This window comes from Polypterus senegalus, chromosome 1 (assembly GCF_016835505.1).
Source record: "Polypterus senegalus isolate Bchr_013 chromosome 1, ASM1683550v1, whole genome shotgun sequence".
Lineage (NCBI taxonomy): Eukaryota > Metazoa > Chordata > Cladistia > Polypteriformes > Polypteridae > Polypterus > Polypterus senegalus.
In genome coordinates this window covers 198,199,860-198,264,523 of record NC_053154.1, presented here as the reverse complement: position 1 = coordinate 198,264,523, position 64,664 = coordinate 198,199,860, and the positions used below count along the sequence as shown (strand labels likewise).

General features: G+C 37.5%; 2 protein-coding genes across 5 annotated transcripts in view; both read left to right on the top strand.

Moving 5' to 3' along the window:
• Positions 1–4,274: 4,274 nt before the first annotated feature.
• Positions 4,275–34,841, top strand: LOC120537559 (rho guanine nucleotide exchange factor 19). Its single transcript, XM_039766591.1, has 7 exons — positions 4,275–4,349; positions 24,218–24,307; positions 24,756–24,907; positions 25,770–25,934; positions 26,046–26,119; positions 31,248–31,352; positions 34,630–34,841. Exons 1-7 carry the CDS (start codon positions 4,290–4,292, stop codon positions 34,821–34,823), a joined length of 840 nt encoding a protein of 279 aa, XP_039622525.1. The 5' UTR covers positions 4,275–4,289; the 3' UTR covers positions 34,824–34,841.
• Positions 34,842–59,840: 24,999 nt separating this feature from the next.
• Positions 59,841–64,664, top strand: part of farp2 (FERM, RhoGEF and pleckstrin domain protein 2) — a 219,354-nt gene continuing 214,530 nt past the window's right edge. For all 4 annotated transcript variants that reach the window (XM_039766563.1, XM_039766557.1, XM_039766571.1 and 1 more), the window contains exons 1-2: positions 59,841–59,921; positions 61,423–61,631. In XM_039766563.1, coding sequence (XP_039622497.1) covers positions 61,431–61,631 — 201 coding nt within the window. In that variant the 5' untranslated portion in view covers positions 59,841–59,921; positions 61,423–61,430. The remainder of the gene's footprint in view (positions 59,922–61,422; positions 61,632–64,664) is intronic.

Below are 64,664 nucleotides of genomic sequence, written 5' to 3'. Positions count from 1 at the left end.
TCATTAAAGTAGACCATCGTAAACTAAACTTCATTGTAAAATGAATATTTAATTTACTAGATTTTCTTAAACCCCATCATAAGTTATATAGCACATTAAATGCTTTGTGTCTTCTTGCACTAAGAGGAGGTGCCGGTAGCGATCGCCGCACAGAATACATTCACTTCATGATCTTCCTGCTATCTGAACATTTAGAATGCTAAGATAAATACTTAATATAATTTTCATGGTGAAATGCATTAAAGCATGCATTAATCATATGGGGGCACGGCGGCGTGCCTGCCTTGCATTTGCATGTTTTTCTGGTGGGTTTACTTGCCGTGCTTCAGTTTCCTTTCAAAGTCATGTAGGATGTGGGGTTTTGTTGTGCTATATTGACCCTGCTAGTGTATGTTTTGCTTGTATTCATCCTGCGATGTGCTGGCGACTCATTCAGAGATGGGCGCAACTCTGAATGAATGGCATAATTAAACATGTATAACGAAGATATTTTTAAAGTTCTGAACACTCTGTGGGCTAAGTTTATAACTAGTTTTAATTTCACAAAGATGTTTATCGTGTGGTGATTGGTTATGTGGTGAAAGAAAAAGGAAGAAAGGAAGGAAAAAGGAACTGGGGTTTTGGTACGTCAGATAGAGACAACATGCATGCAATAAAGATAGCCCGCTCAGAAGAACATGCATTGAATTCTGTGTTTGTGTCTCCGACCAGCAGATCAGAAACCCAACATTAGCACAATATTTAAGTTAAACCTGTGCGATAGCTATTCATACATCCAGTTTTTTGGAGCCTCGTCACACCTGCCATAAGTTCTCTACACTGAACATACACTTGGGGACCCCTTACTGCGAGGGAGCAGCACTACCGTGCATGTGTAATACCTGCTTTAATGCATTTCATCATGAAAATGATATCAAGTATTTATCTTAGCATTCTAAATTTTCAGAAAGCAGGAATATCATGAAGTGAATGGATTCTGTATGGTGATTGCTGTCTTCTCTTAGTGCAGAGGAAGTCAGTTTAAGAAGCGTAGTGATTAACCACTGGGTCGGGGAACGTAACACAAAGCATTTAATGTGCTGCATTAATTTATGACGGGGTAAATTAAGTAATTGATTAAACATTGATTTTAGGAAGAAGTTTGCTTCTTTACTTTAAGTCTACTTTAATTATGAAGTAAACTATGAGAATAAAGTGGAAATGTTGACTTTAATCTCAAAATAAACGGCGAGAATAAAGTGGAAATGTTGACTTTGTTCTCGACATATAGTTTGTTTTTTTCTTCCCAGTATAGGTTAGCTTGAAGCAAGGTCCATATTAATGCAGTTTGCCTAAATGATGGTTCAGTTGGTAAAGATGTCATCACCAAGTTGCACTTGTTTTATTTTATTTTAATTTGGTGAATTCTGTGTACTGTGTAATGCACCAGGGCTTGAAGTCTTGAAGTAATAGTGCAGTAATAATACTATTATTTATTTTATTGTTATTATTTATTAGTTTAAATATTATGCAGTTTAATGATGATAAAGTTGTTTAAAAAGTCACTTTAACGTGTCAGTGGACAGAGATTAACATTAACAGAAAGTGTAGTTGGTTTACAAAAAATATTTACTATTTATTCCTTTTCTAAGACATATTCGGTGCAATACAATTTTTGACAAGCACTTCTGGATATTTTACTAAGTCTAAATGCCTCTTTGTATGGTTGAAGATATGTTGTCAAAATTATAGTTTGTTTTTGCAAAATGTGTTCAATGAAAAGGTTCTATATTTTGACTGCATCTGTCATGCAATGTGATACCTTCTCAATTAGTGCCACCCCCTTGAAAACTATCACTTTATGGGGCAATGCAAAACTGTATTAATACTTGTGTGCACATTAAAATGTTTTTTTTTTGTACAATGTACAATACTCTTGACAGTGGAATAGGTTATTCTTAGCCAGTAATGGCAGTGGAAAATGTGGTTAACATCTACTCATGCATGGGGAAAAAAATACCATCGAATACCGTGAAACCGGGATAATTTAGAAAAATACCATGATATAGAATTTTGGTCATACCGCCCACCCCTAGTAATTCAGAACTTTAACTATGTCCATCCTGACCACTGTTCATACTTCCTCAGTCATTGAAATCACTGCAGACACTAAATGTTTGTCCTCACAATTTTGATAGTCAACTCACTACCTTGTCTTCTCAAAATCTTCAAATATAATAATGCAGCTTCTTTTCTTCATTAAATACTTTTGCTCCATTTGCTTCACAACAAAGGTTATATCTGTTGCTCCTTTTGCAGGTATAAAAGTATATATTTTGGCAACTTTCACTTGATTCTTTTCTCTAGCACTCTTTCAAACACCTTTATTATTTGTTGCAAAAATTTGAATGGTTTTATATGGCTACCTCTGCAAAAGATCACCCATTGCAGAGTATACTAGAATGTCCACACTTCTTTTTTTTTTTTGGGTTTTTTTTTGGTCTTGATGAATCTTCCAATCACATTCAGTCATGTTGCACAGGTCTCCAGGATATTTTACTTTCTTCAGTGTTTCCAACATCCACTTCACTTGGGCCCACTGTAACTAGCTTCTTTATTTTTCATTGTTGCATTTGTGACTTCCTCTTTTGAAAACATACAATTTGGTCATTCTGTTTTGTCACAACCAACTTCATTATCCCAGGTGTTCTCTTATTTCAGCAACTTTTCCATGTACTTCTTCCAGATATCCTTAACTATCCACCATGATGGTCACTAAAGCATTTTGCAAACACCTCTATCTTTTTAATTTTGCTCTTTGCTTTGTGGTCCTCATTACATTTTTTTCTTCCTCATTCTGCAACCCACTTTCAAACCCCTCTTTCTTCAATTGTTGTTCCCACCCAATTTATTTCTAACATTTCCCTTTGCTTCCTTATTCCTCCTGATTTCCTCAATGGCTATCTCTGCCCTAGCAATTCACCACCGTTTTCCTTGCATCTCTGGGGTCCCTTTGTCCAACTGCACCAGACTTTTTGTTGCTTCTCACTTGCCATTCACATCTAATTATTCTGAAACCTCAGTCAGCTCTTGCTACCATCATCTGCTGTTATATTATCTATAACATGCTTATTTACCTTCTTCACCTCCACCATTTTGCCCATTTTTTAAGACCAGTACACAAACTTCAGCACTGCCATAATTTCTCCCCTACCTTAGAAAATTTGTATTTTACAGCATTCCCTGTAAGCATTCTTGTACCTTTACTGTGCTATCTCATCTCTTGCATGCTGCACAACATCTGCTCCCCTTCTATTTGGCACTTCCACGCTTTGCCTGATTTTTCCTGTCTCATATTTAACATTCTTTGTCGCATTTCTTTATATGCTGTCCTTTGCAGCAGTTACTCACTACATCATCTTAATCTCCCCTGCCATTAAACCTCCCTATCATTTCAGGACGACTATGAAACCAGGTTTCCTGAGACCAGTTTCCCCACCATCTATTGTCTGGCAGGTTCACAGGTTTCTGTTTGATATTAGGCAGGTGATGATGGTCCCAATGTACTATGGGCTGATCATCAAGTGAGTATTGGAGGGGAAATTTTAAAAACTTCTTCAGTCATTCCCTACCTACAAAGTTAGACAACTTCTTATGTCCCAGGACACTCCCAAACCCCCATATTAATAATTGGTATTACTTTAAAAATTCAAGTAATTAACTTGACTTGGCCTTAGCTATGTTTTTTTTTTTTTTTTATCCAAGTTATATCCTGTTCATTTCTGTGCGGTGTGCAGAACTACAATTTGGCAGCATATGAAATAATGAAGTTATCATAGCAGCTGGCATGGTGACTTACAGCATTAGTTTTGCTATCTCATCTCTTTGTGATTTATTTGTATGCTAGAATTAGCATTTTTCCCTGTATTTGTTTTTATCTTTTAATATAAATGTTAGTGTCACTGGGGACTAAGTGGTATGAATAAGTTTCTTAGTAAGACTATCCTACAAATCATTAATTCATGTTTGTTTCCTCCCTTACCCTCAATGCCTGTGGTGTGGGCTAAGTTAGCTTGGATGGATACACTGAGAAACTTGAATTTATGTTTATGAAGTGTTGTACACAGATTTCAGATGAAATGTCTATATGGGAAAGTGTGAAAGTTTGGAGAAATTAATGCCACAAGACATACAGTACTTCGGAATGCAAAATAAGAAAAACATTTTTTGCAAAGTTCCCAGGATAGTGCAACCTGTGAATCTTCTTCTTTTTTTTTTTTTTTTTTAATTTACAGGCAATTCTGAAAAGAATGAATTCAGGTAGTGAAGGAGGAACATCAGCAGAAAAGGCTCTTAAAGAGATTTCTAAGGTATGATCAATAACAAGTTACGTTTATACTTAATTTAATTCATTTTCAGTTGTATAATATTGTACAAGATATGGTGGCTGATAAAACTGTGTTTAAAATAAATGTGCAAGCACAAGTAAGGATTATTTTGTACTTATGACATACGATCAATACTGCACTTGAACCTGTCTTCTAGTATTCAGCAAGTGTAGGAGTATGAACTTTTTAAACTTACAACTTTCTGCCAGCAGAGGGTGATCACAACACATATCATAAAATTTTCTGTGCACTTAGGATTCACTAAAGTTGACAATTGATGTATTCCAGATTTACCCATTAAGAGGCATGTTCTACACCATTGCAGTTTTTATCATTTTTCTTACACTGTATATTTATTTCACCTTTGTTTGTTTTATGAAAAAATGACAAAATAGTGAAGATAAGCAACTAATGTCTAAGTAACATTAGAAAACTTCATTTGGCAGTGTTCCACTTGCTGTGGTTGTTCTATGCATTATTGCTCTTTTGCTCTAAAAATAATCATTCCTTTGTCTTCCAATCGGCTTATTAATAGACACTGTTACTGGGTAATTCACAATGTGCATTAATTACACTTGTTCCAATTCCTAAGTCTCAAAAAAATTTTTGAAAAGTACTAAAACTACCAAACACGCTTTGTAGGAGAGTCTGTGCATTTCCATCCAAACAAGTTTGTCCATGAGTTTGTGACATTTATATAAACATGTTAAAGTCCTGCTTTTTACATAATAAAATGATCTGAATAAAAATTTCTAGTTAGGGAAAATGTGTCAGTTTTCCTGCATAGCAATTCACAGGAATTTTGATCAAGTGATTTTAGTATCCTTGTTAGTTGCATGCTGCGGTAGGCTAAGTTACAGAATAGACATACTTGAGTTTTTGTGTATTTTTAATTTTTATTTCATAATATTCTGTTAAATTGGATAGTACATTTGGAGGGCAGGTACCATCTCATATGTGTTTTATAGATATGAACAATGCTTTGCTTTGAGTTTAGTGAGCAACAATGTGATCCAACATTCTTGTATAATGTAGCTTCAAATTGTTTGCTTTACTTTTTTGCGTATGCAATCTCACATTAATTAAAATTACTGTGACTTTTGTATTGTAATCATGCATTTCTCCCACTGTGAACACCCAATGCCACGTCTAAATCTGTTAAGGTGCTGACCATCCTCTTTAGTTGTTGGTAAGATAAAGGTATTCTAGCAGCATCTCCAAAATATAAAGGGTTGAAAATCGGCAAAAGAGATGTGCAAGGACACTCCAATTGTAAATATCTCCTGTCATGTAGAAGTGCCAAAGTCCAATTATAAAAGACCGTTCAAATGTAGGTTCTATCCCCACTTTGTTCAGCACATTAGTCACCAGTAATTAACACAAATAAAGCAGATATTTGTAGGTTCAACACTCACTCAGAATAGCAGGTGCTGGAAAAGTTTTAAGTTTGAGCTATTATTTATTAGTTGCACCTTTTATGAGACAATATGTTCACACAATTAAACTACACAATTTATGACATGTGGAAAGCAACTGGCATTGAGACTTTTACTGAGTTTTATATTGACAATATATTTCTCTCTCCACAAACAACTGTGCCTCAAATACAAACTTTCATCAACACATTTCTTTTACTACATACAACTGTGATCCTTGTTCTGCTAAAGAAAACCTGTTTTACTTTCCTGATACTGCCCAATATCTGCTTTGAGGCCATACTATCTTCCAGCAATAAATATACACATATAAGCAGCATCTCCACATTACAATAGTTCCTTTAAAAGAGTGCACCCCTAATTAATTGAAAGTCACATTGGGAAAATGAAGTTTTATTAAAACTTTAGATTCTGTAACTATTCCAGCTTTTGAAAAAATATACTCCTCAGCAACTTCTGTTTAAAAAAAAAAAATTTCAAATCAAAACTGACATCGTACTACTAAATTCATACTACCTAAAATAAGAGATCAAAATTCTAATTGTGATTATTGTTGTCATTAACCTGCCTTACTGGAAAAAATATAATTCATATATTTTAGATACTTTTAGCTTCACAATAATTCCTAGCTTCCTTAAATCATTACTTGTTGTAATACCTGCCAGAGTGTTCTTGCTTAATAAACAATTTATTTTTATAACCTATGCCACATTCACTAGCATATCAGATCATCATGCTCAATGTAAACAGTCCAGCAATTAGCCACCGACCATAATACAGTGGTAAAGGGATGCCCTGTTTTACTTTAAACCAGCTGAAGTACCCAGTGTTACATAAGTATTTGTATAATGGGTTATGGTAAGTATTTATGTGCTTTTAAAATATTTACTTTTTTGTCATTGCTGCCTGAAAAGCAAATGTCCCATCTGTCAACTACATTACCCATCTGATAAACTACCAGTTTCTCTGCTCTTATGAGTCAACAGTTTGTTGTTTTTATATATGATTCCATAATTGCCATTAACTCCTTGCCTGGTTGGAACCATGAACACTTCTACTTTGTATTTTTTGGTTTAATGTGGTTTTGTGAATATACAGGTAGGTTTTGCTTTCCGAGCTCCCGATTTGCGAGTTTATATTTTTATGAGAATATTTTGTGGCAAAAAATAATTTCATTTTTCAGTATTTTAAAAGTTTGCACATAATTCAACACATATCGCCCAAAAACACCGTCCATGAGTTTGTATATGTTTCTTAGCCAAGGTAAAGGCTAAATTACATTGGAGAGAGATGGCAACTCCCAGTGCTCCCTCACCTTTTACCTATGCCATGGTATTCTCAGAAATATTGTCTATTTTTGCGATGCTCGAGGACAAAAAAGAAAGACTGCAAAGAAAGTTGCTGCAAGCAGTGGATGGTTTGAGTGCCATAAAGAGAGAGCAGGATGGCATAATGTTAAGTTACAAGTTGAAGCAGCCATTACAGATAACGAAGCAGCAAAATTGTTTCAACAAAAATTAGAATAAATAATCGAAGATGAAAATTGCATGCTGTCTGAAATTTAATATAGATAAGACAGGATTATTTTGGAAAAAAAATGCCATCAAGGAGCTATATAGCAAGAGAAGAATTGTCGATGTCTAGACTTAAAGTTAACATATCACCCAACTTTAATGCTTAAAACAGTATTGCGAGGGCAAAAAAGTTCCCTTCCATTTCCTTTTAACTTTGAATAATGCACCTGGGCACCCATCTGCACTGCAAAACCACCATCCAAACTTTACAATTTTTTTTTTACCCCCCAATATACAGGTGCCGGTCATAAAATTAGAATATCATGACAAAGTTGATTTATTTCAGTAATTCCATTCAAAAAGTGAAGCTTGTATATTAGATTCATTTATTACACACATTTCAAATGTTTATTTCTTTTAATTTTGATGATTATAACTGACAACTAATGAAAGTCCCAAATTCAGTATCTCGGAAAATTAGAATATCAAGTAAGACCAATGCAAAAAAAAGATTTTTATAAATGTTGGCCAACTGAAAGGTATAAACATGAAAAGTATGAGCATGTACAGCACTCAATATTTAGTTGGGGCTCCTTTGGCCTGGATTACTGCAGCAATGTGGCGTGGCATGGAGTTGATCAGTCTGTGGGACTGCTAAGGTGTTATGAGAGCCCATGTTGCTCTGATAGTGGTCTTCAGCTCTTCTGAATTGTTGGGTCTGGCGTATTGCATCTTCCTCTTCACAATACTCCATAGATTTTCTATGGGGTTAAGGTCAGGCGAGTTTGCTGGCCAATCAAGAACAGGGATACAATGGTCCTTGGCCCAGGCGAGACGCTTCTGATGCTGTCTCTTGTTCAAGAGTGGCTTGACACAAGGAATGTGACAGCTGAAACCCATGTCTTGCATACGTCTGTGCGTGGTGGTTCTTGAAGCACTGACTCCAGCTGCAGTCCGCTCTTTGTGAATGGGTTTTGTTTCACAGTCCTCTCCAGGGTGCGGTTATCCGTATTGCTTGTACACTTTTTTCTACCACATCTTGCCCTTCCCTTCGCCTCTCTATTAATGTGCTTGGACACAGAGCTCTATGAACAGCCAGCCTCTTTAGCAATGACCTTTTGTGTCTTGCCCTCCTTGTGCAAGGTGTCAATGGTCGTCTTTTGGACAACTGTCAAGTCAGCAGTCTTCCCCATGATTGTGTAGCCTACAGAACTAGACTGAGAGACCATTTAAAGGCTTTTGCAGGTGTTTTGAGTTAATTAGCTGATTAGAGTGTGGCACCAGGTGTCTTCAATATTGAACCTTTTCACAATATTCTAATTTTCCGAGATACTGAATTTGGGACTTCCATTAGCTGTCAGTTACAGTATAATCATCAAAATTAAAAGAAATAAACATTTGAAATGCATCAGTGTGCGTGTAATGAATGAATGAATGAATCTAATATACAAGTTTCACTTTTTGAATGGAATTACTGAAATAAATCAACTTTGTCATGATATTCTAATTTTATGACCGGCATCTGTAATCTTAGGCCGGAGTTATACTTCACGCGACGCATGTTGCAGCGGACACTCCTGCTACGCAAGCGTTGTAGTGTTTATACTTGCGCGTGTACTTTACGTAAATCTGGAGGAATCCACCAGGTGGCAGTACGAGATATTACCGCGGTGAGAACATGTTCGGCTTCTCTGTGTTGTGAATTGCCTAAAACACCTATTAAATTCCGATAACACCTTACCGCAATATCTCTGAAAAGGATGTTTATTGATTAAATCTATAAATCCAGGGATGTATGTGTCCATTCCAGGAAGTATTGGGCACGAGTGAGAAACAGTCTCTTGACGAGGCCTCAGTTCATCGCAAGATGAATACAAGCACACACATACACTAGCTTCATTTTAGCGGCACCAAATCCCCAAATCTGCATATCTTTGGAAGGAAACCGGAGCACAGTGTGGAATACAAGCAGGAAATACCAGCAACATAACTCCCTGCGAGACAGCAGTGCTATCGCTCCGCCACCGTGACACCCCCATGTGTGTATTTATTAACAGTATTCATTATTTAACCGAAATTATATGTAAAATGTAACATACACATTTTAATGCATTTCATCATGAAAGTGATATCAAGTATAAATCTAAAGATTCTAAATGTGCAGAGAGTTGGAATATCATACATTTAATTTGTTCTGTTTGGCGATCTATTGCTGCTGAAGCAAAATGCCAACATACAGATGCATTTGTGGTTCTTTTATATTCAAGCGTGGCATATTCCCGATCGTAATGACACGATACATTTTAAAAGTCTCACATACCATCTTTTGTGCCATCTATTTTTTATTGTTTTACTTTACCTGCTGTCAGGTCCAAGAAGCTCGTAGCGATTAAAAACTGGGATGACGTTTGACGACCGTCTGCTTTAATGATAAAGTAAACTACGAGGTTAAAGTGGACATTTCGAGATTAAAGCCGAAATTTCCACTTTAATCACAAAATACACGTTTTCACAGTGTCCTTTATTTTTTTCTCAGTGGCTCAAATATAACGCTATACATTATGTTGCTGTTGTTAAGTTGCAAAAATTAAAAAATAAAAAAGACATATATAAATGACACAATACATTTTAAAAGTCTCACATACTATCTTTTGTGCCGTCTATTTTTTTTTGCAACTTCACATCGGCTACATAATGTATAGCGCTGTATTTCATCAAACAGCAAAGTGCGCACATTGATCCCCGAAGGATCTCCATAGAGGCTTGCTGTCACATGTAGATAGTAAACAGAGACTCTGACGTCACGTTCTGACTTTTAGCACACTGCGCCCCCCGACTTTTTGCTGGTACTGCAACTCGCGCACGCGTCCCGTTAATTTCTAAGGACCTGCTCAGAGGGCACGTGAAATGAACGCTGGGAACGCGTGGCAGCCATGATGCGGGCGCGTACGCGTTCTGAGCGTGAAGTATACATGAGCCCTATCTCCTTCAGCCTATGGACCAAGGTGTTCTTGCAACTTTTAGGCATAATACTTGTGTGAAACATTTGAAACTCTTTTTAAAGCGACAGATACAGAAGGAGGTCCTTAGAAAGAATTTTGGAAAAACATTTTAATATTTTACTCCAACAAAACATGCTGGGAACTGAATTTATGAGGAAAGAATGAATGTCATTTGGCAAAAATTTTGTCCCAGCTTAATTTTTGGTGGTTTTGAAGAACCTGAGGATATCAAACTTACTACTGAAGAGTTACTCAAAATGGTAGCTTGTGAAAATGTAAAACAAGAGGAAGAAGACGAAATTCTTGCACCCGATTGTACACTCGAAAGGGCACGGAAGAGGCTTTACACACTTTGAAAAAGCCAGTAAAAGAAACAAATGATAAGTGAAATAGAAAAGTATTGGAGGATATGAAATTCATTTGCTTGTTATCGGCAAATTTACACTGGAAGCCTTCCTGAAGAAATAAAAGCTCCATCTTGCTGAAAATCTGTGACAAAAATTGAATATTACAATTTTAGCAAAGATGTGTTTGATTTTCTCCAGGATTTTTTTTTTTTAAATGTGTATTTAATTTAGATGAAAAATTAATTCTAATATGTTTGTGTTTCCTTTATTTATTTGGCAAAAATATATATTTTTTTGGCTGGAACCAAAGTCACTTTTATAAAATTTTATGGGGAAAATGCTTCCCGCTTTGAGTTCTCAATTAACGAGTGATAACTTGGAACAAATTAGCTCGTAAAGTCAAAAACTACCTGTATATTTAATCCCATATTAATAAACTGGATGTTTTTTTGAATAATTAAATCCATGGACTGTGGAAAGCAAGTACAGTAGTGGGGCTGGGGTGGATTGTGGTTCACAGACTCCGCTTCATTGCACATCTCCATATTAGTACAGGAGGACCGCACCAGTGGCAGTATTCAATAATGTGTATAGCTGTTGTTGTTATATAAGTACATTTAGAGAACATGTTCCTTAATCTTTTGAAATAATGCATTTGTTAGTCAATAATGCAACGTGAAAACACATGTATTTATTCCAGAAGCTTTGAGACGTGTCCAGCTGCATTTAAGACAGTTTTAGGCCTCGGACAGATGCAAGCACTTCAGACACTAAGGTTCATAAATTGACGCCCCCTTCTGGAGCCATTCCCCTGTTTCGTTGGTGAACTGACGCCTATACTACACGACCTTCATGACGATATCAATTCCCTTTAGTTCCTGCACTCAAATGTGTATTCAGCATTTATTAAACTTTTAAACTATCAAGGTCTGTCAGTTCTGCATCCGAAGTAGTTGTTTTGGTATCATATATTAGAAACAATTTGAACAAAAATCTTAACATTTTGTATTTTATAGTATACTTTTTATATCTGCGTTTGCCATATCTCATTCATGAGACTGCACTTTCTAATATGTTAGTTATATGCTGCACTCAATAAAGTAGTGGCTCTGTGGCTAAGGATTTACACTGGTAATCAGAAGGTTGACCCCATATAAAAATGGGAAATGCTAAGGAAGAAGAATAAATTATATACTGCACTTAGCTAAGCTTAACACTACATATTCTTATAGACTCTGAATTGAATAAATCTTATAATTTTTTGTTAACAGTCAAATTATGCAATACTGCACGCTGGACGTTTAGGAGCTCTTTAGAGTACTGTCTTTGTTTTCTTCTCTGTGTTATATCATTAGTACTGTATTATTACTGGTGTACAAAATTTTAATATTAATGATGCATTCATTGTGGTGGAGTTTATGCTGCAGAGGAATGATGCACTCTCCCCTCGGAAGCACGAAGAGGTATAAAGTAGTCATTTGAGTCACCCAGCTAAGACCTCTGTTAGCTGAGCGGCTTTGCGTATCCATTGGAGGATGGCCCGCGACTTCATAGCAAGTGATGAAGAGACGTTTATTACATTAGCACAACAGTTTATCCTGGTGAAGCTTTTTTATGTATAACTAGCTGAAATACCCAGCGTTGCCCGGGAGGAAAATAAACTTAACTTTAAAAATTAAATTAACAAACAGTAAAGACTCAGTAATGTGCTTTTCTTGCGGTCTTGTATGTAAGTTATCATTCAGACGCTTGGAACAGGCCAACTCTATTTAATTTCAAAAGCAACAGTGGCATGGTGGTGCTCAAACATAAAGAATGCTGGCAATCACCTCCAGTTAGCCCTCTGGTGGTCATTCAGAGCGTCAATTGGATGATAACATTCCGGTACATCATTAATACATAACTCTGAAGGTTTTGGCTCCTGAAAAGGCCTTGTGCTGAAAAGTATCATAATGATCAGTTTAAGGGTGCTACCATCTGTTAGCATTTCAAGTTTTCTGATATTTAACATATTCTTTCATATTTTATCTTTAAATCTGTTTAACAGAAGCCTGATACAATCAATGAATCTCTGACATTGTCCTGAATACAGCTCTGATGACATCATGGTCTTATTGTTTATTTTACTTTTTACTGGTTAGTGTGATTCCACTATTATGCAGTCAAATACTGATGTTGTTCATAGTTTTAATCTTCAAGTAATCTTAAGGCAAGTGGGCCCTATTAACTATGGTGTGTTTGTGCTGATGGCATACAGAAACTGTAATGCTGAATTGTTGTTACTGAGTTTTATTAAAGTAAATATGTGGTATTATTTAAGGAAATGTATTGTTTATTAAAGATATTTCAATATGATACTTGACTTTATGATGATACTGTATGTATTGTGACAGTAGGGGGTGCTGTCGCTCCTCCAGACCCGCAGACAACGCGTCCAGATACCAGGTAAAAGTATCAGAAGTCATTTTAATTTCTTCTATACTGTGCACAAAGCATCTCCACAATGCTTTGTAATCAACACAATAATATTAATAAATCAACAGTAATCCTACTCTCCACCCAGCAGCTCTGTCACACTCCCTCCCAACTCCGGCTCAGTCTGCTGGGTTTCCCATAGTCCTTTTTATAGTGCTCGACCTGGAAGTGCCTCTGTTCTTCAATCCATGTGATTCCATAGCACTTCTGGATCAAATGAAAACTCTTCTTTTTCTTCAGCCCAGAACTACTTCATTTCTTCCACCCCCATGACTAGAGAGTACTTCCGGACTATAAGAAAAATATAAATCCCTGTGCCTCCCTGCAGCAGCCCTGACGGTATCCAGCAGGGCTGTGAAGCCAAACTCCATTGTCCATGATGCCCTGCGGGAATTCGGGGCACCTCCATGTTACAGGGAGGACTCCATCTAGCAGCCTGAGGGTGTTGGCCTGGATAAACTGCCGGCCATCTTTCACTGTATAAAATTTACCATAAATGCATTTCTAGTGAATACATAAACATAACTTTAACACCCTACATATTTTATTTTAAATGAATCAATGGATTAGTTAGACGTGACTTTTTTTTTTTTTTCCCCCTGAAATATTTCATTAAAATGTAATTATTTTCCAGCTATTGCTAGTTAATTTTCACTAAATTTATCAATTCAGCGCTTCACTTAACTAGGAGAAAGATGAGACTGCAGACCAATGGAATGGACAATGTGCTCAGGATAATTTCAGTAGAATGTTGCACAGCTGAGGATTACAAAGGCTTGCAAAGAGTACTTATTCTAGTCGGAGATTTATACCATAACTATAGCTGTGTTACGCAGTTTTCGCTTGGGAAATCTCATTAAGAAGATGGGTCTTGGTTATAGTGGAGTTGATAAACCTTTACCTGTATACAGTATTTATTTATTTTTACTATGGCAAATATTAATTCACTGGAGCGCCTTACACTGGAATATACTAGGTACAACTGGCCATGAGTAAAACATTTCTGCTTTTCATAGTGGCTGACCTTGTTGACCTTTTGTAAAACCCAGTGTTACAGGAAGGTGTATTCTTTTCAATTGAAACAGGTAATTAGTAGGAATCATGGGAATTCTGGATGTAAATTTTAATTTCACTTGTAGCAGGTTTTGTAAAAACAGTAACGGTAATGCATTGGTCTGTAGTTTTGTAATGTTGCAACATTTCAGATAGTTTAGATCAAAGACAATATACACTGAATTGTGGTTTAGTTTAACTTATTACATACAGCATTGAATTTTACAGATTGCACATTTACATGGTGAATGCAATGAATTGGACATAATTAGGACATAATAGGACAAAATTAATTATTGATGATTATTGCCAATAAATATATTATTGTGATTATTTTAATTAATAATACAAAGGAAAAAATGCACATTGTACTGCCAGCTGCATATCCTGTATTTAATTTACACATAGTACAGTAAAACCATCCTTGTGCTAGGAAGCATTTAAAAAGTTAATATTTGAACTGTTAAATGATGGTTTAGTTTTAAATTTAAAATTTAAATTAAATTTTTAATTTAATGTTGAATAATTTTTTTGCTACAATAAAGACATAGAACACTTATAAAGTTTATCACTTTTTTGAATGCAGTAAATACAATAAATTACTGATATACAAATCTTCTTATATAATACGCTACTGTGGCTATTTGTTTGTCTGTCCAGGATTTTAAATCACCTGTAGCTTGCAAACTGTTTGAACTATTGACCTGAAATTTGGTACACATATACTACGTGACGTCTACTAGCCGCTTTCAGGGTGATGGTTGACCTCCAAGGTTATTCCTCTTTTTATTTTTATTGTATTTTATTGTAGAACTCTCGGCAGTGGCCAGCAGCATATACGTACGGGCACCGTTCTCATCCCTACTACCTTCGCCATCACTTCCCCTATCTCTTCATATCTTAAATCATTCTTGGCGCACGCTTAAGTGAAAAATTACAAAATGCAACACAAACAATTACTTAATCAGTTTTAAGGCGAAAAGACACTGACGAAAGAAGAGAAGAAGCGTGCCGTTACAGTGGAGAAAAGAAGAGCTGCTCATGAAACAGCAAGTGCATCAACCTCTGAGCAAACGAATCCTAAACATACAGAGAGAGTATGAAAACTATGAATGCTCAAGTCAAGTGTATTCACTGCACGTTATCATGCAGTGTGCTATTACTGGTATTATTATAAAATAAAATGTAAGTATAACACAAACCACCTTTTTTGTCCAAAATTAATGTTAATTTTAATTAATGTTAATTCTGAAAAAAAAATCCATCACCCCCACTCCCCATTTAAAAATGTAAAATGTGGGAGAATGTTAAATATGGAAATGTTAAATTGGGCTTCAGCTATATTAAGAAAACAAGTGTTGCATGAGTATGTAAAAAAACAAAAAATACATGATAAAATATAAAAAAAATATTAAATGACAGTAATATAAGATTAAGAAGATAATGTAAACACAGCCTGATAGTTCTGTTGTATTGGTATATACAGTGCATCCGGAAAGTATTCACAGCGCATCACTTTTTCCACATTTTGTTATGTCACAGCCTTATTCCAAAATGGATTAAATTCATTTTTTTCCTCAGAATTCCACACACAACACCCCATATTGACAACGTGAAAAAAGTTTACTTGAGGTTTTTGCAAATTTATTAAAAATAAAAAAGCTGAAAAGCCTTTGCTCATTACTTTGTCGATGCACCTTTGGCAGCAATTACAGCCTCAAGTCTTTTTGAATATGATGCCACAAGCTTGGCACACCTATCCTTGGCCAGTTTTGCCCATTCCTCTTTGCAGCACCTCTCAAACTCCATCAGGTTGGATGGGAAGCATCGGTGCACAACCATTTTAAGATCTCTCCAGAGATGTTCAATCGGATTCAAGTCTGGGCTCTGTCTGGGCTACTCAAGAACATTCACAGAGTTGTCCTGAAGCCACTCATTTGATATCTTGGCTGTGTGCTTAGGGTCGTTGTCCTGCTGAAAGATGAACCGTCGGCCCAGTCCGAGGTCAAGAGCGCTCTGGAGCAGGTTTTCATCCAGGATGTCTCTGTACATTGCTGCAATCATCTTTACCTTTATCCTGACTAGTCTCCCAGTTCCTGCCACTGAAAAATATCCCCACAGCATGATGCTGCCACCACCATGCTTCACTGTAGGGATGGTATTGGCCTGGTGATGAGCGGTGTCTAGTTTCCTCCAAACATGACGCCTAGCATTCACACCAAATAGTTAAATCTTTGTCTCATCAGACTAGAGAATTTTGTTTCTCATGGTCTGAGAGTCCTTCAGGTGCCTTTTGGCAAACTCCAGGCGGGCTGCCATGTGCCTTTTACTAAGGAGTGGCTTCCGTCTGGCCACTCTACCATACAGGCCTGATTGGTGGATTGCTGCAAATATGGTTGTCCTTCTGGAAGGTTCTCCTCTCTCCACAGAGGACCTCTGGAGCTCTGACAGAGTGACCATTGGGTTCTTGGTCACCTCCCTGACTAAGGCCCTTCTCCCCCGATCGCTCAGTTTAGATGGCTGGCCAGCTAAGGGGAAGAGTCCTGGTGGTTTCGAACTTCTTCCACTTACGGATGATGGCGGCCACTGTGCTCATTAGGACCTTCAAAGCAGCAGAAATTTTTCTGTAACCTTCCCCAGATTTGTGCCTTGAGACAATCCTGTCTCGGAGGTCTACAGACAGTTCCTTTGACTTCATGCTTGGTTTGTGCTCTGACATGAACTGTCAACTGTGAGACCTTATATAGACAGGTGTGTGCCTTTCCAAATCATATTCAATCAACTGAATTTACCACAGGTGGACTCCAATTAAGCTGCAGAAACATCTCAAGGATGATCAGGGGAAACAGGATGCACCTGAGCTCAATTTTGAGCTTCATGGCAAAGGCTGTGAATACTTATGTATATGTGCTTTCTCAGTTTTTTTATTTTTAATAAATTGGCAAAAATCTCATGTAAACTTTTTTCACGTTGTTATTATGGGGTGTTGTGTGTAGAATTCTGAGGAAAAAAATGAATTTAATCCATTTTGGAATAAGGCTGTAACATAACAAAATGTGGAAAAAGTGATGCGCTGTGAATACTTTCCGGATGCACTGTATAAGCATTAAATATAACAATATTAAAATATAGCAAGCTCTGGTTGCTACCAGACTCAGTCCTTGATCAGTGGCTTCCCTATACTTGAGGAAAATATCGTAATGAAAGGCAATTTGACCTAGGAAGAATAACTATAGGAGTAGACGACTTACCTTACTGCTGATCATTTTTAATACCAGTTTTAATTGCAGCCTTGTCTGTCGATAAACATAAAACAATGACTACTATTGTGTCATTTTACTTTACTTCACGAAATGTTCTTTCTTGGCCTATATCTAGTGCCCTAGATGTACCATCCTGCTAAATTTAAGCGTTTTAGCAAAATAGGAGTGTGTCAGATTATGGATTCACACTTTGTTTTTAATTTTTAAGAATTTCCTGAATCATTTGTCTGCCACATTAAAAGGGCATTTACATCATTTTATTTTGCTGCTATTTGCATTTAAACCAAAAAATTAATCTTAACTAATGCTGACATCACCAGACCATGTAGGCAGAAACTGGTTGAATAACAAGGTAATCCTATTCTCAGATCACTACTGATATTTTGAAGATTTGTGTTGTGTTTGAAGATGGAGTACAGAACTCTGGCTGTTACTAGCCTACCAGAGACTTAGGGAAGTTGTCTGTCAGCTGCACTGTAGAAGAGAGAGGATGACTTTGAATGGCTTGACAGTCAGCTCTAAATATATGGTGTACATCTACTGTTGTTGTGGAAACATTCACCTAAAGCTATAATTCATAGTGAAAAAATTAATTAGTTATATTTAAAAAAAAACATTGGGTTAAGGGGTTTTTGAACAGTTGTAGCAACAATGCTAAGCATTGGGTGTAAGAACAGATTTTATTGAGGTTGTAGTCACAAATATGTAACTGCAGTTTCAAATATGCTCTATACAGATGTAATCATCGGGAAAAACACTCTTTGTGTATGAAGATCAGTTTGCAATTGATAATGCAATTGCAGAATTTTTCTAGTGTGGAAAATTATTCAAGTGCAGGATATATGGTGGAAGTGATAAAAGAAGAGCTCTGAGGGTTTCTGTTTTCTCATCAGTTTCTCAGGATTCTGCTCTGTTAGCTGTTTCTACCAGCCTGGCAGTCACAGATGTGAAGGCTTAAATATACAAACAATTTTATTTAATAGAATGAAGCAATGGCTGAGATTGTCCAGTGTTTGTTTTATTCAATACAACAACAACATTGTTCTTGTTTTGAACAAGCTCTCTTGTTATAGATTACTAGGGGGATCCCCCCTGCTTGCTTTGGTTGCCTGCGCTAGGCGCAAGCCACTTTGTGTCTCTGCTGCTCGCATTGTGAAGAGGGGGGCTGAATGCACCCCAAGGAGACACGGTTGCTCCTCCGAAAACACTTCTTAAATGGTGATACAATGGGAAACAAATTTTTTTTTTTAACCCTCCTCTTTGCTCAATCAGCTGCTGCTGCTGCCATGCCTCATGATCTGCATCTCACACGGCTCTTTGAACATTTAAAAGCCTGTACAGCAGCTGTCCTATTCTTTGTCTTTTATTTCTGGCCCCGGGCGTGGTTAAATCTTTGGGCACAAAGTCTCGTCTTGCGGGACATGAGTTCTTGACATTTTTTAATTTATAATTTAACTAGCAAAATACCCGCGCTTCGCAGCAGCGAAGTACTGCATTGAAATTTTTATTAAGAAGAGAATTAAACCTTTTTAAACTGAGGGAAAATATGCCAATAATTATTTGTTAAGGATCTCTTTGTATACCATGTTGTCAGTTTGGCCCTCCGGTTGTAACATGACCAAGCTGTGCGCTGAGCTTACTCTTGAGCATGCAACTTACAGTAGGCTGTGTGAACAGTTATCTTGTCTCAAATCTCACAGCTTGGATTGCTGCTGTCATAATCGGTTTGAGTTTCATGGTTTGTTTCAATTACGACAGTATTTGCAGGATTTGTTGTGTTGAAGTGACATTCGGCATCTGTCAAACGTAAGCACACAACCAGTTTCATTGATAAAATCACATCCAGCTTTTGAGAGTTTAAACATTCATAAACATCAAAGTGTCCACTACTGAAATCGTCACCTGTGAATCTAAGATGTTTAAGAGGCATTGGCGGTTGTCGGAAGGTGTAAAATATTTGGCCATTTCGGTACACTTGAAAGCGACAACCGAACAATTCAGCGGCAGCCATCAACTCGCATGCAGAACCATAGGTGAACAGCTTAAGCATTTCACTCTTATAGTGCTCCTGTGTAGTATAATTATCTCTTGTACCACTTGTATCACTCCACACCTTGAACCTGTCCCAGTCATTCAATACATAAGACACAATGTTCTTCGGGATATCAAGAGTGAGCCTGATATGGCCGTGCAATATGTAACAAAGAGAATAGAAAAGGTAGGTGGCATCTCCGGGCATGGAAACCACTCGGTAAGTGACAGTTCTTTGATCGATAGTGATCACCTCGATAGACATGGTAATGGGGGTTGGAATGATAAAGGAAATGGGTACCTGAGCAATGTAAAGTAAGTCTAAAATACCTATACAATAACTATAATTGTAATAAACAAACAAACAAAACAGTGGAGAAGCCGTGGATTAAACAAAAAGGCTGTAGTTATCAGTAGGGAGACGTGAATCCCGTGGCGAAGCAAGGAAGGGAATGTACAGACTGTAGCGACGGATGGTCTTATATAGGCAGGCAGCCAACAACGTGGGAGGCATTGCTGCAGGCTATGGACGTATATATGTACGTAAATAGGATTCAGTTAGCGTTGGGAACCCGTGTACCAAATTTCTTGAAGATAGGCCCATAAGTAACAAAGACTGTTGAAAAGTTCAATATGGCGGCCGACAGTGGCATCATACCACCGAAATAAGTACGTACATTGGTTTCGGTTATTGCAGGGAAGCCGCCTACCAAATTTCGAGAAGATGGGGTCATAAATAAGAGTGTTCAACATGGTGGACGTTGTTGACCGTTATGACCATTACGCGTAGAATTTCGAAATGAAACCTGCTTAACTTTTGTAAGTAAGCTGTAAGGAATGAGCCTGCCAAATTTCAGCATTCTATCTACACGGGAAGTTGGAGAATTAGTGACATTGGAAAGTTCAATATGGCGGCTGACAATGGCGTCATACCACCGAAATAAGTACATACATTGGTTTCGGTTAGCTCAGGGAAGCCACCTACCAAATTTCGTGAAGATGGGGTCAGCCTTCTATCTACACGGGAAGTCGGAAAATTGGTGATGTTGGAAAGTTCAATATGGCGGCCGACAGTGGCGTCATACCATCGAAATAAGTAAGTACATCGGTTTCGGTTAGCGCAGGGAAGCCGCCTACCAAATTTCGCGAAGATGGGGCCATAAATAAGAAAGTTCATCATGGCGGACGTTGTCGACCGTTATGACCGTTACGTGTAGAATTTTGAAATGAAACCTGCTTAACTTTTGTAAGTAAGGTGTAAGGAATATGCCTGCCAAATTTCAAGTTTCTACATGGGAGTCAGTGAGTCAGTCAGTCAGTGAGGGCTTTGCCTTTTATTAGTGTGTGTGTATATATATATATATAAGGCTGAAATTTGGCAGGTTCATTCCCTACAGCTTCCTTACAAAAGTTGGGCAGGTTTTATATCGAAATTCTACGCGTAATGGTCATAACTGGAAGCAGTTTTTCTCCATTTACTGTAATGGAGATGAGCTTCAACGCCGTGGGCGGAGTTTCGTGTGACATCATCACGCCTCCCACGTAATCACGCAGTACATAGAAAACCAGGAAGACCTCAAAAAAGCGCTGAAGAAAACATGCATTATATAATTGAGAAGGCAGCGAAACAATAAGAAGCGAGCGAGTGACATATACAACCATATTCATGAGTTCTGCTACTTCGGAAACAAAGCACGATGTAAACCTACACTTTAAATTAAGTTCATAGACAGGCTGACGCTGGCGTTTGTAATTTAGTGCCTGCCCATATAAGGCCATCCGTCAGCGGCAATCCAGTAGCAAACTGCCACGGGTAAATATTCACGGGTGAAGGACTGTGCTTATGGAGAGGAAGATGAGATGGTCAGGGTGGTGTTTGACACAAACTCAGCGAAACTGCGAGAGAAAGTTTTAAGTGCCAGGACTAAGGTAACATTAAATACAGCCATGGACATAGCACGAGATGGCACCAGCACAGCTGGGAAACTTCGATGCATGTACACCGAGTGGCTCACGTGAACTGACGCAGTGCACAGATAAAAAGCAACAGTTCCAAAGAGTGCTGAACAAAAACCGAATTACACAATTGAAAAGGCAGCAAAAAATATGAAGCGTCTGATACTTACAAGCATATTCATAAATCCAGCTACTGCGGAAACAAAGCACACGTTGGAAAAAGTCAATGTCCCGCTAAAGGAAGACAGTGTAAAAAAAACCCGTGCATGCAGTATGTCAGGTCTCAGATAAAGAAGAAGACGAGCTGTTTATTGATGCAGTAAGAAACGAATCGATGAATGAAACCTGTCATCTTTACAACGATTGACAAACACGGAATGTAACTTGAACACAACACATCCTACAAATACGAACCTGATTGAAAGAAATAATGATAATCAAATCTTTGATGACAGCAACACTCAGTAACACTCACAAAACAAATACTGTATATTGACAGTCATGTTACGTTATTTTTAAAATGTTCCCTTTTCTTTTCTAGCTTTTTAACACACTACTTCTCGCTGCGATCGCGGGTATATATATATATGTATATATATATATCCCGATCTACATACTCGAATAATGGATACTTTATTGCCATCAATGATTGTTTTGGTAAAGCCATACTCAGTGTATTCATTAGATGAACGGTAAAAAAGTAAGAGCGAGGGGAGGATGACTCATTGAGGCATGCAGGCTGTAGTGTGCGTCAACTCTATCTGAATTGCGCGATCACATTTGAAAAAATATATCTTTTCAAGTTCTATTTAGTCCATATGTGTCAAACTCAAGGGCCACGGGCCACATCCGGCCCGGCGTGGAATTATATCCGGCCCGCGAGATCATTTTATATACTGTATTATTGTTATTAATGGCCGGGTATATGAAGCGCTGGTAACACAATAAACTACAGATCCCATAATGCAGCGCTTCAGCTGCCTTGCCAACACTTACGCGTTAATCAAGTCTACCTTATGATGCTGCAAGTTATTGCGAAGCTAGAGTTATTGCGCACTGAGTTTGCACGGCGCTTTGGTGACTTTGAAGAACAAAAAAAGTCCGTCTACATGCGGCTCGAACCTTGTGCATGTTTGGTAGCACATATCTGTGTGAGAAGCTCTTCTCAGTGATAAAGACTAACAAAACAGCACACAGGAGTCGCCTCACTGATGAGCACCTGCAATCCATCCTGAGAATCTCCACAACACAGAACCTCACACCAAACAGAAACGAACTTGTGGCCAAAAAGATGCCAGGCGTCCAGCTCTAAAATGACATATGAGCAAAGACAACTGAATGATTTGATTTGTTATTGCACGTAAGAGCGGGAGTCAACCGTTTTAACAAACAGCGTATTGCACTGATACGAAATAGCTGTGTGTGTATATATGTAGATATGTATGTGTATGTATATATATGTGTGTGTGTATGTATGTATATATATACTGTATATATGTATTTGTGTGTATATATGTGTGTGTATGTATGTATGTGTGTGTATATATAGATAGATAGATACTTTATTAATCCCAAGGGGAAATTTACATAATCCAGCAGCAGTATACTGATACAAAGAAACAATATTAAATTAAATAGTAATAAAATGAAAAGAATTAAAATATATTTAATATATAAAATATATATATATAATATATATATATAATATATAAATTGACAGAGGTGCCTTCTGCTGCCTGAAGAGAATTGTAGCCCTTGTACTGGCACTGGTTTTTAATTTTCCTAATACAATCCTTCTCCCTTTTAACCCATATAGCTTATATCTTAAGTTGCACCAACAGTAGCACACATGCAATGTTTTATGAAAATTGCCAAACAGATTACTTAAAATTACAAAAAAGTTTAAAACTAGTTATGAAGTATCTTTCAAAACCTTTTTGGAATTTGGCAGACATTTATTATCAATGTCCTTAATTAAGCAATTGTGGTAAAATGAAATGACTTTTTTCAAAAGAAGTCAATTTAAGGTACTCTCTCACTATCTCTTCTAGTTTCATTATATGCCTCCTTGCTTTGTTGGAATTCATTCATTGTCATGTTACTTATAAAATCAATCTAAATAAAAAATATAGGATTTGTTCTAAAATGTTTTCTTAAAAAAATAAAAAATACATCTTCCCATATTTGGAGATTGATTACTGGGCTATCATAATGGATACTTTTTAGTTAGAGATGCAGTTGTTTAATGTTATCTGATTAAAGCTCTAAATTCAAAGATCACCTGTTTATCAGTGTGTTCATTTAGCAGTATATAATTTCATACATGCACATATATTTTATACATGCACTAACATTAACAAAATGTTTTTGCATAATCAAATATACTGAAATTGTTCTAAGATGCTTAGTGGCAGTCTTGTTTCTATTAACTATTCGTAAATAATGATAGTATCACCTCTTTCCGGGGTTATACCTTCATGCATGTATCCAGACAAAGCAATGGGTCCTTTCAACCATAAATTGGATGAATTGTGTTTAGGAAATTGATAAATAGCTGTAGACTGGTAATATACCGCCCTGTGTTCTGTTTTGTATTCACACAGACCCTGTATGTTCTCAATGAAACAGCTGAGTTCAAATAATAATTATAATCAGTTTTTTGTTTCTCAGAGTGGGAATATGTAATAATTAACTGAACCGCATCTATAAGATGATGAAAAACATACTAGTGAACACCAGATAACTTCATTACCACAGAATCTGTATTTCCTAGATTGTTGAAGATTGCAACAGAGAAGTTGGAAGAATGAAGCAGATGGAAGAACTTGTTCATATTGCTAACAAGATAGAATTTGCATGCAAGGTGAGCCGCAGAATAATGCATAACCCACAGAAAACAAGGTATTATAACACCATATGTTCAGTATTTAATAGTTAATTCTTTTTAATCATATTGGTCATAGGTTGGTAGGATTAGAGGTAATAGGCTAATGTAATAGGGAGGTTCTTTTAATCTGAGGTTATGAGTTTTATAAATCCAATTCCATCTGTTTAGGTTAGTGCACACATGCATAACTGCAATACACTTATATACAGTGTTTTAGGTTTATTTTCTGTATTTGCTTCTCCATTATCAAAGTCGTTAATAATAGAAATTAGTGGATTCTCAGCACTTACAGACTGCAGCCATTGAACAACATTGTGCTTGATCAACATTGGCAGGGCTATATAGGCTATATAGGTATATAGGCTATATACTGTCTATCCATGACTAACAAATTTGTATGATACATCTTTCCTAAATTTGTCAGGGGCTACCGCTGGTCTCATCATCTCGTTGGCTGGTCAAGCAGGGTGAAGTGATTGAACGTACAGACAAAGAAAATATTTTTGGACAGAAAAAGAACTCTCCTGTCTATTTGTTTCTCTTTAATGACTTATTGCTAGTCACCATTCGCAAAGGGTGAGTATTTCATTTTCACCAAAAATTGTTTATCAACATAGAATGTTCAGTTGAAACAAAGGCACTATGCAAACTTGGAATGTTTGTAATTTAGTTAAAGCTTTAAACCTTGAACAGATTTCAATAACAATTTTATGTTATGCCATGACCATGTTATGCCTCATATCCACCTTTGTTCTTTAAGATATGCCTCCAAATTGCTAAAGGCATTTACTTCACAAACACCCATAGTTCATTCTGCTGAAACTATTCATGTATTTTTCAGCAAAGCCCTTTCACTGGTTCAGTATTTAATTGGTATTTATTTTATTCACAGTATCAGTTTGGATCTTCACTGTGTCAGACTCTATCTCCAGCTTGGGCATTGGATTTATGTGGTCACACAGAACTGTGGCAGTTTTACGAGATGACAGTTCTTTTAAAGACAAAGTTGATAATTTTAGAAGGACAGCTAAAAGCACTAGAAACATAACAGGAAGGAAAGGAGGTCAGTGCACAGATAAGACACAAAACTGAGTAAAAGAAGCAGTAATTAAAAAGTCTAAAGCAAAGATCAAGCATGAATCAGACAACAGTTTAGTAAAGTGTAAAATTATAGGAAAAATGAAACAATTATAAAAGAGAGAAACAAAAACACTATGGCATGAAATGCAGAGGCTAACACGCAACTGGAGAATCAGTACAAATACTGAATGGGGAAAAATAATGTACAGGCATCCATTGATATTGATGTAATTTACCTTGAATTATATTAAAAAGGGTGATACACCTTAGGTGTGTGGTGGTAAAGGTTATTACTAAAATTAAAGCTGAGTATACTGCAACTTTATTCATTTATTTTTTTTATTCCCCTCTCTCCCAGTGTGGACCGTTTTGTGGCTCTTGATCATGCCCATAGGTCTCTCATTGAAATCGATGATAGTGCAGAGGATGATTTAAATACAGACAAGGAGAACACCTTTCTGCTTGTGTTGTTGAAAAACCATCGCAATGTGACCTCCCAACGTCTGCTGAAAGCTGGCACTGAGTAAGTATATGCACGCTTGTCTGTTGATTCCCAAAACTGTGGATTTAGCACGTTGAATGTCTGCAGTTGTGCTGTCTGTATGCTTTCTGATGATCTCTGTTCATATTTTAGAGTTGAGAAGAATAATTGGATTGAGGCTTTGAGCCCCAGAAAGAGTGACGGAATTGAGGTGTATGAAGAATGGGGTTAGTAATTTTGCATAATTAGTATTAAACTAAGTGTATGATACCCAGACCATTTTTGGTTGTATAACTTTACTAAGTTTGCAAATTTTAATAAAAGCCAGATGTTTATAGCTCTGATGCTTGACACACTGTAATATTTTCATCCAGCAGCAGCACTTCAATATGCTGTAATTTTTTTGTGTTTTGAGGCAACACCAGTATCGTGGAGACATTTTGTATAAATTTTTTGGTTAACTTTATTCTAGCATTATCTTTTTTGCGTAATATTCCTGTATTTTTCACTCATCATGGCGATCTACACTTTTCTCTTTGTTCTGACTGTTGCATACACAAGTGGCATAAGCAACTCCATGCAAAATTCATATTAACCATATTAACCATGTGAAAATAAACCACTTGAAACTATTTTTTCCATGCTACAGATCATTATACCATGATGCTTTCAAAGTAGTTTACTATATAAAAATGCATACTGTAGTGTTTAGTGACATTACATTTTAAGTCCAAGGATCTAGTATCATTTTCTCAGCTGGTTATTGTTTGCGTAGAATTTGCACAATCTCCCTATATTCAAATGGATTTTTTGGGTACTCTAGTTTCTTACGGCATCACTAAGACATCCACATCAAGTTAGCTGATGAGTCCTTTCTTGGCTTTAGTGTGTATTTATTGTAGAATGTGTTTTCATGCCATTTAGGTCTACCTTAGGCCAGAAGTTATCTTTTTCTTCTGATAACTCTGTAATGTTTGACCCTGTACTCTGCCCCCCAAAGGTCATGTGAAAAGACAACTTACCCTTGTAGATTAATATGGTATATCAAAGTTCCTGTGTTTCTTTAAAAGCATTCTTAGCAAAGATCCACCAAGGGAAGTAGTCAAGAGAAGCAGAAAGGAAAGAATATTCACCGACATAAAATAGACAAGAGAGTAAAATTCTATTTGCTCTGATTATTTTATTAATCTTTTCAAAGAGGAGGAACCTTGTAGCAAGACTGGTATGGTAAGCTACAAAACATACTTTCTCAATATTCTCAAGATTGTTTTGCTTTATAGTAACATGCATACAGTGGATTTAACCTTGTGGAATAACTGGAAGATCATAGATAATGAGGAAAGAATTTGAGCTGCTGGCAGAGTAATCCAGTGTTAATAAAACCAACAGGAACAAAATGATACAGGAGTACAGGATGGGAGCATTTTGCTAAAGAGGAGAACAAATTTGCTCAAGATTTAGTGAAAAGAAGTTAGTAGGGAATGTTTACAAATGTATTTGTACAAATTATCCTAAATATACAGTACTTCCTATTGAGAGCACTGTTGCTTGTCTGAATTCATCTGTGTGTTTTTTTTTTTTATATAAAGTCTTTGGCTAGGGTTTTTTAAATTTTTTTAAGCAACCCTTGATAATGTATATCTGCAATTGCTAGTTTTTCATGGAGGATTCATTATATTTTTAGAAGACCACATAATAACATACTAACTTCTCTTTTGGTTTGCATGGGTATCCACCCTGTAACTTAATGTCCAGAATGAAAAAAATGATGATTGTGCCAGATCCTAAATAAAACTTTTAAATTATAAATTTCCTTGGCTTCAGGAAGTCATAGAAACCACTTTAAACATTGTCACATCACCACAAACGCATTTTTGTTAATCCAGCAATTTACTAACTGGGGAAAGAAATTTGAGTGCAAACAGTTCAAACCAGTGAAACTCATCAGTCTGCTAGAAATAAGTTGATCAGGGATCCAAAGGTCTAGTATGTAGGACTCTGCCTTACATTACAGAGTATTAATAAGTTAAGTGTTAACTCCTGCTTATGATGGTGTTTAAGAGTTTTGTTTTAATTATTTACTACAATGTTAATTTAATTTAACTTGTTATTGCATTTTTGTACTTAGCTTTAATTCTGGAAAGTGAGCTTTGCCGTTGTGCCAAGGATCCTGAAAACATTGTGCCTGACCACAAAATATACATAAACTGCTTTCTGTAGTGTAAAGTAGGATTAACAAATTCAGAAATTCAAGAAATAAATTTCAAACTAGGTGCCCTTGCTAAGTTTTACTACATTAGATTAGCTCTGTTTGGATATTGGGTGCTTTAATTATTATATTCTCATCTTGATGAGGGCTGAGGTGGCAATATGACAAGCATTTTAGTTTTTTTTTTTTTTTTAATACATATTTAATAACTAGCTTAATAGACCAAGCCCATACCCAGCAATAGACCAAGCCCTATACCCAGCAATAGTTATCGTTTCCTTCGTGGAATTCTCAGGCACATTAAAAAGCTAGGAAATATTTTTATTTAAATTATTTCATTGCAATAAATAAATTACAAATCGGTAAGACACACAGTGCTACATCTTACTCAAATCAGATCTGATTACCCACTCACAGTGGGACAGTACAGAAAGAAAAAGATTTAATGATTCTTCCTGTTTAGTTATTTGTGGACAACATTGATAAATTCCAGCCATTCCTCATAGAGTAAATTAAGTTTTTTTTCTATTTTTTCCATTATATCAAGGTAAATGTGTTAAGATTCCATGAGTTAAGAAAGATCAAATGGCGCGCTAACAGTGTTGTGTAAGTTATTACAACAGATTGTTCATTATGTAGCAATGTCCTATTGTATATTACCGTAAACAGAGCTGTTGGAGGGTTAAAGATTATGGTAAATCCAGGACATTCTGATAAATATGGAATTGTTTTATTCCAATAATGTCCCAGCACTACAATTTCCCAAAACAGGTGACCCAGTGAAACAGGTACCTCATAACATGTCAACTAGGGGTTTATCATGGATGAAGTTTGGATAGTCTAAGTCAAGAGAGATGTGTGGGATGTTCAATTTTGACTTTAGTAAGACTGTGCTTTATACAGATTAAGATGTAAGACTCATTTTCACCTAATATAATTGAAAGGTCCTGCTTTCATAGCACTGTTGCATATTATCTAGAAATACATTATTCTAAAAAATACACATGGTTTGGAGCCACCGCTTAAACTATATAGATGCAATATATGATTGGCTTTTAAGGGTGCTGTTGAGAGCAACATTTCAGCATTCAACTGACCAACTGCACTGGTAACGTGTTAAATCACTGTACATCAATTTAGTTGGTGGTGATTAATATTAGCAGTAACAAATAACATCGAGGAAAGATTTAGTGCAGGATTTCCTGTTCATGTCTATCCAAACTTTTGCAAGGAGTTTTATTATTTAATTTATTCTGCATAGTAGTGCATATACCTGTATACACAACCCAGTAGTAGAATTTTATGTTAAATATCATAATGGTCCCTTGGGTTAGATCTCTGAAGAATATATACTGTTTTTTTTTTCTTTGAACTCTTTTGTTTTTCGTGTTTGGTAATAAATAAAATTATTTTTAAAAGCCATATGGGCCTGTAGATTTTTCTGTTTTTTGTGTTCCTGTTTTATGGAGATCTTAACTTTAACACCCTCCAAAATCTTGAATAAAGTTTATCCAGCTCATTTGCACATGACACCATGAGTTCTGGTATTTCTAGTTCGTTAAAAATCTGTTGTCACATACAATTATACACACAGTGCAAATTGTAGTGAAATGTTTAGTTACAAGAAAAGAAAAATATAAATATTATTAAGCCCAAAAAAAAAAACACACACACACACACAAACCTCTGATTTGGATAATAAGAAAACTGTTGCTATCAATAAAAGGATTGTAGGTGGCATTATGACAGTCTGACTTTCGCAGTTATGCCACCAGTTTAAACATTAGGCATTATCATTTGAACAGTTGCATCCTCAAATGGAATCTGCTAATAGAAGTTAGTTTGTTCTGATGTTCCCCTGGTTAAATAATTCATTCATTAGTATGTTAGTAACAGAGTGAATGGTTTCTGTTTCTGAGTTAAAACAGATTAATCAGGATGATATAAATTATCTGACCTGGCAATAATGTGAATGTATTCAGTCAGTATTGTATTGTCTGGATAAATATTTTAGTTTTAAGTATAATGTGTTCATTTTTTTTACCCTTATTCACATAAACCTCAAGTCTGCTTCCTACCTTTTCCACTGTGTCAGATCTAATTAATTTGAACCCAACCAGAATTAAAATTGTTTCTGAAATCAGACATTTAAGCTGATTCTCCACAGTCCCTGAACTCACCTTGACACACCATGAGATGTAAAAGTTTATCCAACTTCTCTAAAAGCAATCCAACACTGTATAATAGAGGCAGACAAGCTTTGAATCCTTTCCACCTTACTTTTATCCCTTTATAAGCTGCTCCTGTGATAAGGCATAACAGAGTTCTTTAGGTGGTGGTGATCACTGTGCTTCTAGCTGAGCACAGAAATATTTGATATATTACACTTTACATCCTAAACGCTTAAGTGACTTTTGCATTCTTTGAGATTATGATATTATACATTAAAATGAAATGGAATCTTGGAGATGCTAGACATAATCTGTGAATGGAAAGGGGTAGGTCATGTAAATGGTAACCTCAGTGGAGTAGCCCGAAAATAAGCATATTTTTTTTACCCAAAATAATGTCACATTATAAAAAAAACTGAGTTTCAGTGCTTTGAAATGAAAACATCACAGGGACCACAATGTCAGTGTAGGATTTGTTATTCAGTAAAATTAAATAATTGGTCTGAATATTTTTGCAAAATATTATGTACTACTTTAGATTTGAACATATAAAGCCTGATCAAGTTGTTATGCTACCACAGAAACCCTGGAAGATTGTGCATAACCAGTGGAACAAGAATTTAAAAAAGCTTAGCATAGAGATCCAGGAAAGGTAGATTCTTTTGTGATTAAATAAATCTATATAACAGAACAAATTCAAAGATAAGTTTTTTTAGGAGCTCTCTATTGCATGAAACACTTATTATAAATGGATGACAGAGTTAGAATTCCTTGTTTCCCAAACCAAATTTAATTTTAATAATATTAATTATGCAGCCTTTAAGTACCCAAGTCCATAAATAACTGATGAACCAAGCATACCAAAACAGAAAACGTGATGTACCACATTGTCCTCATTTAAAAATAAAAAAGTATATTTTTAATACTGGTAAGATGATATGCTGCCAGATATTTTAATAATTTATTTTCTTTCAGACTGTCCACAGGTTCAGTGCACAGTTGCCTATGCAGCCCAGCAGCCTGGAGAACTGAGTTTAGACCCTGATGACATTCTTAATGTAATTCAGAAAACATCTGATGGTATGTACAGATTTGTGAATTTATTTATCCATCAGTTTCTGCACACACTTAATCAATTTCTGATCCTTGGATTTGGTAGCATTGGACTCAAGTTACGAAGCAAACATGGACAGGGCTCCAGTCCATTGCTGTGCGTGCACACACACACACACACACACACACACACACACACACTCTCACACTCTCCTACTCCTGCAATGACAATTTGTAGTCACCAGTTCACCTAGCATGCATGTGTTTGGGACAAACAAAGAGAGTTCCCAGTTAAAACTCCACCGATACTGTAACTGAGCCAGCATTTAAATACAGGTCTGAAGAAGTGAGGCAGCAGTACTAACCACTGCACTACTCTGATTTTAGTTAAGGGAATGCATTTTTTATGCATTTAAAAAACATTTCCCAGTAAAGGTTTTATGTGGATTTTGGTAATAGTAAGACTTATTTTGCAATAGCAATAAAACAAATAAAGAAATCTGTTCTGCAGATAAACCAGTGATGACCATGATGAATGGACATTTTATGAGTTTACACCAGTTGGGCACTTTTCAGCCTCCATTTTCTTCACAAGTTTATTTGTCATTGTTCTGTGCTTTCCTTTGGGGTGAAACCTATTCTTCTCCTTTCACTTGCACCCACTTTCAGTCACATCTTCCCTCTCAACCTCCTCCACTTCCATCTTGTTGAAACTCTTCACCCTTCTGCCTTATACTCCATAAAGCCAAAACTCCTTCACGCACATCTCTAGTCTCCATCTCCAACACTATCCCGAAAAACAGTGGATTTGAAACAAATCTTTAAAGCAAAGTCACCTTCACCTCGGAATTTTTTACTATCCCTTCTCTCCTGGCAGTTCTTTAAACTTCCTAATAAATTAATTTTATGAAACATGTAACCTCCTAAAATTAATGCAAGCAAAACAAGACCAGAAGATGAGAAAAACAAATAGTTTATAGTCGAGGATGGTCAGAGGTCAAAACCAAGTAGGAGAAGAAATCATTCAAACAAAACCAAAGGCCAAAACCAGAATAAAACAAAAAGCAATTTCAAAAACCTATCACTAGGGCCTACTTTATTTGAAACTATTGTTTACCAAGAGTTGTAAAGAATAGTAATGTGTATCTACTGAAGGGATAGCAAAGGTTGTGACTGGTGCTGCTTCCTGTGACATTAACAGTGCAACAGGCATGATCATATGGCACTACTCTTACCATCACATCAACAAAAAAAGAACAATGTTAAAGGATAAGTTTGGTATTTTTCAAGTTAAACTTATTTCCTTACAAACATGGTATATATGTATTTGCCACATGAAATTCTGTTCAAAATTTAAACATTTTCTATAAATTTAAAAAAATATCTTGCCCACACTGCCAATTTACAAAGGAAATAACCATTTTATCACATTTTCCTAATACTATTTTTCTTGTGGTAATGATCCTTATTCTGTTCACTTGTCTGAGTTCTCACATAAATATGGATGTAAATCAAACCAACACCAAACAGGTGGCACAAAAAGTTTACTGTGATTTGGTCTTTCGAGAGGTGGTCTTTTGAAATGGCTAAATCTCATAATATTGGTGGTGTTTGTTCAAAAGTTACACGTATACATTTTTACAATGTGTGTGTAATCACTGTCTTAACTTAAAAAACAGAAGGTATTTTTTTTATTAATAGAAATTGCTTAACTTTACAACACAATTTCAAATGGCAAATGCATATATATGTGAAGTAATAACTTTGACCTGAAAAATGCAATATTTTAACAAATACTTGTTCAGAACAAGTTGAAATAGAACAAAATGACTATGAAAATGTAATCGTAGACCCAAAAAAACATGAACCGAGTTAAATTATACAAATGCACATAATTTCACACTATCTGACTCCCAAAGCATGCACTCTGTGCACTTCCATCCAGCTTAGATGGAAAATGTAGATGAAAGTTAGGAAGAAGACATGGGGTATGCACATACCTTGCAGAATGCTGTAGGTAGTTATTGTGCTTTACTGCACACCAAGTGGCAGAATGGGGTCCAGGCCACAATATATAAAACCCACACCAGTACTCATCTTGCTGGAACCCAAAATCAGGCTTCACCCCAGACAGCCTGCCTTCAAGCTCAAAGGCAGTTTTTTAGGTCTCAGCAGGCCCCAACAATGGAAAAACAGGCACTTAAAGTTCAAAGTGCCCTTACATGTCCAAATTCTCATAAGATGCCTCTCAATTGAGAGAAACCTTGAAAACTTATAACAAGTGTTGTAACTGTTGCCATATTTATAGTGACACTTTTGTGATGTCAGCAATGCAACAGGCACATTCATGTGACACTACTCAAAGTCTAACTAAACAAAAAAAAGACATTAATAAAAATTTTACTTTGTTAAAACAAGTTCAGATATAACAAGGAATATAGAAATGCAATTATATACTCAAAAAACATGTACTAAGTAAAATTATATGTATGAAATGCACATAATATCATAATTGTCCTCTTTACAGATGCTAAAATTTCATCCACACCAAACTTTCTCAACACCCACCCCAGCACTTCTTTTTGGTACCCTGTCGAATACTGTACCATCTCCAGATGTGTAAATGCATAATGACTCTTCATCCCCTTAGCTTAATGCTATTTGCATCTGCCTGTCAGCAAAGTTTACATCTGCTGGTCCCTTCTCAGGCCTGAAACCAAATGGCATTTGACCCCTGATTCTTTTTTCTACTACTTTTTCGTTCTTCTGTTTTCTCGTAATAAAATCATGTACAATCTTTGGCTATCAATCAGAATGTTGCCTTCAGCATTTTTCCAGTAATTGACACTTACTATATCCTGTCTTTCTAATGCCATCTGCTTCGAAATCCTGAACACATTCCTTCTCCTTTCCTCATCCTTAAGCTCATTTGTAAACTTCTGCTTCCTTGCTTCTTGAGCACTTTCAACTGTTTTTTTTACAGCATTACGCATTGCTTCCTTTATAGATGACCTTGTTGTCATCTGCCTTCACTTTCTGCCACTCTGTAGAGCATCTCCACTTTTTCAGTTGCTTTCTCTACATCAGCTTTTCATCAATACAGTGTCAGACTTTCATTGCCCAATTCTTTTCCCTTACCATTAAAGAACTATGTATATAGTCTTAAAATGGAAAACATATACAATTCAAAAGATTATCTTATAAACATGTTTAAAGAAATATACTTCATGAATAGTATTAAATTATGATCTAGCTTTTCCAAAAGTTTAAGACTTCTTTGAGACTTCTCTTACTATTTCTGCAGGTTGGTTGGAAGGCAGAAGGTTAGTGGATGGGGAGAGAGGCTGGTTCCCTCACAGCTATGTCAAGGAAATCACCAATGAGCATGTGCAGCGGAGACATCTAAGGCAGCGTTACCATGTTCTACAAACTGCAAGCAAACTGCTGAATCTACGTAACAGCTCACGGGAGCGTTTTGTTTCTACCTGTTTTAAATAAAACTTCACGACAGTAATACTCAACACGTCAATTGCAAACTGCTGATTTAATGTAGTGTATGGAACACCCTTTTACTTACTCTACATACAATGTGTGATTGTATCATAGTATTACATATACGATAGGTGTTTTGTGTATGTATGTATGTATGTGTGTGTATGTGTGTGTGTATATATATATATATATATATATATATATATATATATATATATATATATATATATATATACACACACACACATGTACAGTGCCTTCAGAAAATATTCAGAGTACTTCATTCTTTACACATGTTGTTATGTTAGTCTTATGATAAAATCATTTAATGTTTTTCCATCCTCAAGCAATACACAATATCCCAGAATGAGAAAGCAAAAATAATACTTTACAGATTGCTTCAAATTTATTATAAATAAAAAACTGAAATATCACATTGGAACAATTATTAAGACCATTTACTCTGCAACTTTGGCAGTGATTACAGTTCTCCTCTGCTGATTGCTCAGTTTGACTAGGCAGGCAGCCTTTGGAGGAGTCATGGTTATTCCAGACCTATTCCATTTAAGAGGTCAGTGTGCTATTGGGAGCCTTCAATGCAGCAAAAATGTGTTTGCAGTCTTCCCCAGATCTGTACCCTGACACAGATCCTGTCTCTAAGCTCTGCAGGCAGTTGTCAACTATGGGACCTTCTATAGACGTGTGTGTCTCTTCCTAATCATATGGTGTCAATTGAGTTGACCACAGGTGAACTCCAAATAAAGTGTACAGACATCTCAATGATAATCAGTTGAATTAGACTGGATGCACTTGAGACAAATTTGAAGTGTTACAGCAAAGGGTCTGAATACTAGTGTCAATGTGATATTTCAGTTTTTCACTTTTAATAAAGTCCTAAAATCCTGTTTATGCTTAATCATTCTGGAGTACCAAATGTGTTCTTGAGGCTGGAAAAAAATGATAAAATTTCAGCAAAAGGCTGCAACCCAACAAAATCTGAAAATTGTGTAGGGGTCTGAATACTACACATACTACACTATATTTATTAAGTTGGTTGGATAATGGATGGATGTAAAGGGAAAATATTGTGATAGAGTCGAACTTTTTACTTCTGAGGCATTTGTGCACACAATTTAAGCTTTCAAAACTGTCTCTGTATTTGCATTAAAATGAATTGCCCAATCCAAATAGAATGGCATGGTTTCCAGGAACAGTACCTACCAGTTTTATTTGCTCTAATAACCTAGTATCTCCACTGATACTACCACAGGCATATACTGTATGTGTATACCTGTATATGTGTGTGTGTATATATATATATATATATATATATATATATATATATATATATATATATATATATATACACTCACCTAAAGGATTATTAGGAACACCTGTTCAATTTCTCATTAATGAAATTATCTAATCAACCAATCACATGGCAGTTGCTTCAATGCATTTAGGGGTGTGGTCCTGGTCAAGACAATCTCCTGAACTCCAAACTGAATGTCAGAATGGGAAAGAAAGGTGATTTAAGCAATTCTGAGCGTGGCATGGTTGTTGGTGCCAGACGGGCGGTCTGAGTATTTCACAATCTGCTCAGTTACTGGGATTTTCACGCACAACCATTTCTAGGGTTTACAAAGAATGGTATGAAAAGGGAAAACACATCCAGTATGCGGCAGTCCTGTGGGCGAAAATGCCTTGTTGATGCTAGAGGTCAGAGGAGAATGGGCCGACTGATTCAAGCTGATAGAAGAGCAACTTTGACTGAAATAACCACTCATTACAACCGAGGTATGCAGCAAAGCATTTGTGAAGCCACAACACGCACAACCTTGAGGTGGATGGGCTACAACAGCAGAAGACCCCACCGGGTACCACTCATCTCCACTACAAATAGGAAAAAGAGGCTACAATTTGCACGAGCTCACCAAAATTGGACAGTTGAAGACTGGAAAAATGTTGCCTGGTCTGATGAGTCTCAATTTCTGTTGAGGCATTCAAATGGTAGAGTCAGAATTTGGCGTAAACAGAATGAGAACATGGATCCATCATGCCTTGTTACTACTGTGCAGGCTGGTGGTGGTGGTGTAATGGTGTGGGGGATGTTTTCTTGGCACACTTTAGGCCCCTTAGTGCCAATTGGGCATCGTTTAAATGCCACGGGCTACCTGAGCATTGTTTCTGACCATGTCCATCCCTTCATGACCACCATGTACCCATCCTCTGATGGCTACTTCCAGCAGGATAATGCACCATGTCACAAAGCTCAAATCATTTCAAATTGGTTTCTTGAACATGACAATGAGTTCACTGTACTAAAATGGCCCCCACAGTCACCAGATCTCAACCCAATAGAGCATCTTTGGGATGTGGTGGAACAGGAGCTTCGTGCCCTGGATGTGCATCCCACAAATCTCCATCAACTGCAAGATGCTATCCTATCAATATGGGCCAACATTTCTAAAGAATGCTTTCAGCACCTTGTTGAATCAATGCCACATAGAATTAAGGCAGTTCTGAAGGGGGTCAAACACCATATTAGTATGGTGTTCCTAATAATCCTTTAGGTGAGTGTATGTGTGTGTGTGTATATGTATTTAAAAGAAAAAATATATATTAACTACTTTTCAAAACTCTAGAATACCCCTGTTTGTCCAGTTTTATTAAAAATTTAAGTAGTTTAACTCTTTCAGGGCTGATATCGACTTTTGTCAAAAAGAAGAAAGGTTATAAACTGTAAACTGTGACAAAACCACCTGTTTTAGTTGGACTCTCGTTGTCTGAAGGAACGTTGGATTCATTGGTCTGACCGAGTGTTCCTGTGCTTTCATGAGTAGCAAGGCGCAAACAATGGCAAAAATGGTACTGACATCTGGTGAGAGATCAAAGCGAATGCGTAAAGCGAAATGCTCCGCAGACAACATTTTGCCTATTATCTCTGAACTGGACTATGACTTGTCAGACTCTGATTTTGATACAAGTGATCGAAAACAAATGTGAGGTTCCAGCTTCAGCTGATTGGTCCCCAGCTAATCATGGTACTGACAATGTTAACCAGGTAGAACTGCCACTTAACAATAAGAGGTAGAAACCACATTGCAATGCACTGCGACCATGACCGCTGCTGCTGCTGCCGCTGCCCCAGCCATGCAAAGACAGCCTGGCAGCAAACCCGCTGCACATTCTTCGCAAACTGGCAGCCACAGCATGCAGCAACAGATGTTTTATGTTGATTTCTGTGTGAAACCGTTGCTTTTCAGAAACTGATTTTTGGAGAAAATATTCAGCCCTCAAAGAGTTAACTACAGTGAATAAACTGAAATGGTACAAAGGAGAACAGTAAACTGCCAAAGGTTAAAAAAAATGTAATTTATGGAAGAACGCCTTTTTTTAGGGAACAAGTAATGGGTTAAAAGCTTACATATTTTCTGCATTAATGGAAGTTAGTTAAGCCTTGCAAGTTGATACAAACAATTCTTATAGGTGTCCCAATTTTTGTTGGTTGCTAACAAACCCTCTGGCTGCCTAAATACACTGAGTAAACTCTGAAATTGCTATCATAATGGAGGAAAACAACAGTTAACAAAGGAAGACAATCAGACTATTATATGCCTTAAAAGAGTAAGTCTCTTCTCCCGGGTGATTGTAATGAATGCCAAGTTGTCATTGAGGACAGTTTCCTATACCATCAAAAGGAACTTTAAACTGGAGGACACTCCTGACAGGAAAGGTTGGGCAGATCCAAAGCTGCAACAGAATCAGAAGACATGTTTCTGGGAAGCAACTTCTTGGCTGACTGAAAATTGCAGTTTTTCAGTTTTTGATTTACATCCATATACATGTCTTCTTTAATCTCCTGCATGCCCTTGAGACTGTACCTTTTAGCAATGGCACATATTGATGTGCCATCCTGGTGAAGTTGGACTACCTGTGCAACCTCTGTATGGTCCAGGTATTGCCTCATGCTACCAGTAGTGACACTGACCGTAGCCAAATGCAAAAAGAGTGGAAAAAATGAGGAGGGAAAAATGACAGTGGCCTCCACCTGTTAAACCATTTCTGTTTTGGGGGTTGTCTCATTGTTGCCCCTCTAGTGCACCCGTTTTTAATTTCATTAACTCTAAAGCAGATGAAACTGATTGACAATCCCCTGTGCTACTTAACTAACCAGATCAATATCACAGAAGTTTCACTGACTTGAACCTATACTCTGATCAAAAAGTGTTCCTTTTTAGCAGTGTGTGTATGTATATATATATATATATATATATATATATATATATATATATATATATATATAATACATTTTATTTAGAGCGCCTTTCAAAAAACTCAAGGTCACTGTACAATCAGGTTAAAAAAATAAAAACATTCAATGACTAGAAAATTTAAAACCCAAATAAAACATCAGATAAAACACCAATAACAGTTACAGTGAATAAGCAATTTTGAACAAGTGAGTTTTGAGATTAGCCTGAAATTGGTGAAGGGTAGTCATGTTCCTAAGGTAAGCAGGTAATGAGTTCCATAAGGAAGGTGCCGATCTGCTAAATGCTCGGTATCCCATTGTGACAAGACGTGCTGGTGGATTATTTAAGTTTGATGGAAGAAGAGGATCAGAGCATGCGAGAGGGTTTAGTGACTTGTAGGAGCTCAGAGAGATATGTGGGGGCAAGATTATGAATGGCCTTATATGTAAGGACTAAAATTTTGTAGTTGACCCTAAACTTTATTGGCAGCCAATGAAGTGCTGAATAACGGGTGTAATGTGATCAGAGTAGGGTGTTTTAGTAATTATACGAGCAGCCGAATTTTGAACAAGTTGAAGTTTATGTAATAACTTTTGGGGCAGGCCAAAGAGAAGTGAGTTGCAATAGTCCAGGCGGGAGGTGACCAAACTGTTGACTAAAATGGCAGTAGAGTGATTTGACAGAAATGGACGCAGGTGATTTAATGTTTTGCAGGTGGAAGTAAGCTGCTCGAGTAACAAAACTGATGTGAGACTGGAAAGACAACGTGCTGTCCAGAATTACACCAAGGCTTTTTATCTGATCTGTACAGGTAACAGATGTGTTGTCTATTAATACTGAGATTTTTGATGCCTTCGCTATTGCAGATTTCGTGCCCATAAGAAGCACCTCAGTTTTATTGGAGTTCAACTGCAAGAAGTTAGAAGAGAACCAGGACTTAATCTCAGCAAGGCAATAAGTAAGTGAGGATGGTGGAAGCGATGCAGATGGTAAAGTTGAGATATAGAACTGTGTGTTGTCTGCATAACAATGAAAGTTTATGTTCCATTTACGAAAAAATGACACCCAAAGGAAGCAGATAAATGATAAACAGCAGGGTGCCAAGGACAGAACCTTGAGGAACCCCAGATACTACAGGAGTGGGAGTGGAGTTACATGTGTCCAGCTGAATGAATTGAGTTCTGTCTGTAAGATCTGACTTAAACCAGTTTAACGGAATGTGAGAAATACCTATTGCAGATAACCTTTTTAGTAAGGTGAAGTGACAGACAGTGTCAAATGCAGCACTGAGGTCAAGAAGAACAAGGATTGTGATTAGGCCCGAGTCTGCAGCCAGTAAGAGATTATTAGTAATCTTAATTAGTGCCGTCTCAGTGCTGTGAAAACATCGGAAGCCTGACTGGAATGGTTCGTATAAACTGTTAGCAGATAAATGCTGATGTAGTTGGGAAGTCACAGTTTTTTCAAGAACTTTTGAAATAAAAGAAAGAAATATATATAATATTATAGTTGTTCGAACACACCTTACTCACTTACTTACTAGTTTAGTTGAAGCCAAGGTCAAATGAACATGGACACTTTGATATGGGATTGCACCATTGTTGAAGAATGCACTGTAGTGAGATTTATTTTGAGCAGAGGGTCTGAAACCTGCTAAAATTCACCAAAAGACTTTGCCTCTGTATGGAAGTGAAAACAGCATAATTCAACAAAAAGTTTATGAATGGTTAGAAAGGTTTAAAGTGGAAACAACAAGTTTAACCAATGAAGCTCGATCTGGTTGACCATCAACATCGCACGCACAAGCCCACATCAACATGGCAAATGCCTTCATCAGATGAGACCAACGGTTTATGTTATCTGCTGCTGGAAATGTGGATGTCATCAATGAATCTGCATATGCCATAGGGCATGACTACTACTGTAAACTTTGATCAAGATGGGTACCGAAACAGTTCACCAATCTCAGAGGATTTACCCTTATAACAAAGAGTGAAGAGTTCCCCTTTGGAGTTGCTAATTTACTACAGAGTGCACTGTGCCTGTGTGCAACAACTTACTTCCAGTGTTGAAATTAACATAAAGCTGTTCAAGTACTGAAATTAAACTTTTCATACTAGTATACCACACAACACTAATAGTATATATGTATTGAAGTATTTTGTTGTGGTGAAAATTTAGAATTTACACAGGTAAACTCACACACTGGACATAAAAGCCTTTTGCTCTTTGTTGTCTCATGTGTTATCTCCTACACAGTTACTTCTACTTGCTGTTATCAGCCTGCAGTTACCCCTTTCTCCCAACATGTAAAAATCTGTTAGCAATCTGTTGACATATACAGTGCATCCGGAAAGTATTCACAGTGCATCACTTTTTCCACATTTTGTTATGTTACAGCCTTATTCCAAAATGGATTAAATTCATTTTTTTCCTCAGTATTCTACACACAACACCCCATAATGACAACGTGAAAAAAGTTTACTTGAGGTTTTGCAAATTTATTAAAAATAAAAAAACTGAGAAATCACATGTACATAAGTATTCACAGCCTTTGCTCAATACTTTGTCAATGCACCTTTGGCAGCAATTACAGCCTCAAGTCTTTTTGAATTTGATGCCACAAGCTTGGCACACCTTTCCTTGGCCAGTTTTGCCCATTCCTCTTTGCAGCATCTCTCAAGCTCCATACAGGCCTGAATGGTGGATTGCTGCAGAGATGGTTGTGCTTCTGGAAGGTTCTCCTCTCACCACAGAGGACCTCTGGAGCTCTGACTGAGTGACCATTGGGTTCTTGGTCACCTCCCTGATTAAGGCCCTTCTCCCCCGATTGCTCAGTTTAGATGGACTGCCAGCTCTAGGAAGAGTCCTGGTGGTTTCGAACTTCTTCCACTTATGGATGATGGAGGCCACTGTGCTCATTGGGACCTTCAAAGCAGCAGAAATTTTTCTGTAACCTTCCCCAGATTTGTGCCTCGAAACAATCCTGTCTCGGAGGTCTACAGACAATTCCTTCAACTTCATGCTTGGTTTGTGCTCTGACATGAACTGTCAACTGTGAGACCTTATATAGACAGGTGTGTGCCTTTCCAAATCATGTCCAATCAACTGAATTTACCACAGGTGGACTCCAATTAAACTACAGAAGCATCTCAAAGGTGATCAGGGGAAACAGGATGTACCTGAGTTCAATTTTGAGCTTCATGGCAAAGGCTGTGAATACTTATGCACATGTGGTTTCTCAATGTTTATATTTTTAATAAATTTGCTAAATTCTCAAGTAAACTTTTTTCACGTTGTCATTATGGGGTGTTGTGTGTAGAATTCTGAGGAAAAAAGTTAATTTAATCCATTTTGGAATAAGGCTGTAACAATGTGGAAAAAGTGATGCACTGTAGTTCTTTCACATGAGAACTATGTGAAAAATCAGTGTTTATGAGGATGGAAGTATATTAAAAATATCTGTTACTTTACTGCTTCCACCTTGCTGATGGCTTACTTTCTGAAGATAGGATATGTTGGCTTTTTTCCTAACTATGATTACTCCATCTATATTTTAATTAATTTACTAACTTCTTTGATTTCATTATCAGTGAATTTAAACTGCTTTTCCTAGTGGGGTTTGTGTGTGTACCCAGGTGAGCATGGTAAACCTTGTTACCACTTTCCCCAGTAAATTTTTCAGCCCTTGCATTTAAACTACCTTTAGTTGGTCCCAGTGTCTCTTTCCAGTGGAAAGTTTCATTTGGCCCTTTAGGTGGATCCACACAGAGACCAGAGTCACTAGATGCCAAAGCAACTCCACCTGGTTCTTGTTGATCTTGACAAGCCCATTTCCACCTCCTTACAAGCCTCCTGGCTTCTGCAGCAGCTCTGGTGAACTGACTTCTTTCTACCACATATTATGTACTTGTGATTTTGTATGGTCAAATTTTGTATAAAGTATGATGAAATTGGTGCCAGGTAGTGATAAGTGTAAAAGATGGTTATGTATAAGATATTTCCATGTGTTAAAATACAGAATTACTTTAAATGACTAGAGATTTAATAATAATGTAAAAATAACTTAAAACAGATTGTTTTTTCTGTAAAGCCAGTATGGTGGTGCAGTTCTTAAGCATTGCTATCTCACAGCCTCCAGGAGACTAAGCTTGAATCCCAGCCCTCTCACTGTTTATGTCAATTGCAAATGGTGAATTATGATTGAATAGTGTTTTAAAATTGTCATTGCTGACAGGGATCTTCAAGTAGAAGGGTTTATTCATATTGTTCTTTTTAATTGTTGTCACTTTACAATGAGGTGCTGGTCACATTAAAATGTTATTTTTGTACCATTATTTTCACAATTATTTTTGCAATGTTTAATTGACTTGAGTTGTTTTCTTTTGTTTTAGTTTTAATCCTATTTTCGTTGACAGCATGTTCAATATATATCAACAGGCACTGGAGTTAGGTGATTTGTTCAAATAATTACATCCTAGCCTTTCAAGGACTAAATCACATATATTAATTGAAAAATGTTCAAGATATTTTGAAAAGCAATGTTTCCGGAACCCAAATAATGTTCTTATTAAATTAGAGGACTCTACAACGGAGGTCCATAGAAATGACAAAAGAATGCTAAGGAAATCTCCAAACAATGTTTATTATTTTAGTCTAAGAACAAGTGATTGTAGCTTATGAATGAATAGCATGAAAATACAAAGATTCACTTTGTCATTCATTATACAGTATACTTTTTTTTAATCCCCTTATACTAAATTTGAGCCATTCAGACATAAATGACAATAAGTTATTAAAGTGTAAAGAAAGATCATGTTTTATAACCAAGTTAAAAATTATAAAATCAAAAAGTAAACAAGCATATTTAAACATTAATTTCAATAATGGCTAAGTAAACTGCAAATCAACAGCACTGGCAAATGTTATAGGTTTTAATATTATACAGTCATTTAACAATTCGATATTATATGGTGATTTCATAACACAATTAGATAAACATAACATATACAAAACTTAAATATGTAAAGTGTCTTTTTAATGCATACGTAAATCATCTATGTTAGGTGGTAGAGTGGATAGCACTGCTGCACCCTCATAGATTTGTGAGCTAGGTAGAGTTTGCATGTTGTTGCCATGTCTGTGTGTCTTTTTCTCAGTGTACTTTGGTTTTCCTCTCCATGAATGTTAAGCCAGCTATGTATTGGCTCTGCATGGCTGTGTTTGGTTTGGCCTACAATAGAACAATCCATGTCCAGCTTTGATTCTTGTTCTGTGTTCCTAAATTGGATTAAGGCTCATAAATGTTATAAAAGCAGATGAACACAGTACAGTATATATTTCCTGTTTATAAGGAATATTTACATACATACAGCTGGGTGGTATTGTTGATTTCTGGCTCATCGTCAGGTGACTCCCTTCATCAGTGAATGTTTTGTTGTTTTTCCCAACATCCTCTGAAGGGTTTGCTGGCCAGGTTGATCATGCTCAGCGTGTGACACATGGCTTGACTATTGCTCCTCTCTCCATAGCCATAGCAATTGTGAGCCGATTGCATTGCAGATATGGTTCTAGAGTTACCCTCTGATGCTCAGAATCTTTAAGGTTCTCCAGAAGGACTGTCCTGGAAAAACATTTGCTCTGATCTGCATGGGCAGGCACTTTACTCTCCACCACTTCTCATTACAGAAGACTGTCTTATTTGCAGAACCTAATTAACAAGTCTGACCTCGGGGTGTTGCTCATAATATCCTATAGGAAGGTGATGTGGAGCTGGCTTATGTTATAGTCTTTAGCTGTTCCCAGCACCTCACTCTCAATTTCACCCCATGCATGACAAAAGGAAAAAAACTGCAGTCTCTTGTTCATCTTCCTGCATTTCTGTACTGCTTCCTTCACAAGCTCCATCAATCTTGTTAGTACCATGTCATACCTCAATGTGTATCATGTCTATGCCATACTGCAAGAAGATGATATGTGCTCAAGACTCACTGGCTTTCTGCATTGCTTGCAGCCTATGTTTTCTCTCAGTCCACAGATGACCAGATTAGTTAGGCTTGGAAGGATGTCACAGATGCTGCAGAAAAGAAACCTTATTCAGCTGGCCTCCAATGACCACATCAGTTCATTTGAACTTTAGGTTGCACCAACTCCCTTCACTCTCGAGGCTTTGCAGTAGGATGCAGCATGAGCCTTCTTGAAGTCAACAATCATCTCTTTCATCTTGTCCACATTATGAGACAGTTGCAACTGCACCAGTTTGCCAATATTTAACATTGTGTAAGCTGACTCATCCCCATTGCTGATGAGACCCACCATCATTGTGCCATCTGCAAACTTAATGATGATGTTAGAGCTGTATGAAGCCATACAATCATCGGAGTGAACAGAAAAAAACTGAATACACAAGCCAGGGTGAGCCAGCGCTTAGTATAATGTACTGGAGATGATGTTTTCAACACAGATTGTCTGGGGTCTCTCTGTCAGAAAGTTCATGACCCAGTCACACGGGAAAATGATGTAGCTTAGCTGAAGTCAATGAAAATCTTTCTAGTGCGTCTCTTTTGTCCAGATGGATCAGCCATATCATCTACTCTATCTGGTCATCTTCAGTAGAACAGTTCAGGTGATAGGAAAACTGGAGAGTGTAATGTGATAGGAGAAGTCCAGCTTTCAAGCGTCCCAAGACTAGCATATAGAAGAACATGATGAAAGGTGCAATTGCTATAGAGCGATAATCATTAAAGCAAGAGACAAAGGAATTCTTTATCATGGGTTTGAAAGTGGTGGTTCACTTGGGATGACTTGGCTGCCTCAGGGAAGTGTTTAAGATGTCTTTAAAGATATTTGTCAGCTGGTTTGCACATTCCCTAAGCGCTCACCCTAGTATTTTGTCTGGCCCAGCAGCCTTGACTCGGCTAGATCTCTGATGGGGAGTTGGAGTATACAAAAATGCTAAATAAGGTTTGCTATATCTAATTTGCTCAGCTACCTTCTCTTCTTCATACCATACAATCAAAAGATGACCCCTGTTGGATGTCTCCCAGTTTTATATGCTTGGCTGATCTACCTGGTCAATCATTAACACTGGCCCAACACAAACTAGTCTACAATGGTGCTTCTGTCCTTCCACCTTTATAGCCTTGATCCAGGTGGAAGCCTCTCTATATCTTGGGCATTTCATTCACATGTGGACCACGTTAACTGCCAACAAAGTTTCAACCCATGGCGCGCTACCATAACACCACCAATGCCGTTTGCTCCCGAAGCCTTTTCACCGACCCTAAAGGTAAGTGCACTTTTCATAACTATACTATGCAGATATTAAACTGCTATAGTTAGCTATTACCTTGTTCCCCAATGTCCTGTAATACAGCCTATTACACACTTTCACTGATTTTACAGGGAAGTCATACACAAGATAACATGGTGGTAACACCAAGCTTTGTATTTCACTGATATGCCACTCTTCTTCACTCTTTGCATCCATTCCTCTGCCTGTTCCACCACTGCCTTGATTCTGATAGTATTCTTGAAGCTGTCATCAAACCACTTCCTGCAGTTCTTCATTAGTTTATCTGACACTACTGGTATTTCTTCTCCTCTGATTATGAACCTTACCTTATGGTGTTGCGCACCCTCCCTCTCTTTAGCACCAGGCTTCTGAGCTTACTTAGCTTGAATCTTGGCCCCTGTAACCATCTGCCCTCCACCACTGACCTCATTGTTATGGTCACATCATCCATGAATGCTCAAATAGGCAGTTGTACAATAGACCTCATCATAAGTACTCGGCTTGGTTGTTCAGCCAACTTTAGAAGTAGATATTTTTCTGGGGAGACAGGATGACTGTGATTTTAAAACTTGTAGAATGGAGCCGTAGGCATTAGTGAGGTTCAGCCACAACATTGTGAGGTCTCCCTTGTGTTCTTTTGCATCCCTAATTATCTTTGATAGAGCTCTATACATTCTGTTGCTCCTAGGATACGGCAATTCTGTACTTCTGTATCGATGAACTGATTGACCAGCATGTACTCTGTCATCCTGTTGGTGACTGTCAATTATCCTCTGAATCTGTGAGAGGATCTTGAAGATGAAACATCCTTCTGCCGTTTTCCACCCCTCTGGTATTCTGCTTTCCTCCAAATGATCCTCATCAATCTCCAGAGTCTTGTTGTCAACCTGAGGCCGCACATGTACAACCATTAAGGGATAACATCTGGTCTTGGAGCAGTCCCTGCTCTTGCCTTATTAATGGTCTCTCATATTTATGAAATGTTGCTCTGGAGGGTTTAAGAGTCTGTTACACTCCACTAGCTCCTGGGTTCTCAATGGCTCTTAGCATGTCCTCCTGAGATGCTCTTCTTGCATCCTGCTATGGACATTGCACCCTCTCACTCTATTTGTCCCCGAGTAACCTTGTAGTGAACTTGTAAGGACATGATGTTAATTCTCTCTCCTCCTGGCCTGCTCCCTTTCTGCTCATTGAAGGGTAAGTAGCTGCTTCCTCAAAGGATCTCTTATCTCATTAATGTTGCTCTTTGCTTGCTTTTCGATATTGCTTGCTGAGTCATCTGACATTTTTTCAAATGGTTGTAATCCTGTGTGACCTTCTGCTTAGTTGCTTGTTACAAGTAAGGGCTACCTTCTTGTTCTGTGCCCCAAGTCTCCCATAGTCCATGCTTTAGATGATGGCTGAAAAAGTTAGTAAATTTGCCCCCTGGTGTGGCTTTTCCACTGTCTCATTAAGGTCAACCCTTGTCTGTGTTATTGGTTGTTGTGAAAATGAACAACCATCTTTGTGAACTGAATCTTGGGTCCTTTTTTAATCTTCAGTACTTTCCCAAAACTGCATGTCCTAAAGTCTATAATCATTCTCTTTGTGGCTTGTTCAAGCAAAGTTGCCATAAAATGTCTATTGAGCTACTCATTCCCTCTCCCACCCCCCTTGAAATGTCTCCGGGAATATCTATCAGTGAGTTGATTCATACTAAATTATGTTGCTCCCTTGTGGGAGCCTGTTTTGGCTAGCCAGGCTTCAACATTCCCCTATGCAGGTCTTCCTCAGCTGCCAGCTGTCCCTCCAGCTGTCACCATTCTTTCATGATTGTCAAGCAGCCTTTTCCTGATCATCACTGAACTTTAAGTTGTGGAATTTACATGCATACAGCTGGATGGTACTGTTGCTTCTCGCCTCATCGTTCAGGGATTCCTTTCATCTTTGGATGTTTTGGTGCTTGTCACAACATTCATTAAAGGCTGTGTTGGCCGGATTGATCAGATGAGACCTGATATATATATTAAATTAATTTCTACAGCATCATTTTAATACCTGACATTTAAATTATAAGAACATAGTGAAAATATTTAGTTTAAAAAAAAATTAAAATGAAATAAAATTATTATGAAAAAGTAAAAGATCAGAAGTAAACAAGCAAATTTGATTGGATAACATTATCTAATGACAAGGACTCGTAGACCATTCGGGCACTTTACGTCAACAGCAAATATTTTATATGAAAATCCAGCACCTTTCAATAGTCCATCTGTTCTTGGTGCTATATACTGATAACCACCAAAGGATTTATATGAGATCAAACCTCCTCCTACCTGCAAAAAGAGACCATACTTGGCACTTATACAATATTGCTAGTATGAGTGATGATGGCTGGCACTCACAACACTTTCATGGACGTGAATTTTGTGAGATTGGTGGGAGACATTCTAGCAAGATGCCAACAAATGCTCAAACATCCCTCAATCTCTAATAAACAATACTTATTCTACTCACTTAAGCAGGTCTGGGCAGGACTCTAGGCTACCATAGGGACCACTTTAACTCACACACACCCCATATTCATATATAGTACAAATTTGCAAGTGCCAGTTAACATAACCTTAATACATCCATCCATCCATTGTCCAACCCGCTGAATCCGAACAGGGTCACGGGGGTCTGCTGGAGCCAATCCCAGCCAACACAGGGCACAAGGCAGGAACCAATCCTGGGCAGGGTGCCAACCCACCACAGCTAAATACATGCATTTTAATTTAAATGTTGTTCTCCTTCTGTGCTTGGGTATATCTGGCCATAGTAATTTTAATTAAATGGGACTAGCAAAACTATTCAGTTATGAGAAATGTTAGGGAATAACAGAAATGAAAGGCAAACTTTATTACAGTGTGTGACCATTATGGGTGAATGCTGTAAATGATAGGGTGACCAGATTTTCAAAGTCCTAAAGCGGGACACTTGTGTAGCATGTACTGCATGCTCATGTGTTCCTTTAATTAAAGCCCTTCCTCATTATGCCTGCTTTACCTCATTATCAACAGATAGGGATCATGCCATTGGGCCCAGAATCAGAAGTGATGTTATTGGTGCTTGGCGGAATTTCCTGTAACTGGTCTGCAGAGGAAAGAGAGAAAGAGTTAGTGCACTCCACCACCCCCTGGTCTGGTGTGGAATTACCCTCATTTTAGCCATTAGCTGCCTCCCATGCGCATGTGCATGACAACACATACTGTAAATGCTAGTGCTCTGTTTTTGTCTGCTTTTTGTTCCTCCTTATGATGCTGCCTAAATATAACACAAGTTAATCAAGCAGGGTTCCATTTAGTTTTGTGCACATTTTTGTAAATATATTGCAGTGATGTTTGTTTTAACAAAGCAGTGTTTGTGAACTGAAAAACTTTATTAGATGAAAAATTTTTATAACTAGGACATTTTGATATTCTTCAGTTATTTTTCACGACACATAGCCTGACATTGGGACTGCCCCTGTCACTGGGACATCACATCACCCTAGTAAAACTGTCAGAGAAATAGTCATGCCACAAGGTACTTTATTCATATCTAGATATCCTTTTCTTTTCCTTGCTTGTATTTCATAGTTTTGTGATTATGAAGATTATTTAAGTTACAGTGGTTTTCAACCTGTTTAACAAGTGGATTTCGTGGATCAGGGGTGTTCTCCATGGAGTTTTGAACAGCTCGACTGATTAACATTCACGTAAAGTGCAGGAGGTCCCCTGAGTAGTTCCATCATTTAACAACAGATAAAAGAGTGGGTTGCTTTCAGGTTTTACTAGTGGTGAAGGTCTGCGAACCGATAAGACCCATAGCCATTTTTGTGGACCAGTAGTGGACAGTAACAGCGTTAATATACTTGCCATGCTTGCCTTTTCACAGACTGGCACAAAATGTCTACGGAATAGTGCTAGTCCATGGGAAACACCATCTTAAAGGATTGGGAGGAGTGAAATGCTGGTGCACTGATTCTCTTCCAATTTGCAGTAAAGCCTTTGGGAAGACTTAATAAAGCAGAAACAACTTGTTGATGGAAAGGCTTCTGTGCATGCACAGCTGGATTTGTAGATGTCAGATTGACTGTCCACCTGCCCAACACCTTGTGCAAGCAGCTCATGACAAGGAGTAACTTTCTACCCGTATACGTTGTCTGATGGTGTTTCATTAACTTTTACTTGGGATCTGGTTGCTGTCAGATGACAAAGAAAAAACAGAAACTATGCAAATTATACAAGCGGTCATGATAAATTTGAAAAAGTATACTCATTTTTAATTTCTCTGTTTTAAGATAGATGAGTTTGCAGCAATGCTTTTCAAAGCAAAATTTTGAAATTTCAAAACTTTGTACAATGTGATCTTTTCTAGATATCTAAATTAAAATTGAACTGTCTTGACAAATTTCCTAGAAGAATAAGTGTGCTGCATTTTAACAAAAATGGTCCACTGGGGGTCACGTTGTTTCATGTGGGCAGATGGATGGTCAGATAGACAGATATGAGCCATCGCATTAGGTACTCCGTACATTCCCCTATAAAGGGAAATACAACAGTTTATACACAGAAATTATGAAAAGTGCCATTAACTGAACAAATAAAAGAGACAAAAATTGCTGTATATGGAAAACTGTATTTCTACATGGGTGTTTGATGAAATGATGAACCAATTGAATCTCATTAAGCTTAAGCCTTTGTCCAAAAATGAGGACTAAGTTGCTCATTATATTGGTAGAAATGGCTCAAGAAAAAGATCTTAGGGGCTCTTAAAATGTGCTGATTGTTAAAACACGTTTACAAGGTGCTTCAGGATGAAGTCTGACCAGCTCTCCGACGTTTCTCATGCACAGGAGGCTGTTTGGATGCTAGACAGATTACCACTGTACTTCTCTACAAAAGTGGACTTGGCAGCAACTAATAATTAAATGATGTTTGCGTTGGTGCACCACCCACATTTTTTGTTGCGAGACACATGGTTAACCATATAGTATCAATAAAAAAAGCTAAACATTAAAACATTTTCTAAAGAAGAGAAAGACAGCCAAACCTTTGGAGGTATTGTGTATTCAGGAAGGTAGTTTTATTTAATTAATTTGTTAACACTTATGGAGAAGAAGGAGGAGGAGGAAGTTGGAAGCATGCGTTGGTTATTTTTTTAACTAAAGTGTTAGACCTTTTAAAAATAATTCTCATTACCCACTTTGAGTGTTTTAGCGGTCCATGCAAAATAAATTTAATATCATATTATTATACAGCAGAAGTTAAGGGTGACAGCAAGAAGGGGGCCTGGCGTGATATCTGGACAGAGGAAGGAGAAAAAGGAAACCTGATGGTGGAATGGGGAGGTACAGGAGAATATACAGAGAAAGAGGATGGCGAAAAAGAAGTGAGATAGTCAGAGAGATGCAGAAAGTAGACAAGAATACAGGGAGATAATGTGCAAGGTGAAGAGAGAGGTGGCAAAAGAAAAGATGTATGATGAGTTGTATGAGACCTTGGACACTAAGGATGGAGAAACAGACCAGTACCGATTGGCTAGACAGAGGGACCAAGCTGAAAAAGATGTGCAGCAGGTTAGGGTGATTAAGGATAAAGATGGAAACATACTCACAACCGAGGAAGGTGTGTTGAACAGATGGAAAGAGTACTTTGAGAGGCTGATGAATAAAGAGAATGAAAGAGAGAGAAGATTAGATGATGTGGAGATAGTGAATCAAGAAGTGCAACAGATTAGCAAGGAGGAAGTAAGGACAGCTGTGAAGGGGATGAAGAATGGAAAGGCTGTCGGTCCAGATGACATACGTGTGGAAGCATGGAGGTGTTTAGGAGAGATGGCACTGGAGTTTTTAACCAGATTGTTTAATGGAATCTTGGAAAGTGAGAGGATGCCTGAGGAGTGGAGAAGAAGTGTACTGGTACCTATTTTTAAGAATAAGTGGAATGTGCAGAGCTGTAGTAACTATAGGGGGATAAAATTGATGAGCCAAAGGATGAAGTTATAGGAAAGAGTAGTGGAAGCTAGGTTAAGAAAGGAGGTGATGATTAGCGAGCAGCAGTATAGTTTCATGCCATGAAAGAGAACCACAGATGCAATGTTTGCTGTGAGGGTATTGATAAAGAAGTATAGAGAATGACAGACGGAGTTACATTGTGTCTTTTTGGACCTGGAGAAAGCATATGACAGGGTGCCTTGAGAGAAGTTGTGGTATTGTATGAGGACATCGGGAGTGGCTGAGAAGTATGTAAGAGTTGTACAGGATATGTATGAGGGAAATGTGACAGTGGTGAGGTCTGTGGTAGGAGTGATGAATGCATTCAACATGAAGGTGGGATTACATCGGGGATTGGCTCTGAGCCCTTTCTTATTTGCAGTGGTGATGGACAGGTTGACAGATGAGATTAGACAGGAGTCCCCTTGGACTAAGATGTTTGCTGATGACATTGTGATCTGTAACGAGAGTAGGGAACAGGTTTAGGAGGCCCTGGAGAGGTGGAGATATGTTCTAAAGAGGAGAGGAATGAAGGTCAGTAGAAACAAGACAGAATACATGTATGTAAATGAGAGGGAGGTCAGTGGAACGGTGAGGATGCAGGGAGTAGAGTTGGCAAAGGTGGATGAGTTTAAATACTTGGGATCAACAGTACAGAGTAATGGGGATTGTGGAAGAGAGGTGAAAAAGAGAGTGTAGGCAGGGTGGAATGGGTGGAGACGGTGGCACTGACCAGAAAGCAGGAGACAGAGCTGGAGGTAGCAGATTGAAAGATGCTAAGATTTGCACTGGTGTGACGAGGATGGATAGGATTAGAAATGAGTACATTAGAGGGTCAGTTCAAGTTGGACAGTAGGGAGACAAAGTCAGAGAGCCAAGATTGCGTTGGTTTAGACATGTGCAGAGGAGAGATACTAGGTATATTGGGAGAAGGATGTTAAGGATAGAGTTGCCAGGCAAGAGGAAAAGAGTAAGGCCTAAGAAAAGGTTTATAGATGTGGTGAGAGAGGACATGCAGGTGATGGGTGTAACAGAGCAAGATGTACAGGACAGAAAGATATGGAAGAAGATGATCCGCTGTGGCAACCCCTAACGGGAGCAGCCGAAAGAAGAAGAAGATTATCTATGTAATGTCTTGTGCACTGCAGGATTACAAAGCTGCTGACTTGATAACCTGATTTCCTTAAGATTCCCATGTACTCAAGTTTAGCTATTTATTTATTATTGTGCAGACTCTAAAAACAAGTGATTCATTCAGCTAAATATGATGAATGTCTTTTCGATAATAAGGGAATTCTGAAGTCCCAATATACAACCTTCATACCCAGTGCATCTTGTTGTATTTTCCAAACCAGTCTTATCCGTAGAGGAAGCTGCATTTGGATAGCCCAACAACAAAAAAACTGATATCTAGTTAAATATATTCTTTCAGTAATGTCTGTCAATTTTATTCTTTTATTTTATATTGACTTGTATGCATTTAAATTACATTATAGATCCATGTTCAGATAGCAACACAACCAAAACTTTGTTGTGGTATGCAATTTCAAACAGGCTGCTTAAGAACTATGACTGTACAAAACAGAAGCTCGGATTTACAGTGTACTACAAATGTTTTGAAACATAATCCCATTGCAACTTCATTCTATTGTTTTATCTTAACATTGCTCTCGCAACACCTATTAAACTGTCGGGGATATATTTATTGTATGAGAAACGTGTTCGTGACAAAAAAGAAGAACCTAACTTACTACTACATTATTTTATTACACTGGTTGTTAAGCTTACTTCCCCTAAGCTATTCAGCATGCCAGGCTCTTATAAGGCATGCCAGATGTTTCTAATCTATACAGGTACCAAGTGTCGGTTTCATTAAATTAGAAATAACAGTTTAAAAAGTAAAACTTGGGTTTACAAAAAGTTTCACCAACAAAGAATATCTTTTGAACATGCAACTGCATTTAGCTGTTAATCAGCTTTTGTGAATCATCATAACTACAATTTTAAGACACTTCATATTATTTAAAATTAAGACAGAAGGCACTGCAGCTAAAGGCTCCGCTTGCGAGTTTTATTTATTCAGTGGATTATAAAAAGCATTCTCTGATCACAGACTATGAATTTGAGTATAGGTTGGAGGAGGAGTAGAAGTGTTAGTAGTAGTACTGTTTTGTGCACAAAGTACAACATGATAAACAACAAAGCTTTAAAATGCAGAACTCCATTGCTTTGAATAGAAAACAAAAATCAACTTTCTAGTATATACCTTACTCAAGCACTTATGCACAGTCAAGCTCACATTACCTGAATCCTTATAAGTGATGATAACTTTTGTAGAGTAAATGTGAGCTGTGTCATTTACCAGGAGGATTTGAAAATGTCACTCACAAAAATTGAATTGAACTGAATTCTAACCATTGCTTAATTACCCTTTTACAACAATAGCATAAATATAACATTTATTCCCTCACTCATTCATTAATATCTAGCATTATTAAGCACTTTAATGCATTATTCTCAAGCTGCTCAAGTCAATTTTTACCTATGGTACCATTAACCCAAAACAGGGCAGTATCATAACTAGAACTAAAGAATATGACTATATACTCCTAATACCTGAAGCACTACATGATAATGAAATAAGTATTCTGTAATAGCTGTACCCTGTGGCTTCACCCACATAGTAATGAAAGAGGACAAACTTTAAAAATCAATAGAAGTTGACACTGTATCTGATCATGTTCAGCTCTGACGGGAGAGTGTTCCCTGCGTGGGGAAAAAAACCACATGGCCATGATATCTCTGGCAATCAGCAGCTACCCTGGTAAACACACGAAGCTCTGATCTCTCTCTCAAAAATGTCAAACGTTACTCCTTAACAATCTGTAGATGATAATGTCTGTAGAACAAATAAGTATCGCTAGCTAAGCGAAGGAATGGTGCACTGGAACACATGGTGAGACGTAGATTAACTCGAACAGAGGCTGGTGAGTAAATGAGGAAGGCCCTGCCCCCCTGCTCTTGGCCCACAGCCACGCTGCTGGATTTGCATAAATACATTGGTACCGCAAGCAAACTATGGTACTTAGCACGATGAGAGAAGTCGCAAAATCAACCGGAAAGTTCAAGTAAATTATAGAAAATAGTCAGTCATTCTCCAACCCGTTATATCCTAATACAGGGGTCTGCTGGAGCCAATCCCATCCAACATAGGACGCAAAGCAGGAACAAATCCCGGGCAGGGCGGCAGCCCACTGCAGGGCACACACCCACACCCACACACTGCCAATAAACCTAACCTGCATGTCTTTGGACTGTGGGAGGAAACCGGAGCACGCGGAGGAAACCCATGCAGACACGGGGAGAACATGCAAACTCAATGCAGGGAGGACCCGGGAAGCGAAACCAGGTCTCCTTACTGTGAGGCAGCAGTGCTACCACTGCGCCACTGTGCGGCCCTTATAGAAAACAACCAGATCTAAATCCGTTAAGTAATTCTCTCATGAAAAATGGACAGACACTCAGACAGAAAGCGCTTGGACCACGAAATTTTTAAAACCGTTTCTTAGCATGCACCTATGGGCCAAGGGTAACCTACATTCCAAATTTCAAGTCCCATGTCCTCATGGTTTGAGGGATTTTGTAATGAGTCAGTGGTATTTGACTTTTATATATATAGATTAGAGAAACACATATGAAACATAACACATAGAAATGTTAATAGGTAGTGCAGGACAAAAAGTAGTTACTAAATGGTCAAATTTCAACAGAACACACTGTCAAGTGGCTGTTTAACTCTCCTGTCTCACATCTCCAGGGTTTAGGGTACAAAACCCAAAAGAGATATGTTTTGCTTTTTGCATAACTTTCTTTCGAAAGTCCAGTGTTTTTCCACAGCCCAAAGCTGAGCAGTTTTATTGTCTGGCCACGCATGAATGGGTACCTGAGTACCCTGTAATGGGCTTCTGTCCTGTCCAAGTTAGGTTCCTGTCTTTTTCCCAGATCTGCTGGGATAGACCCTACTATGAATTAGTCAAATTAAGATAATGGACGGATAATTTTCATATGTACATGGCACACTCAAAGTCTTCTAATATTTTGCAAATTTAAAAATAACACTGTAACAAATAACACAAAAGTAGTGTAGATATTTTAAAAGTCTATCCATCCATCCTCTAATTTTCTCTTCCTGCTGGGTATAGTTCAGGAGCACAGGGAACTGGGATCTAGCAATTTTATGTGCAAAGCAGGGACCACCATCCCAGTAGGGAATAGCCATCCATTGCAAATCACTCTCATTCACAAGCCAGCTATCACTAGCATAGAGCCTGTTTAAAGTTACCACCTACCCCACTGTAATACACATGTCTTCGGAATCTGGGCTAATAAAGTCATGAATTAATGAAAAGGATGTGCAGACTTCACATAAAAAGTGACTGGGGCCAGGATTTGTTGCCAGATTACTGAAGCTGTGTGACAACAGCGATAGTCGCAGATGCACTGTCCTGCCCACTATATTAAAAGCATCACCTCAAAATAATGGCAGCCTTTTACAGTCCTGATAAAAGGAGCTACAGAGACATTGGTTGTCCTGAACATGTGTCCTCCAAGTATTAGACAACACCCCTCTGTGTTCATGTTCTGAGCAGAAAATCTCACATGAACACCCTTTAAAATCGGAATTCCTAGTGGACCAAAGTGAAAAAAAAAAATGCTTACCAAATTAACCAAGTTGTGATTTAAGGCTGACTGTGGTCAACTTTATCAGTGGGTAAAAATCAAGGTGCTGTGTAATATATGATTCATGAAGTGTTCCTGATATTGATCTTCTTTCTTTTTTCAAAGTACTGTGGCTACATTTAAAGGGAACAAATGGTTGTGGACTTTTTCTACTTTTTGTTGGCATGTGCCTGCACAGCCCTAACTGGGAAAAGCTCTAACCAGAAGAGTAAATTTGTGTTTTAACAAAGACAAAACCACACAGTCATCATATTAATATGAACAAGGATTTTCAAACTGCTTTGCTAAATTAGAAACCTGAGGTTATTGAGAAAACTGCATGACCATAGGTCCAGCAAAGTAATATTTTTTCTAGATAACCAACTGTATTGAGAAAATGATAGAAAATGCTTAAGAAAAAGACAAACATGAGGGGGCTGAGCCCCAATGACCCTTATTGCAGAAATACTACGGTTTGTACTTTATTTTCACAAAAAAATAGTTTATCTTTAATTGCACCTTGTGCAGACCAAGAAGCAAATCAATGGCAACTTTGTGATTCTTCCAAAAATCTTAGCAGAAATTCATGTGAGCTTAACAAAAAGGGAAGACAAAATATCACCAGCTGGAGATCCAAGATCTCCCATAGCATGTGACACATGGCATTGTCCTTGCTGTTTATGAACATAAAATTGAGTTCAGATATCTACTATATAAAAAACAACAACATTAGTTACTGTAATTGTTGTATTTAACTATAAACAAACTATTTACTTATGTCAAGGGTTCTCTGACATGATCCTCTAATTAATGTCTAATTCATATGCCAAATTCAGTTTTTATTTCTCTTTGTGTCATTACAGGCCTCCCTTCTGCTTGCATTTTGTACATTCAGAAGCAGGCTGAAGTAAATGCATGGACTTGATACTGTAATCTATTATACCAAATGGATATGTCATTTATTACTGTCAAAGATTTTAGAACAAATAATTCATTTTATAATTTTTTTTATGTGAAGAATACATTTTCTTCATAACAAGCTGTGTGACAGAACAATAGTTGGTGTTGGTGCCTCAAGGAGCCAACTCCCCAAGTTTGACTCCTGCTATGACTTGATGCATGTTCTCATTGTGTGTTGATGGGTTTTACATCCACAATCCCAAAGACATTCAAGTTAGATTGAATGTCAGCTTTAAATCGGCCCCATTGTGAGTGTATGTATGCATTAGTGGACCCACTGGCACATTATCCATATGTTTCCTGTCATATGCCTAAGGTTGCCAATATAGACTAAGGTTCCAGAAAGACTGATGGGACTTTTTTAATACGGTAATTCTTGTAATTGTTTCAAAACAGATTCATGTCAACATAATAATGTGTGCTAAACAGAACCGACTTATTTAGCTCCATGCACCTGTGAGAGCATATTCTTCATAAATACAGCATGGTTTGGAAAATGTATTAATTTAAAACATATCTACCTTTTTGTGCTTAATTCTTTAGAAATGGAAAGAAGGTTCTAGGACTGAAGGAAATAGTGGTGCAATGGCTACTGCAATTCCTTGTGCCTCAGACATGTAGGTTTCAATCCATGCTAGGTTATGTCTGTTTGGTGGCAATGCTCTGTCTGTGTCTATTTTCATATTTTCTCCCACACCTGACAAAACTACAAGTTATGTTGCTTCAGATTGCATAAATATCATTTATCAGAATTCATCCCTTGAATAATATATTTTTTGCAACAGAAAAGCAGCAGCATTCTAGGCAGAGTTTGCAAACCCCTGATCTATCTGTTAAAAAGTTAACATTCAAAGAGTGTACATTCAACAATCAATTATACCTGTAAAACAGCAATGGTTCTTGTCTTCTGTTAATTAACCTTCAAAAGTAAAACGTTTTTGAGGAGAGAACCGCTGCGACTGAAGGAGGTCACCTTTGTAACTGTGTAACTGCCAATCTCGTTCTATTTTCTAGCATGCTGTTTATTTCGATCATCCATCCTTTTTCCAATGTGCGTCTAAGTTGCCTATCATGAAAGCCCTGAGCATATAGATTAATCAGGTCTGACCCACATATAAACATTTTTTTAAGTGGGAGGAAACCCTACGGGGCTAAGAAGCAAACTCACAATCCCATTCAAACATAGAACTCTGTTGCAGAAAAGCCGATTGCTGTACCACCTTGTACAACTGTTATGCCTATAATTATATTGTGATTGGCAAGTAATTTTAATCCTCATATATACTGTATATCCACTCATTTTAATGCAAAAATCGCTTTTAATGTTATACTTCTGAAATGTTACCAGTGGTAAACACTTTTGCATTACTTGTTGCTGTTCGTACAAGGAAACAGTAGGTCTCTGTCTGAAAAAATCTGCCATATTTGTCTGCCCACTCACGTGTAGGAGCCTACCACAATACTCCTTTTGTGTTCCATTGGCAAATCAAGTTTGACTGGGCCTTCCTCTAAATATTTTTTTGACGTTGTTTTCTTCCTTCTTTTAGATGTAACTGAAAGAAGTTGTAGTATAAGCGCAAACAGGATAACTAGTTCGGAATTCGATTGAACATGTAGCCAATAGGGGCGAAAGGGAGCGCGCCGCTTCAACCAATCGTCAAATAAAACAAAGGACCTGTAAATCAAAACATCGGACAGGTGAAGCAGCAACCAATAAGAAGTGAGCTCCGAGCGCGACCGCGGCATCCAATAAGGACAGAGGTGGGGGTGTCACTGACCAATCAGATCTCCAGGTTGGTGCTGTGACCGCCCGCGATGGCCGTCTGAGTGAGTGTTTCACGGACAGAGGAGTCCCCGTCAAAACAGGAGAAATTCAGGTAAGTTTGCTATCTCTTTCTGCAAAGGAATGGTATCGAATGGAAATCGGAACAAATAACCAAATAACTTTGTGTTGTGGTAGAGACGTGTAAAAGTTTCAAAAAGAGTACAATCGCAGGCCAGAACTTTACGAAAATCAGTGTTCTTGGGAGATTACTTTCTAAGTGGTCTCGAAAGCTGGAGCGATTTATTTACTACATACGTTTCCATTTTGCTGTGTTTTTCGAGGCGCTGCTGTTGAAAAATTTAAGTGCGGGTGGTTGTGCTCGAGTTGGGGCCGGTCCAGATAAAAGTTATGTCTATATAACACGGTTCTATAAATCTGGGTAAAATTTTATATGTCGGGGATAAGCGGCTAGGCGTTGAAGACAGAATGAACTAATTGGGTTTGGCAGTGCTGCAGCACAGAAAGAGCTAAGAAAAGACGAGAGAGTTAGGGAGAGAACGAGTGAGTCAGTTACTTTTATTCATAGTTTTGCAAATTAAGGGTGGGGGTGGTTGGAATACTAGACGTTCACGGAGCCGGTTATACATTCTTTTACTAGAGGTTGAGAGAGAGAGAGAGAGCGCGAGCAAGCAAGCGCAGTATGAGCTGGATTCTCAGCTACTGAACCGGAGTTTGATCTGTTGCCAGCTGTACTGTAGCTCGGTTACTCCGGAGCAACCCCCCAGCAGGTGTTCTGGCCTCGACCGTTACCGGCTGTCATTTATGTCCATTTGTTGAGATTTCGAATTGTATAGCCAGACTATGTTATCTTTTTATAGGTTCAAATTTGTCAAAACTGTTAAGTCAATGAATGTCCCATAACGATCCCCTTTGGCACAGTAGTATTAGTTGTAGTAAACAAAATTAATAAGTCATTTTAGTCAAAAAGATACTTGATTTGAATCTCTTTGGTGATGTGCTGTTTTTCCTTGAGTGAAACGTCCTGTCCCTACACCCTCTGGTGAGTTAGTCCATTAAAAAGAGTGAGTCAGCATTGGAGAATTTAAATCCTTTCAGCTATGGTACAGAGGTCAACATAAGGCTTTGGCTGGTTAAAATCTTAAATTCCCTATCAAGCCCGCTTAAAGTTTTGCCCCACAACTGTCCGCCTGTCTGTAAGGTGACTGATGATGAAGTGTTTATTTTTGGTGACGTGCAGGCGATGTTTTATTAAGAGTTTTTCTAGATGTTAGGTCTGAGCATTTTCATAGGATACAGTTGTCACAGAGATCAAGAACCGTTCAGAAAAGAGACCTTTCTGGGTCAAAGTAGTATATGGGGATAAGCAAGAGAGGTAATGGTTGAAGAATGCAATAAGGCAAACACCTTACTAATCTGTTTATGTAAATGAGGCTGGAATATTTTTCAAGTACAGTAGTTCAAAAATTTAATTTAAAAAATTACAGTTAAATGTTGATGAAATTGAGTGTGATGTTAAACCAATCTTATTTTGCTTTCCAAAACGTTTTTGCCTAGTAAAATATTCCAAAATCGGTGAATTTCTGCCTATACAGGTTAAGTGATGGGTGAGATTGAAGGCTCCTACCGTGTTCTGCAGACACCTGGGAGTCGTTTAGGGGTCCATCCTACCACTGGAGTTAGTACTCTTGAGCCTGGACAAAGTCTTTCTAACACAATGACCACTTCATCCCACTCTCATGGCAAGGGACTGCAGGTCCGAGTAATGGCATTAGATGACACTCAGGAGGAGTATGACATAGAGGTGAGTTTCTGTATGCTTTAGCCTGTGGCACTGAATACATTACAGTATATCACCTGTTAAAAATTAGATTATGGATAGTATCTCTCAGGGGAGTGTTTCAATTTGAAGTTCTATTTCACATCTGCTTCATCATGTCACTCTGAACAAGCTGCTTATTTTGGATCCAAGATATTATGTTGTACTGGTAATCTCAAGAGTTTTGTGGTGGTATAAGCCTGAAAATGTGGAAATATTTTCTGTTCTCCCTAAATAGACAACTTGTATTGCTAACGTACAGTAATCTATGGTCTTGGGTAACTGTGAGGAGCTCAGGAATACATAAGACAGATGCACATATCTTTTCTAATACACTAGGCCAATGTTTCATGTACTAATCGGGTGTTTTGAAGGGATTGTTGCTATTTTGTTGTAGAATGCAACATGAATAAGTGGCATTCTTTCAGGCTTTTTGTTGCTAAAAGGTATAGGACCATCAGATACACCTGAAAGAGTTTGTTGCCATAGGTATAATAATGAGAAACACTAACTGTTGTGTGTATATGAAAGGTCCTGTTTTAACAACTTACTGCTGTTTTTATAGTATGTTTCTGTTGTTTTTACTCTGCACTTTTTTTACTTTTTCACTGCAAACAGGGCTACAAAGTCAGTTGCTGAAGCTTTGGAGTTTATTAAAGGCACTTTTTTGAATTGGTTTCTTCCTTATTAGTTGTTCTACTTAATTGAGTAATCTTTTATTCTTAAGTGACACATTACAGCCAGTTTAGCAAAAAGGACTGATCAACGGGTTATTAATGTCTTTCTCTTTCTTTTGGGCGTTTTGTTTTAGTTTTATTCTTTTACTTAGGCATTTCAAATGCTATGTGAAAATGACGTGCTTGAACTTACTACAGCCCCATTTTTAATTAACCATGTCCAGAAAATAACATAACTAATGGTTTTGTTTGCTAAGGGAAAGTATCTTTGTTTTTCAGTTTGTGACTTGCCTCGGAATGCAGTTTGAGATACAGTAAAATGTTTATATTTTAGTGAAAATACAAGGAGAAGAAAAGATATGGAATAAGATATGTATTTGTGTTTTGGCTCCATGAAATTGAATAAGTGGACAATCTTAAAAACCTTGTTTTGCATACAGTGTGAAGTGTAGTATTTGATTGTGTCTTCTTAAATTGTGGTGGCTTTAGGGTTGATTGTAAGAGACCTGTGGGGGTTGTATTTTTATGTTTTATGCATTGATATTGTGTTTTTAGTATTTCGTAGTAAGCACGTGGGGTCATGTTCTGGGTACTTCTTGCATGGAGTTTGCATGTTCTCCTTCTCCCACAGCCCAAATATGTATTGGTTAGGTGGCTTGGTGATGCTGAATTCACTCCGATGTGTATTCATCATGTGTTGGGATGGCATCCTATCCAGGGCTTGTTCTTGCCTTCCACGCAATGCTTATTGGGATAGGCTCTAACATGACCTCCCACCAGATAAGCAGGTTTGGAAAATGGGTGACTAGTTAGCACAGTCACTTGACACTTTGCAAAAGTAATTATCAAGATTGTAATAAATGACAAAAACATTGTTGTTGTGAATAGTTAACTTATAAAGCAATATGTTTTTTGGGCTTAATTTTTGTTATCTTGGCTGTTATGATTCTGAACCCTTAATTGCCTATTTTAGTTTTTATCAGCTTTATTTAATTTTTATTTATTGCCTGTTTTCTTAACCAATAAACCTGCAGCTCTCCAGCTAACATGCTTCCTTTTAATGCTGTGTATATGCACCATAAAGTACCTGTGTTTTTAAAAAAAAAAAAAAATGTTCAGAACTAAATGAGAGGGGAATTTGGGTGGACCATTAGGTTTAAATCTCTTCTGGTCCACTAAACACAAGGGTAGTGTTGTCAGAGAAGGAAACTCATACAGTGCAATTAAAATGTCTTTTAGATGAATGAAAGCACTAACAAGCCAAATAGTTAAATACCAAGTTTCATTATCGGCAAGTACTGTCTTCTAATTAGGAAACTGGCTGGAAGGAAAACCTGCAGCCATCCAGGACTGTGATTGAGGAGACTTTGTACCGCCTCAGGTTTCTATTCAATTTTCAAAACTGAATGTAAAAATAATACTTTTAAAGATTGCAATTAATAGTTATACACAAAATGTGCTGGTCCATGTTTCTTTCATAGTGTGTAATATATGTTTTATTAATCTACCTTGTTTAGCTTGTAACACTATTAAATGCAATAGACAATGAGAACTGAAATGTTGTAGAAAAATATAATATGCATTAGACTGTGATGGTGTGGTTTTTATCATCTAGTAGAATTTATTTGTGTGTGTGTGTGTGTGTGTGTGTGTGTTTGAGGTTCCCTTTTATAACTGGATAGGCAATTCATGTTTATGTTCATTGGAGTGCAGTTGCATTCATTGATAATACTACTGTTTAAATATCAAAAGACTAATCTACAAATTTACAAAACATGATTTATTTGTGGTTTTTCCTTTATGTAGGTTATATTAAAATTTAAAGACATTACATCTCAAAAATGAATATCCTAATTATGTATTGTGTTGCCTAATATTTTGGTGGTAAATACAATTTTGTAGTTCCTGTGCAAAAATGAAGATAGGTTTCAAGATCTGAGAGTTGATGGTCTGTTAGTAAGATCTAGAAAACGTTTTGAAATAAACCTGAGCAAGAATGTGCCATCTTCTTCTATAATACGCTACCGTGGCTGTTGGTTTGTCTGTCCAGGATTTTAAATCACCTGTAGCTTGCAAATTGTTTGATCTATTCACCTGAAATTTTGTACACATATCCTATGTGACGTCTACTATCCGCTTTCGGGGTGATGGTTGACCTCCAAAGTTCCTCTCTTTATTTTATTTTAGAATCGACTCTCAGCAGGGCGGCCGTGTGGCGCATGCATATAGGTGCTGTTCTCATCTCAACTTCGCCGTCACTTCTTCAGATCTTAAATCATTCTCCAGGCAGATTGAAGACTTCAGTGCCAGCTTAAGTGCAAAATTAAGGAAAATGTACTAA

What these genes read in the sequence shown, in the direction of transcription:
- LOC120537559 (XM_039766591.1), top strand. Translation starts at nt 4,290, where the DNA reads ATGAATTCAGGTAGTGAAGGAGGAACATCAGCAGAAAAGGCTCTTAAA. An exon ending in AGATAGAATTTGCATGCAAG is followed by an intron (nt 24,308 to 24,755) that starts GTGAGCCGCAGA and finishes TAAATTTGTCAG; the next exon opens with GGGCTACCGCTGGTCTCATC. An exon ending in AATTCAGAAAACATCTGATG is followed by an intron (nt 31,353 to 34,629) that starts GTATGTACAGAT and finishes CTATTTCTGCAG; the next exon opens with GTTGGTTGGAAGGCAGAAGG.